The sequence below is a fragment of the Xyrauchen texanus genome, chromosome 14 (genome assembly GCF_025860055.1).
Source record: "Xyrauchen texanus isolate HMW12.3.18 chromosome 14, RBS_HiC_50CHRs, whole genome shotgun sequence".
Taxonomy (NCBI): Eukaryota; Metazoa; Chordata; class Actinopteri; order Cypriniformes; family Catostomidae; genus Xyrauchen; species Xyrauchen texanus.
The window spans coordinates 74,862-146,950 of record NC_068289.1 but is presented as its reverse complement, the minus strand read 5'-3'; the positions used below and the strand labels follow the sequence as shown (position 1 = coordinate 146,950).

The following is a 72,089-nucleotide window of genomic DNA, read 5'->3' as shown; positions in this document are numbered from 1 at the left end:
TGGACCCCTAGTGTCGCTTCTCTGACACAACGTGGAGAGAGCGACAGAAGGGGAACGGCTAGGTTACGTATGTAACCTCCGTTCCCCGATGGAGGGAACGAGACGTTGTGTCTCCCCTGCCACGTCGCTGAGCCGAGCCCCTGTTGTGGCTGGACCATTTCCGGCTCCTCAGAAAAATCCTGAATGAACTCCCGTATTTGCGCCGCTTAAATACCCGTATGTCCGGGAACGGAACATGCAAATACTGGTTGCCAACTCTTATTGGCCTTTTTTCATAGTTCAGAGGTGAATATCGGCGCTCAAGAGAGACCCCTAGTGTCCCTTCTCTGACACAACGTCTCGTTCCCTCCATCGGGGAATGGAGGTTACATACGTAACCTAGACGGTTCTGATAGCGGTTTCTGAACAAGCAATATTCTGCCGATATGGACAAAATGCATATTAAAATACTCTGACAGTGTTTCCTGCATTTGCAGGGCTAGTGTAGTTTGATTCCCAAACAAATTACTCTTATGAGCCTATTCTTTTAAAACTACAGCATGAAACATATGAGACAGTTCTTCGCAATGCAATAACAATTGCAAGACTTATTTCAAAATAATTATTTGTCAGAAGTACTAAAAGAATCTCTAATGGAGCCATAAAGGAAATATAATCGATACGAGGAATTCACCATTTAGTCAACCTCATGTTGTTCCAAACCTGTATGACTAAGCAGAGTTACAATTCACTTTCATTCTATGAAAAAATAATGCAATCAAAGTGAATGTTCACTGAGGCTATGTCCACATTAATCTGTATACATTTGAAAACGCAGTTTTTATTTTCGAATCACTCTCTGTCCGCCCTGCCGTTTTGAAACATTTTCCAAATGTTGCTCATTCACACACTGAAACATGAAAACTCTAAAATCCCCTAACTACTTATGTGAAAAATTGCCACAACTGTGTTTGTGTTCCGTCACCAGACACAATTCTGAGTTAACTTCTCGTCACCTTTGAAGGAATGCATTGTGAATGTTGTACAAAATAACATTATCTTTAACAACGCTATCAAAGTGAATACAACATCGGCCTCCATCTTGGTTGTTTTGAGTTGAACGGATCACATGACTGCATCACTTGACAACAAATAAATAGTCGTTTTCAGATATCCCTGTCCACACTACAACGTGAAGACACCATTTGTGGGAGCATTTCCGAAAAGCTTCATTTTCGGAAAAAGCTTCAAATGTAGTGAAAAGTTTGCGTTTTCAACCAAAACCATATTAGTCTGGATTTGGCCTGAGGCTAACATCCCTCCTAGCATCTCCTTCTGTGTTGCACTGAAGAAAGACAGAATTTCAGTTTTGAGTGAGTTATCCCTTTAAGCAAGAGGATTCTGCAAAATTCCTCCCAGTTTGGACTCTTTGAACTTGACTATGCCACTCTCCTGTCCATCAATTATGAGAAATGTGGCTACCTGTGGCTACCATCTCTCCATTTCCTCACCTCACTGTGAAACACACTGACAGCCTGTCACCCCGGCACCCGTCCCCTTCACACCATGCCCAATCCCTCTGACACCTTTTCCCTTTACAAAGGTGCTGGCCCTGCCAAATCTGTCATCCCAATGGAATATAAGTCACTTTTCTCAAGGGTGGCCAGGATTTGAAGAGCATATATCCTCAGACATGCCAACACATTCTCACCCACTTTCAAACAGACTCAAAATCACTAAACTTAAAAAAAAAATAGCCAGTCATTTCAGATGAACTTTAACATCAAGTGTGGAATTTGTGAGTTTCTCTGTTTACTGTTTGGACACCTTCAAAATGCTTCACTCACCTGTTTTTTCCCCAGTTCAGCTATGGCTGAGTGTGTGAATTGTTTTCTGTGCCACAGTAAACTTGCTGTCAGTCAGGATTTCTCTTCCAGTTTGTCACAGATCTTTTAAATTATTATTATTATTTATTTTTTGCATCTCACCCAATATTCTGCCGTTATGCATTTCCATGCCTCCATATGTAGGCAGGGACCACTTGAGGTGATAAACGTTATGACTGCTATTTTGGGCTCTATCATGTGGATTACGGTTATTTGCTGTCTTTTTTATACCTCTGCGCACAGAGAGGAGGCCTTAGCAACTTAATCGTGTGGAAGCGGCCTGCCACTCTACCTGCTATGATAGACTGCACGGCTGTAGGTTACGGAGCTCAGGAGAGCGTAGAGCGGTGACTCAGCCATATGTCCCAGCTCTGTTTCAGATCCCCCGCAGTTCAAATTGAGTCCAATCGAGTGGAGATGCACTTCCGCGCCCTGCCTCGGGATGTCTGTAATGAATGGTTACACTCCAGGAAAGGTTGCTTTAGATGGAATTGAATCCCCTTCACTCTTGGCTATATTTTGCACACACTCTGCTTTCAGCATGATGTCTGCCTCATTCTTTAGAAGTAACATAGCAGATGCAAGTTCTTCACCATAGAAAAAGAGAGCTTGCGGCTGACTCCTTTTATACTACTTTGTTAAGCTGGACAACGTGGCGGTTTTAGTGTGTTTACTACCTAATGAGTAATGTACTGACTCTAGTGATCCCCGTGTGCTATTTGTCTCACATTTGTTAGCTTACTTTTCCAACTTTGGCATTTGTGACTTTACTTGGGCTCATCTTGAGCTATTTTTTCCCTTATCAAACCAATTTTCTTAATTAAACAGTGTAATGCAATGTCCTGTTCTGATCCTTGGAACAGCAAGAAACTTTTAAAATCGATGTTCAAATTAATGTGAAGCCAATGATAAATATACTGAAGTTGCAATATGTGTTCTCATTCAGGTCGTAATAAGTGCCATTGGTACATTATGTCTACCTACTGTAGGTCTTTCCTTGAAAGACTTGTCAGTACAGTATGATAGTGATCAGTCCACTAGTGATAAAAGCAGACATCTGTCTATTAATTTCTGTGCTGGAGAGAAATGGTTTTACTTAAAATACACACAGTTATGTCTTGCTTGTCCAGAAATTAAACTATTGTAGTGTCAGATTTGTGGAACATGTTGACTGTAAAGGTGCTGTAAGTGATTTGGCCATTTTACTCATTTCCATTAGTCTTGTCTATTGAATTAGACACCATTCACTCAACCACATACAGTACCGCTGGACTGGCCATTGGGAGAACCCAGCGGGCAGGTGCGTCGTTCACGCTAACGTGAAACCCCCCAGTGCGCTCTATAAGTTGTGGGCCAGTTGCCATATAAAATCCTGGGTCGATTTCTCTTCCCAGTCCAGCCCTGAGCCAACCCCATGTCAGCAAACCCAAAGATTGGCTTATGATTGGCTAAAAAAGTGCAGGCCACTCCCAAAACACTTTCTTTGTCAATCTGTCAGGCAGAAGGAGCAATTTATATATTTCATACTTAGATTCGATGTTTTCACTTGTATTTAGTAACATTAAGTGGCTTAAAAATGGCCCTAATTTTTTTTGTTATCCAAATGCCCACATAAAACTGGCCTGTTTCTCAAATAGTTAGTAATGCAAGTATGACTAAAACTATTGTTTATTCATTAGGGTAAGGATTTTAAACAAACCTCTGAGCCTAAGCATTAAACTTAGCTAAAAGCTAAGTTTTGCATGGGTGAACGCCACTCACCTTTTCCTTCAGGATAACAGCAAATCTAGTTTTATTAATATGATTTTATTTTAAAGCTCATTTCTCTGTGCTTGGCACAGGAAGCCCCTGGGGGCTTTATTCAATGTGTCAGTGGTCAGTAAACTAGCCAGTGTCTAATTAGTTTCTTCATCCATGAACATGAATCAATGAACAGGACCAAAGCTTTGCAAATAGCTTACTTTGAAGCTACACAATTCCCAAGCTCCAAGTTCAGAGCAGCCAAAAATATCCAGCTTCTTCATGTGTCCTGTATTGGACAGTTTTCTGTGGATATAATGTTACTTTGTTTTGAATAAAATGCTTTATCTTGATTCCTCCTGGGGCAACTCAGCCCCCTGACAACCCCAAACACATGTAAACTGCTTTGCTAAAAATGCTGCAGTGGACAAATATGTCTCTTAAATAGCCTCCTGTGTACCATGCTACCCATCAGCCTAACCATAAACCGCTGCAGATTCAGCTGGAGAAAGGGAGCGAGGAAAGACCCCCCGGGCCAATTTACTGGCCCCCCTGATGCGGCGCTGTGCTGTGATCTGTCAGACGGTCACTGGAGCCTCGCGGTGACAGACAGGCCAGTGTTTCACCCGACCCACTCCTCAACAGAGACCGAATTAAAGAGTCCCCTTTGGCAGACATCCACTTTCTCTTTCACTCTCTCTTGTCCTTTCTTTCTCTATTTTCTTTATTTGTCTCTGTCATTCCTCACCACACTTCATGATCATGTCTTGCGTGGAGCGGGTGGAATGGTTTTTACTTGTCCTCATTAATTTGGCGTGCAGGGGGGCTAATCCCGTATCAAGCAGTCGAGGATTTTACTTCCCTCAAAATCCAAATTTAAGATATTGTTCCGGAAAGTTCTGATGCTGTCTAATCCCCCACAATGGTCTCCTTCTCCAGCTAATACAGGAGATGTACTCAGACTGTTTGCAAATCTGGAGTCAGAACTTGTCCTTGGCCCAGTGAGTGGCTGATAGTGTGCACGGTTGTGTCATTGGGCTGAAAGCCATAGCAGCAACTTCTCCAGCCCTCCATCAGTCACTGTATGTGTTTGGTGACAGTAGCCACAAACCAAAGAGGAAACAGCTTTAAGAGGCAAGGATCGACACACTTTCCCATTCATGCACTTACCTAAGCTGTCAGCAGAGCTGTATGAAGAGGGTTTGCCGTATGATATTATGGCGGCTGATGAAGTATTAGCCGCTTAGTAGGAAGGCTGCATGTTGCGGCTCGGTAGGGTCTCTAGGGCATCCTGTTAATGCAGTAAGATGAAGGGGCAGACTGGGTTACATACATAACAAATCCATTACCTTGGGTTTCCAGTGACCTTTATAGAAATGGATTTATCATGTTCCAAAGCCCCCCTAATTTTTGGTCCTAATAAATAACCAGTCAGTCATGTTTTCAGTGGCAGCCGTTGGACTTCCATAGCTATGGTCAGCTTATGAGTCCAATTGAAGATATGCAATATATTTATGTATGTATGTGTAATGGTAGCCAGCTGGTAGGTAGCTTTGTAGTGTGTAAACCTCACTCCCCTGGCCTCAAGGGGTGCACTTGCGACTGACGTTAGGGGGCGTATCCTTTAGCCTCCCTATTAGTGCGCCCACCTACCATGCCGGAGACGCTGGTTCAAATCCAGCTCAGAGATGGTCAAGCAGGACTGGTTACATATGTATATATCAAACCAGTGTTGTTAAGCTCTGCCACTGTCCTGCAGAACTCAACTCCAAATCTTATCAAACTCACCTGAACAAAATAATCAAGATCTTCAGGATTACTCGACAATTACAGGAAGGTGTGTAAGAACAGGGGTTGATACTAGACTTGTGGAATGGTGAACCTCTAGGAATGAAGATGAATAGCTCTACTTTAAACTCTTTAAGATGCTCAGGACTGAGCATGGCTTACATTCTAAGAAAACATCCAAAAGTTGTATTTTAAGCTGTGTAAACATCTCTTTTGAAGTTCATAAATCTTTGCTAAATGGGATCTTCACTGTCTCCTAAAATTGCACATGAAAGCTTGCGTGAGGTCAAGACTTTTCTGGAGAATAGTGCTTGTTTTCCTGTTGGTCGAATGGCACGATGACCAAACAATCTCTTGACCTTATATCCTCTCTCTCGCTCTCTCTCTCTCTCTCTCTCTCCCCTCTTCTCCAACCAAGTTCAGCCAGACTAATGGAATCAGAGGTGACAAGTTCACATCCTCTTCCAGAGAGCCCTCACTGCTGACCTAGTTTTCCTAAATGCACTAGCATTGCACACATCCGCCAAACACACACACATACATACACAAGGAACACAACTCTCTCCTTTGTGGGCATTAACCCCACTTTGGCAAGTGAAGGAGAAAATGTGGAGCCCTCCCATTTCACCAGCCCCCCACCACACACTTCTCGGAACACTTCAGTGCCGGGCAGGATGCCAGCTGAGGAGGCTGGTAGTATGCGCTAGTGATGATACACAATGCCAGTAGACTGCTGGGCATCAGAATAACTAATAGACCATGATGACCTGGAATTAGTAAATTTGGACTAAAACTGATAAAATATTAACATGGTAATTCTGATAAAACAGCAAGTTTTTTTATGCTTTGTCTATTTAAAGGAATAGTCCCCCCCCAAAAAAAATTCTGTGATACATGTATTAAACAAAAGTACGTGAATCGTGCATCATATTCCAAATCTTCTGAAAGCACACAATACAAAATGTAAGTATTTTTTCTGTGAAAATCTTGATTTCCGTTCAGAGGCAGGGTGCGATTTTCGAGGCCCCAAGCAATCGTCTAGCCGGGGGCCCCCTTACGGTGCACTACCGGAGGAAATTACATTAAAGGTATTTTATATCATAATTTAAAAATAATTTCTAACAGCCATTGTAGATAATCTAGATAATGAATGCATGTTTTGAACACAAAGATGCATATATACAATACAGAAATAAAAAGGAATATTATCTACATATATTTTTGTAGATGAACAGGTTGTCAAAAACTACAACTTCACTCACTTATATTTTGGAACCCAGTTGAATATTATTTATTATTTTCATGCTTATTATCATAATATGTTACTGAATTATTATTAATTTGAGGATTTGTTTTATACAATAGTAATATTTTCCTGTCGCATTTACTTCATGATTCCTTCACAAGGAACTTTAATTTTAATGTAACGTTGATAGAGCACAGCAGTGTCCGAATGTATTTCACTGTTTACAATGTTCCTTATTACAAATCTGGTGAAACGCTGTCACCTTCTACATTTCTGTGATACTGTGTTGCAGTTTTAGATTTGTATAATAACTATGGATGTGCCCAAAGCCGAATACCTTATTTGGAAAGGCATGAATAATTACTTCAAAACGAACAACGGATTCATTCGAATACTAGAAAAAAATATTAGTTTAAAGCACAAATATGAAGCAAAATTTTAAATAAACATACAAAATGACAACTAATTTATGAATATGTAAAGCCAATATTTCTAAAGTGTAAACCTTATGAATGAAAATGTGTTATTTCAGATCAGATGGGCGTGTCTCTGCTCAGTTTGCGGTCTCCGTAATTGTGCATGTCTGGAGCTCGTCAAGTGTACCATTAATTATGACATCATATACCCTAAGGTTTGGGGAGTAACGAAAGTAAGATGACTAAGAAAACGGGAATACGTATTTAAAATACAAAAATATAAGTAACTCTATTCCACTACAGTTACAATTTAAATCATTGGTATTTAGAATACAGTTACATTCAACAAGTATTTTGATTACTGAAGAGATTACTTTGCATTTTATTGTCAGTTGTTTCATTTTAATATTTAGTTGTTTCAGATGGAAAACATTTATACATATAAATGATCCAAAGTGCATTTGAACAGCTGTGAAACACTTTCTTATGATGTTACATTCATACAAGCAGACAGAGAAGTATGTTTGAAGTAAGTTTGGAGCAGAAGAAATAGAAATAAACCTTGTGTAAATTGTTAGCTGTACGCTAAGCTAAAATGATATTTCAATCCATTTTACATGCACATGTTACCAGACACAATCATATTTTTTTATCAAGAAAATTTACATTAGATCATTATTTCTTTATTTCTAGTAAGACCTTTGATATTATGGCAAAAATCGTATTCTTCATAATAATTTTGTATTGTTTTCCTGTTAAAATATCTAAAAATCCTTAAAACAAGATTGATCTTGTTTTAGAAGCAACAGTGCATAAGATATTTGGGTTTTTCAGAGAATGTATTTTTAACATGTGTATTTTGTCATACTGTACTGGCAGAGTTCCCCGTCCGTCACTCACTCGATGTTGTGTCGATTGAAGTGACACTAGGGTCTTCTTTCGGGAGCCACAGTTACCTCTGCTTTTGAGAAAAGGTCAATGATAAATTGGCAAACAGAAGTTCGACAGCACTTTGACAGCACTTCCTTAAAAGAATATTAAACCTCTATCTTTTTCAAGATGCCTTTCTGCCTTTGTGTAGTTCCTGGATACGGTATATATCTCTCTGCTGTCTCGCGTGTCTGGGCTGCGAACACACTGTGGCAGCATTTATGAGTGGTTCACGTTCTCATTGTCACACCTTCTTTCCACGGGATTGAGGCCGACCCGGCTGGCGATGGAGGGGATTTGGGGAGTTCGGAAGGCATGGTTAGAAAGGTAAATCCCCGCGGACCACCCGCCCCCCTGCATGCTCATTTGCTTCCGTCCGGGCTCGTTGTGAGATCAGCTCACCCCACGGCCAGTCTGATGTCTGATGGATGAGAATATCATCGCTGCATCAGAGAGCGTTGTGGTGTCTGACACTGAGGACTCGACTGAATTGTCCAGTTTAAGCCCTGCCTACATCCAGTTCTATCCGAATACAGAGACAGATCATTTTGTCATATGAACAGATAAAGATACAGATAATGGCTTCACTGCACACACCTAAAAATACATTTAATCGGGTTCAAATGTTTGGAATTGGCGAATGGGTGAACATGCAGTTTTTTGCCTTCACTCTGCATGTGAACTGCTATAGATGGTTGAAATCAGTGTCACCGTGCATGTACACAAAACAACATGACACCCCTCACCCCTTGAGTGTTTTACTCAACTTTCCAACCAGACCTCCACAGACGTCCACTGCAACGGCGTGGTTTGTGTGGTGGTTAGCACCGCTACTGTGTCTGTTACATATTCATGAGTGCTATAAAAGAGGCTCATTCACGTGCCATTCTTAGAGCCAAAAAATTACAAGTTAACTTTTTAACATTAGTGCCACTGAACGTTAAAAGTTTCTGAGTGCACCTTTAAAATGTACTTATTTAATAATGTAACTAATTCTAAGAATTTATTCCAGACTTCACCCAAAAGGTGGCAACTGTTACAGAATGCAAGTAATTTCTACATGGCATCCATCCATCATCCTCCCCCGGTGGAGGGCCAGGAAACCTTTTACCACACCCCGGCAGGTCTGTGGTACTCAAAAGAGCATCTTCCTCACTCTTTGACTCACCTAATCGATGTCCACACACACCGTTCTCAAGGCAGTCTGACACCAAATGCCCTCAGTCATGGCACCATGAACACGGTCCCCTCACCTCCACGCCTTCATCTGTAGACCCACTGGCGGGCCGGTTCTGACGAGTCCAGAGGACACCTCACTAGGACATCCTCCTCAGTCACTAACCCGCCCCCTGCCGGGTACGTGTAGCAATGTAAGTCTTTTCTCAGCACAACTTTTTCGGGATGCAACTCCCCAACAATATATTACCTGATATCGCCCCATTTCAGTGGTATCTGCTTCACTTCAGTGCACGGCGAGAACACCAACACCCTGCGGGCAGAAATCGCAGTCCTTCTACACAAGGGCGCGATAGAGCCTTTCCCTCCAACCGAGATGAAGAAGGGTCTCTACAGCCCTTACTTCATCGTACCCAAAAAAGGCGGTGCATGGCAGCCAAACTGGCCATGCTCAGTGGAGAGTGGAGACTCCACCACCAGGTGGTCCAGCTGCTATATGGCAAAGCACAGGTAGTCCTGTTCGCCTCTCGGGAATCCTCCCTCTGCCCGCTCTGATACTCCCTGATGGAAGCCCTCCTCGGGACAGACGCACTGGCACACAGCTGACCCTGGGGCTGCACGAGTACACGTTTTCCCCAGTGAGCCTACTTGCACAAGCCCTCTCCCAGAAGACGGCCCTCCTGATTGTGCTCGCTCAAAAGGTTTGGAGACCTGCAAGCGTTCTCTATCAGCGACACTTGCCTGGAGTTCAGTCCGGCAGATGCTCATGTCATCCTAAGACCTCGACCGGGCTATATGCCCATGGTTCCTACGGCCCCCTTCAGGGACCAGGTAGTAAACCTGCAAGCGCTGCCCCGGGAGGGGTAATGAACCTGCAATCGCTTATCGTTGCTGTGTCCGGTATGTGCGTTGTGTACTTATTTGGACCACACACAGCGCTTTAGACTCTTTGTTTCCTTAAGCGGACAGTGGAAAGGGAATGCTGTCTCCAAACAGAGGCTTGCCCACTGGGACGGTGACACCATTGCATTGGCCTATCAGACCCAGGCCATGCCCACCCTCTTGCAGCTTCGAGCACACTTTACGAGGAGTGTGGCATCCTCAAGGGCATTGGCCAATGGCACCTCCTTAGCAGACATCTGTAGAGTGGCGGGCTGGGCAACACCCAATACCTTTGCAAGATTTTATAATCTCCGGGTTGAGTCGGTCTCGTTCCGTGTTTTGTTAGGTCCGAGCATGTAGAACTCGGTAATATGGTACAGCTGACCGGGTGTACTGCTTGCACATAGTGCCTTTCACCTCCACTGAGGCATACACGTACGCTCTTACTCCCAGATGAGCCCTCAAACTCATGCTCATTGGATGTTCTTCCTCCTAGCCTTCTGGCTCACGAATTCGGCGAAGGAATTCCCGACCAGACCCACTATGGGTACTAATTACCCATATGTAATGGAACAGGTGCTCCATAGGTGCTGGTTATCATGGTAACCCCCTGTGATGTATTTTCCGCAATATGATCCCCCTGTCAGGCGGACCCATGTCTCCCTTGGGTAGTCCCCACTGAACCCGGTCGCTGTGCTTGTAGAGCTCCTCCCTCATTAGGCAGGACATACCACCACGCCACTTCTATGTGTGGCTTGTAAGCCCATGTGACGAATTTGCCTCATGTTTGACCTCAACGGCCTGGGCAGGTTGTGGTCTCCGTGGGGTCTTTTCCCCCTGAAAGGATAGGATTGGAAAAGAATGCCTTTCCTGATGCGTATTATACCATAAATGGCCCCAGCTGCATCTAACACTCTATGAGAGAGAACATAGAGAGAGAAAAGGCAGCGGCTGGCGTGGCCTGCTACCATGGTTGTCAAGTCACTTGTTCCCCCCCTCAGGGATGCCGGAACCTAAAATGTTATGACGTCATATGGGTTTTTATAGTCAAAACAAGTGAAAAAAATCTACCAGTGCTGAAGAAGTAATCCAAAGTATTTATAATATGTTAATGACCTTGAGTAATCTAACGGAATACGTTCCAAATCACATTTTTCAGCATGTATTCTGTAATCAGTAGGGAATTTATTTCAAAAGTAACACTCTCAACCCTATACATACTTTCCATTTCTTGAAATGTCTACGTTAATGTATCACACGATATAACGTAATGATTCCCATGTATTCATGTATAGCCTAAACCTGAGCAAGATGTTAAATTCCTGATTTGAAGAGATGATTTCACGTCGAAGCTCTTCTATCCGTCTCTTAAAGTGGACCACATTAATGTCATCATCAGCGATTAAGATTAATTATTTGGTTAAGACTTATTCAGAAATTTTTTTAAATGCTCCATAAAGTTATAAATGCTCCATAGAGTATTCGTCTATTTAGAATATGCCTGCTCATGTAAAACAAATAAACTGAAAAATGATCTGTCTTTTTTATTATTATTATTTAAATTGTGCTACATTTGAGAATGTTAAAGGGCACCTATTATGGAATTTTGAAAATTACCTTTCATGTAGTTTGTAACATAAATTTAAGTGAACAAAAACATCCTGCAAAGTTTTATATATGAAAGTTCACCGTAAAAAAATGTATTGTCTCTCAAAAGTAGGAGTCGACTCTGAGTCAATGTAATGAATCATTTTTCCAACGAGTCATTTTCCTTTTCGTTGTGACGTCAAGACGAAAAATTATCAAATTGTCCGCGCCCACTCATTGCGCGCGCAGACACCAGGGAAAACTTGAAAACATCATGTCGACAACAAGACGCTGTGTTCTGAAGTGCGTATCAAAAGCGACCTTTTTTTCACTGCCCAGGGATGAGCATGTGAAGAATCAGTGGCTAGAGTTTATATGTACAACTATACCACACAAGTATCGCCCGAACCTTGTGCTGTGTTCGCCTCATTTTAATGACGATTGCTTTACGAACATGAATGCTTTAAACTGTGGATTTGCGAGCCGGTTGATACTGAAGGAAGGTTCAGTACCAAGTTTATTTGGATCAGCTTCCTCCTCCGAATCACAACCTGTAAGTATTATTAATAATTGTTGCTTTTATGTGTTTTTTTAGCATGCTTAATAAGTATGTGTGTGTGTTGTGTACACGCTACTCTCAGCGCAGCTTCTAGGTCTCCAATGTAAATTTTTTTGAAATATGTGAAATGTTTGTCGATGTTATTGGAGTTGTCATAAAGAACAGAGCAATAACTTGTAGTGATGCAGTGCTTTACCAATATGTTTATGCGTTGGGCTAACGCAAACAATAACTGATTGGGTGTTTACCACCAAACTTTGGGCTATGATCGCTAACATAAATCAACTCCAATTCCTTCTCTGATTTTGATTGTTTTACTACAAAGCGGTGATGGGCGTTCCGTTTCCGACAATCTCTGCACAGAGTATACCAATCACAACTGACTGGGTCATCTGACCAATCACCGCAGATTAGCGTCACGCAAAGGAGGGGTTTGGAAAAATGAGTCGTTGAACGAATCATTTGGGAGTCGGTGAGCAAATCAGGTAAACATAAATGCATATTATAAGACAACAAAAGTGTTTTTTGTCATTGCATGCATGTAAAACTGTTGTTGGGGACTCCCAAAACAATATTAGGAACATTTTAAATGCCATAATAGGTGCCCTTTAAGTGTTCTTGAGCTCTGGAAAGGCACTATATAAATTGAACATCATTATTATTATTATTATTATTATTATTATGTTTTTTCTATAATTATTAAACTACATAATGGTGTCCTATCATAAACATTCCTGATAGACTTACGGGTCTTTCAGCTGTTTGTAGGTTATATCAATTTATTTGAATTGTTTTCATTGTTTGAATTTGTATTTATTATTCACTGTTAAATGTGTGCTTGACATTTCACATTTTGCTTGACACCTCCTGCCTACAGAGTAATATTGTGCATGCAAAGACATAAACGAAAATAGTGTTTCAGCAGATATTAATATCAAAAATACCAGGAGAACCCACAGTTAACATATTCCACAGGGTTTGTAGCCTACAAATTCAGCTTCAACTGGTAAGAAAACAATATAACATAATAATTTCAACAATATTTGTAGCCTACAATTATAATAATGATAATAATAATCATTATTATTAGGCTATTATTATGAATATGCATTTACAAGGCATGCATTTTTTTATAGTAACTACAAATGTAAAAGTAAAATTTTTTTTTTTTTTTTGACTCATTTCCAGTTTAAGCCCTTCCTACATCCAGTTCTATCCGAATACAGAGACAGATCATTTTGTCATATGAACAGATAAAGATACAGATAATGGCTTCACTGCACACACCTAAAAATACATTTAATCGGGTTCAAATGTTTGGAATTGGCGAATGGGTGAACATGCAGTTTTTTGCCTTCACTCTGCATGTGAACTGCTATAGATGGTTGAAATCAGTGTCACCGTGCATGTACACAAAACAACATGACACCCCTCACCCCTTGAGTGTTTTGCTCAGCTTTCCAACCAGGCCTCCACAGATGTCCACTGCAACGGCGTGGTTTGTGTGGTGGTTAGCACCGCTACTGTGTCTGTTACATATTCATGAGTGCTATAAAAGAGGCTCATTCACGTGCCATTCTTAGACCAAAAAAAATTACAAGTTCACTTTTTAACATTAGTGTCACTGAACGGGATTCTCTTATCAAGATTTTCACTGAAAAATAATGTAATTTTCATGTTGTTTCTTACCAAATCCAAGGAATGACTCCATTAAAGATTCAATCATTTTTACCTCATTAAAAAGTTTAACTCCTAAAGACATGCATTGTAATTTTGCAATATATGTAGAAAAACATGACCACTCACATTAAAATGAAGAATCCAGTCATATCAGTAACCTTATAAAAGAGGTTTTGTTCTACATGGAGAGGGTACGCACATGGGGGCAGCCATGTTAGAATCACATGACCAACCAAATACTACTTGCTTAATCTCTGTAGCCATCCTGTTATTTGACACTTTCACTCATTGATTAAAGTAATCATGGCTGATTGTGAATGCTATATTTCTACAATGGCATCTGAAACTAAAAAAAATTGATTTTAAATTATGCTGCATCCAAGCCGCTAGGTGTTAGTGTAAGTCCAAGATGACACAAACGTTAAAAGTTTCTGAGTGCACCTTTAAAAATAACTTATTTAATAATTTAACTAATTCTAAGAATTCCAGAGTTCACCCTAAAGGTGGCAACTGTTACAGAATGCAAGTAATTTCTATATGGCATCCATCCATCTGAGAAGCATTGCTGTGGCTCAGAATCCCAATGGCAGAATTTTTTATTTTTTAACATGTGCTACTGAAGGGCTGAGCACCAGCTGGGCTTCTTAAACATAACCGAACTGCTCTTCTCAGCAGCTGTAGCACAGCTATGAACAAGCAAATAGGATGCACAGTCCACGTTTTTGACGCCCCTCACTTGCTGAGCTGTGGAGTGAGTGTGCCTAGTTCCACAGGCCTCCATGTCTGTGCAGACCCTGCCAAGGAAGATTCCCCACACAGCCGTGTTGGTGATTGCTGACATATGTGTCCTAGATGTTTTCGTGGTTTGTTAGTGGGAGGGTTTGTGAACAGGCATGTGGTTTTGAGCTCAGAATGTATCCTCAAGACATCTGGAACTGAGGGCACAGGATTGGGGTAGGGGATAGTTAGTTCCCTAAATGTATTTGTACCCCTTCTTTCATGTTTGTTTTTCTATCATGGTGTGGACTTACCACTGACTTCTACTGATTTTATACTGAGCTAATTATATTTTTTTATCCTTTATCCTTTATCCTTTATCCCTAACCCTCACATTTTACCACTTTAATTAAGACAACATTTTGTATGTTTAGTAAGCAGTTTTCATCATTGGAACTTTTTGCAGGTCCCCACAATGAAGGTAATTTCAGGTTTTACTATCCTTGTGGGGACATTTGGTCCCAACAATGTACAGTAGGCAAAAACAACCCACAAGTTTGCATTCAAACACACAAAACACACATCCTGTAGGGTTGAATCAGAAATGTGGGCGAGGCATGTGAGTGTCAGCCTAGGGCGAGGTTGAACCATAACCCTTCCCAGCATTCCAGTCTCCCCCTAAGGATCCTGTCAGGCTTCCTGCTCTGTTGCACATGCTGTTGAAACACACAGTTCCCTTCTCAAAGTCTTTCATGGGTCTGCATTTCAAAGTGGCTTTAGAAGTTAGCCAGTCACACCATGTACCTCCATGAGTACCATGCACATCAAACTGTACTGACTCGTTATGATCGCCGCACGAGATGAGAATTACTCTCATTATCGCCAATATACATTTTCTCATTCAAGAACTCCATTTGATGTTAGATAAAAGATAAGAGGGTACATCTAGCTGGTAAGAGACTGGTCTTTTGGCTCCCTCGCTTCCTCAGCAATATTTCAGAGTTGCAGCGATGAGGAGCAGCTCTACATGGATTCAAAACTCCTGATGGTAATACCAACCACCTAGATCAGAGCTGTTTGATGTCATGCACATATTCAATGAAGGAGCTTCAGTAAGAACAAAACTGAATGCTGTAGTCTTGAGGCTTTATCATTCTGAGCAGATAGCTTTGCCTCAAGACTGATTTTGCAATTAGTCTAGTCTTGATTCACCAAGAATGCCATATTTAAACAAAAGTCTTCCAGGTCTTTCCACTGACACCACAACAGTCTTCTCCATGACAAATAAGATGCAGAAATACAGCAGACAGAATCATCTAAAATTATCCAAAAATAAAGAGCACATCCTGTTACCATCAGTCTAAAAAACTATTGACTAAGGTCTCATTGATTTTATGTAACTGCTTGGCAGACATTCGCATGGTAGGTTGCGAATAAGAATAACTGCGGTTGAAATTGGCACTCTATTCAAATAGAAGCTTACGACTTCAATCTAAGTACAAAACAATTTTAATATTAAATATCCATATTAAAATGCACACAAAATAATTTGAACGAACAGCAAATTAGGTTAATACAACAAGCTTTATCGCTATATATATTGTTTAAGTGTCTTAACTAAATTCTGGAAGTGTGATGAATATCAGTGTTTTTTTTGTTGTTGTTTTTTTACAATTATTCTTGTACTCTATGAACTATATAACCTATATAAACCCTCATTATAAGTGCATAAACATGTTTTTTTGTTTGTTTTTCTCAACTGACGGTCAATGGTGGATCTGAAATTAGTTTTCATTTTGTTTGTGGCAATCAGCATCATGCTTCAAAGGCTATCAATCCATATGCAGAGAGTGCGGTAACGCTTTAGATTACAGCCCGCAATTTACAGCGTAAGAACACAGAATTTACAGCGTACTTTTTTGTAATAATAGTGTACCTATAAATTACTTACGTGTAGGTATAAGGGAACAATATGTAAAGTTTGAGGAATAAAGGGGTAACAACCTGGAAAATTACAAATGATTTATACTATAAGTATTTTATAACTAAGGGGTTATTATTCTAATATTATATATTAATCAGAATCAGCTTTATTATCAAATATGTAAATTCTGTGTACTTATGCTGTAAATTGCAGCTGTAATCTAAAGCGTTACCGAGAGCACTAGAGCCCAGTGGAGTAACTTTACCATGTAAATGTGTGTGATTGTGTACCTATCGAAATCGATTGTCCATTTGCAGCCTTTAGTGAGAAAAGGATATAAATTAAGTAAACACAGACTTTTCAGCCATTTTTTTTAACTTTTGTCAGTGATATTTCAGTGCTTGATAGGAATAAGATGAGAAGCGGAAGTCTGTAGCATCCACATTGGAAGAACGCGCTAAGCATAATGGGTAATTTTGCTGCCTGTGAAAAACTGAGCCCAACGGTGAGGCTATAAGGTTAGCATACAGCAGCATAACGTGGCAGTCCCATAGACATTCTATGGGCGGTACACTGGCGAGGAGACAAGAGGCCATTCTTTTTTAATTGATGTCTATGGAGGTGATGCTCCAGTGTGTTGAATAAACTGCTTTTGTAAGGAAACAGTTCATCACTTAACACCTATCCATTATTCTTAAACATGTTTTACACAATATAATACTTTTGGAATTAACTATGTGTTGAATTTACTATGATAAATTAGCTGTTTTTCAAGAGATTTTGTGACAGATAGGTCTCAGTTTATGACCCACCCTATTAATTTGTAGATCTGCTAATGGAGACTTACTGTTGAAACCAAATAAATAATGCTAACTGACTGTTACGCTCTCTCCTATGGTAAAATTGCGAAGGTTGTTATCTCAGTATAGAAAATCTCTGGTGAAAAATATGGATAGAGCCAAAGTTTGCATTTATAAATAATGTTGTCCCTTTTTATGCAAATTATCACTTCAAAAAATGTCCATTGACACATGCTAACCACTGTTATGTAGTACTTAGCAAAGGTGATATAAAATCATAAAGTTGATCAATTTTGTTGACATTTGTTCTGGATGTCTTCTAAAATTAGCTAAATATTGTAAACCACAGTCCAACCACAGTACTAAGTAATGAATGAAGCAGAGCTGTATACTTACAGAACAACAGGCATATTTGTAGATGCTATAAACAAATGACACAACAAATGATACTCTTTGCACCATACTGTGGAGTAAAGCCCCTTAAATTAAAGAGAGTGAACTGAAACACGGCTACCACATGTTGACAAACTCTGACCTTGATCTAGCCTTGCTCTTGAGCAAAAAGGCCTTGCGTGAGCCAGCCACCTTTTGTAATGCAGGTGGAACTTACCTGAGCATTACTCACTGTATAGTTGATATACACTTGCACAACATCACTTTCAGGGAATATATCCTCTATAAGGAAGGGATGTTGAACAACTATTCCAGCACTGATCAAGATCCCTCCAATGTTTGCAAAAATATGCCCTGATCTTGTGACATAGAGAATGTGTGGTTACATTTGGCGACTACTATTACTAAGATGAACTAGGAGGTGAAAAAAATTAAAAATAAATAAAACATGCCATAATGATGTAAGCTATAAATCAAAGGGAATCAGTGTTTAGAAACACAGATATTGCATGATAAATTTAAGCTGTCACTTGAAAATTTAGCCATTGCCCTCAGCTGTTTGCATCTCTCTTTCTTTCTTTTTTTAAATGATCAGGGAGGGGTGTGAGTATCTGTTTGTCATTTTGGAATGTGCAGCTGCTTTAACACCTCCATCTGTGGCTCTGTTGATGACAGCGACACATCGCGTTCCTTGTCCTGACATGAACGTGTGTGGAACTGTTGCAAAAGATGGGACAAGCGCAACATTTGTTTTCAAAGTTTCACATGAGTTATGCTACATATTGCATGAAGGTGCCTCCCAAATGTTTGATCAGGCAAATAATGCATTGTATTGTTGAGGTAATGTTGTCCCCCTGAGCCCTCCACACAGCACCCCCTTCATAAATAAGGCATAGAGAGAGGAGGTAGATTGACAGCAGTGTTGCAGTGAGGTGGAGATGCACAGAATAACATGAGCTCTGCGCTAACGATGCTGTCGACAGCGGTGAGCACTTTGAAACTTCTCCCAGAAGTGTGTTTGTAAACTGAAGAAATACTCTGTCACTGTCAAGTACCAAATATGCAGGGATGGCTGGCTTCTTACAGTTGAAAGAAGTCAAGCAAAAGGGGGTAAAAAATCGAAAAAGTCCTTTGTGGCTTTCAAGCTGTTCCTCAATTTTGTTTTGAATAGTGTGGGACGGTGAGGGTGGGGGGGAAGAGATAGACAAAATTATAACGGTTGGTTATGTGTGTTGGTGTACTATTTCTGTTTACTCTGACTGTGGTTGTCTGGTTTTTGTGTGAATTGAACTTCGGTGTATAATCAAACTATATGCCAAGTAATTGTTTTGTGAATCCAGCCCCACCCATCTGGTTTGACCCGGAATGTAAAAGGAATAGATCACCCCAAAATATAAAAAAATATTTTCAAGAATCTTCAATAATTTGACTTTGTCTTTTACATAAGATGGTAGTTCATAGTGACCTCTCTTTTAAACTCCAAAAATGACAAAATAAAAAGGCACTATAAAAGAAGTCCATACGACTTACTCTTTCATCCACTAAAGATAACTTTACTCTCACATACTCAGTAAGCCAAAAAGTCTAGAAGAACTTGGTGAAATAATAGAAAATAGAAAAACAGTCTTCTCTAGCGCTCTTGATAGTGTCGCCCCCCTTTCGATTAAAGAAAATGAAAGAAAAAAGCCTGCACCATGGTACAATGATCACACTCATGCTCTCAAGAGAGCAGCTCGTAAAATAGAGAGCAAGTGGAAGAATACAAAATTAGAGGTATTTTGCGGTGCATGGAAGGATAGTGTCTGTAGCTACTAAAAACTGCCAGGTCAGCATATTTTAGCAAACTCATAAAAAATAACCAAACAATCCTAGGTATTTATTCAGTACTGTGGCTAAATTGGTTAGGAATAAAGCCTCGACTGAACCAGATATCCTGTTGGACCACAGAGTAAACAGGATGACTACATACAAAGCTTTGAATGGTCTTGCTCCAAAGTACTTAAGTGACCGTCTGACATGCTATATTCCGTCATGTTCATTACGATCACAAAATTCTGGTTGTTAATAATTCCCTAACACTGTTCGGGACTCAGACACACTCACTCAGTTTAAGTCTAGACTAAAGATTCATCTATTTAGCCAGATATACACCTAATTTATCCTTCAACTCACAATTAGGCTGTTTTAGTTAGATCTGCCAGAACCAGAAACATCCATCATGATCTATAACTTTGCATAAAATTGATTGGTATCTATGCTAATATTATTCTATTTGTTTCCATGTTTCAACCTCGGGATTCAGCCTGCCAGATCCAGCTCCATTCCTGCTTGGTGTCGGACTCCACTGCGTCGAGATGATGAAAAACTACAGCCGGTGCTATCCAGACAGCACTTAAGTTTTTTACATCAGAGGATGAACTGATGCCAACTCCAACTGTAAGACATGGGATACTTTATATGCCACTGCCTGAACCTTGGACTTAGGATGGACCCCACCGAACCTCACCGAAATGACCTGCAGGTTGAACTGCGATGCACCTTGTAAGTTATTTATGCCTGCATCAACTTTTTCTATTGATGGATTACACTCTTAAAGTGGAATTAGACTATTATTTAATTGCCAACAAAAGCCTTCATCAGCCAACTAACAAAGAACAATGCATCTATGTGAACTTCTGCAGTTAATCCAGGATGGACATCAAAGACATCAGTCATGAATCTTAAAGTTAATAAAAAATTACCTTAATGCTTACTTAATTTACAAATTTAAAACCATGACTGCACACTAATAACTAATATTTGCATTTTATTCATGCTGTTCTGCCAGAGTTGAACTGGCCCCCACAGTGAGTCTGGTTTAGGGTTAGGGTGGGGTTAGTCAGAGGGGAACTGCCCCCTACAGTGAGTCTGGTTTAGGGTTAGGGTGGGGTTAGTCAGAGGGGAACTGCCCCCTACAGTGAGTCTGGTTTAGGGTTAGGGTGGGGTTAGTCAGAGGGGAACTGGCCCCCACAGTGAGTCTGGTTTAGGGTTAGGGTGGGGTTAGTCAGAGGGAACTGCCCCTACAGTGAGTCTGGTTTAGGGTTAGGGTGGGGTTAGTCAGAGGGAACTGCCCCTACAGTGAGTCTGGTTTAGGGTTAGGGTGGGGTTAGTCAGAGGGGAACTGGCCCCCACAGTGAGTCTGGTTTAGGGTTAGGGTGGGGTTAGTCAGAGGGAACTGCCCCTACAGTGAGTCTGGTTTAGGGTTAGGGTGGGGTTAGTCAGAGGGAACTGGCCCCCACAGTGAGTCTGGTTTAGGGTTAGGGTGAGGTTAGTCAGAGGGGAACTGGCCCCCACAGTGAGTCTGGTTTCTCCCAAGGTTATTTTTCTCCATTAATCAACATCTTATGGAGTTTTGTGTTCCTTGCCACAGTCGCCTTCAGCTTGCTCACTGGGGTCTAAATACAATTATTTATTTAATTTTTTACACATTTTACAATAATATTTAATCAAACTACACAACGATCACTGTAAGACATTATAGATATTACAGTTTAATTCTATTGTTTTTGTTTATGCATGATTTCCTGTAAAGCTGCTTTGAAAGGATGTCCACTGTGAAAAGCGCTATACAAATTGTGACTCGTCCATTCAGATTTGTGAACATGATCAAATGGATAATTTAAAAGAACAGGTTCAAAAGACAGATTCTTTACAAATATAACTGATCCTGTTCTTGAGTTCAGCAAACTGAGTTAAGAGCTGGAGGGGACGATTTTTAGATAATTTAGATTTTTGGGTTAACTATTGCTTTATACCATGAATACTTTTTGTAAAGACCTGCATTTTATTACCTTGTCTTCATAAGTTTTCATGCCTGGTATTTTTTGTCACTATTAAAACCATTCAGGAGATACAATTCTGTTCTATATTTCACATGCAATCTCACAAGCCAAGCTTTTGACCTATGGTTTAAAGTCTGGTGAATATATGTAGCTTATGTAGCTTAAGTGGAAGCTAATTTAAATTATGGCTCATCGAATTGTTCTGTAGACAGCATGGGAAAAATTTGCAGAACTTGTGTGTTGACTTTGTGGTTAGAATTTTCCAGATTTATTTTCTTCCCTCCAATGGGGTCTGACATTTGACACAGGACTGCAGATAATTTTAATAATTCCCACAAGTTCCACGTTCATAATCCAGGAATTCCTGCACACATTTTTATTCAAATTAACATGTACTGTAGTTCAGATTTAGTAAATAAAACTGAAACTGACCCGAACAAAGCAAATCAATAATTTTGTCTTTCTATCAGACAGTAACGCAAGGATCAGCATGGGTAAATCAGCACTACCGCAACCTCTCGTTACCGCAAGTTTTGTGTTAGCATGCGGTGAGCAAAGAAGCATGTCATATATTTTTTCTGGATATATAGTTTCTATATTGCTGGTCTTAATAAAATTATAAACCTTTATTTGGCTTGCAAATGTGTTATACTACATCTCTGCAAGCGAGTGGCGATCAAACTATCGCTCCTGTTTATAACCGACAAAGCTGTCTACAGTGCAATCATGCAAAATTAGAGCGATCTAGTTTTGTCTTGTCTTGTGAATAAGGTAGAGAAAAAATATAAGTAGGCCATATGTACCAGTAATATTATACATAGCAATATTATAAAAACTATAATATTAATAAAATGCATACATAAAATTCAAAATATCATTATCTATTAATGATATAAAATGTCAATATTATTATTATCTATTTACATACACTATACATATGATTATCTGTTTTAAAATAAAATAAAAATTATTTAGCAGCAAGGTCCCTTCTTTTAGGATTTAATCTGTTAACATTTTTCAAGAAAGCGGTCAACACCCCCACTGGGCACTTTGAATATAGGGTGATGCCCTTCGGGCTTACTAATGCCCCGGCTGTCTTCCAGGCCCTAGTTAATGATGTATTGTATGGAGTGGTGGTGGTGTAGTGGTCTAACCACATAACTGGTAAGCTGGTAATCAGAAGGTTGTAGGTTTGATCCCCACAGCCACCACCATTGTGTCCTTGAGTAAGACACTTAACTCCAGGTTGCTCCGGGGGGATTGTCCCTGTAATAAGGACACTGTAAGTTGCTTTGGATAAAAGCGTCTGCAAAATGCATAAATGTAAATGTAATGATGTGTTGAGAGACATGATCAATAGATTTGTCTTTGTGTACCTTGACGATATCCACATTTTTTCTCCTTCGTTACAGTTACACATTCAACACATACTCCAGGTGCTGTAACGTCTTCTGGAGAACCAGTTGTACAACAATGTGGAGAAATGTATGTTCCACGCTGACTCTGTTCTGTTTCTGGGATAATCTCGGCGGAGGGGATTAAGGTAGATCTGGCGAAGGTAAGGGCTGTCTCCGAATGGCCAATCCCTGACTCCCGAAAGGCATTGCAGCACTTCCTGGGTTTTGCAAACGTAGCCAAACCACTGCTTCAGTCAAACTGCTGCACCCTTGAAAGCTTTAACCTCCACTTGTATACCATTCAGGTTGTCGGATCAGGCTCAGGAAGCTTTTCAGAAACAAATAAATGTTTTACCTCTGCACCTGTCCTGTCAGTTCCAGACCCTGATCTGCAATTTATTGTGGAGGTGGATGCTTCTAAAGTTGGGGTAGGAGCAGCTCTCTCACAGTGATCCCCTGTGCATTCTTCTCGCATCACCTAAGCCCAGCTGAATGGGACTATGATGTCGGAAACCAAGAGCTGCTCGCAGTGACGCTGTCCCTGGGTGGGTGGCACCACTGGCTGGAGGGCGTGGCTGAGCACTTCCTGGTCTGGATGGATCATAAAAACTTGAGTATATCCGTTTGGCCAGGAGGTTGAATTCTCGGCAGGCCGGATGGGCACACTTTTTTGGCCGGTTCCATTTTACCCTCTCATACCGGCCGGGGTCAAAGAACGTCAAACCTGATGCCCTGTCTCACCTCTTTGACTGCCCTAGAGATAGGCTATTGCCCAACATGATAGTGCCTGGGGACGTTGTGGTGGCTTCCGTTTCCTGGGGTTGAGAGACAGGTTATGTAGGCTCTGCGAGTGGTGGCTGTTCTGGTGGGGTGCCCTGATGGCCTGTTGTTTGTTCCTGAGCCGTTGCTTGCAGCTGTGTTGAAGCTGTGTCGAGGCTGGCCTGCCATCCTGGAGTGTGGAGAACATTGGCTTCAGCTCATCAAAGTTTCTGGTGGCCCACCATGGACCAAGATACCAGACAGTTTGTGGCAGCCTGCTTGGTTTGCACCCAGAAGAATCTTCTAACAAGTCTGTTGCAATCTTTGCCCATTCCCTCCCACCCCTGGTCTCACATTTCCCTTGATTTCCCCAGTTCATTCCCACTTTTGGAGGGAATTCTGTCGTCTGATTGGGGCTACTGCAAGTCTGACAGCAGGATTCCATCTGCAGACATACGTGCAGTCCAAGCAGGCCAACCAGCATTTGGAGCTTATGCTTCACTGTCTGGCATCACATAATCTCACCTCCTGGAGCCAACAGATCACCTGGGCAGAATATGCACACAATAAACTTAAAGTGGTATCTACTGGTATGTCCCCTTTTCAGTGTTCTCTTGGTTATCAGCCTCCTCTGTTTTTTTTTTTTTGCAAGAATCTGATGCCGCTGTCCCCTCTGCCCAGGCCTTTGTCCAGCATTGTAGGAGAATCTGGAGAAGAGCCAGAGAGGTCCTGCTTCAGGCAGGGAGATGTGCAGCAGACCGTCGTCGCCCAAGTATGTCTGTGGGCAGAGGGTATGGCTATCCACTAAGGACCTACCTCTTAAGATGCTGGCATGCAAGTTTTCTTCAGTTTGATTTTGCTTTGGATCCAATTATTTCTGTTTTTCTTTTCTTTTGCTGTGTCGTGAATTCAGCTTGTTATCTAGCCTTGTTTTGATTTTAAGTTGTATCTAGTTTTTTACTCTTTCCTTTTTCAATACTTGTACTTGGCATAGTTTATTTTGTATTTTATACAAACACAATACTGTTCTGATACCTCAATAATAGCTACCAAATCCACAATAAACTTGTACTGGGGAGCAAATTTGTTGTTCCCACTACAACAAAAGTAAAAAGCGTTGTTTTCAAGATCATGTAACCATCGCAATTTCCGAAATACCGGCAATGCTGTCAGACCACTAGTGATTCAGGAATTTTCCAACCTGATGTAAGCCAGTGTGAAGCCATGGGGGGAAAACATGTCGTAGCTATGAATTGCATTGTGTATGCCTGTGCAAACATCCTCTCCTAAATTAAATTCATAATGCCTCCAATCACTGAGTACATATTTGAAAAGGAAAACAGCCTTTAGTGAATTATAATGCATGCTGTCATAGTTGAGGACAGATGGTTTGTGAATGGAGTTCAGTTGTGTCTATGGGAAAAATAGCATGCCCTTTTGAAGAGGATGGCTTGCACACAGCATGCTCTGCTGTTGGAACGATAAGGTTGTGGTCAGACATCACACAACATCTGGCTCTGCAGACAGGCCCTGCGGGCCCTGCCCTCTTCACACACTGCAGACAGATATTCCTCAAGTGCAGAAGACAGAATTAGCCAAAGAAAATTCCATAGGGTTGGACTGCACAACTGCTCCACAAGATTGGAAGAGATGGGATGGCAAGAATATGCAGCTCCATGCTCCCAGCTGCCATTTCTGGTGGTCGGAGTAGGATTTAAAGCCACCAAGTGGAAAGAAAAAAGAACAGGAGATTATAGCCAGTCAAGACGTGATTTAGCAATTTAAAGGTGGCTGAACTTTTCCTCTGAGAGGAATGGCAAATGCTCAGAGTTGGCGACATTTAATCTCTTTCAAGGAACAGCAAGACTTGAAAGAAACCTCTTTAGATTGGCCATATATAGAGAGAAAACAAAGATCTTTCAACTGATTTTGTAATGATAGGAAAGAAAAGAAATATCTGAATTGTTTCTCCTAGTACACAACACAGTTAAATTGAGAAAAAGTTGAGTTTTTTTTCCATACTCCTGTCTCTTAGATATTTGTTCAGTGAAAAGTTTTAGAAATTATCTTAAAAAGTGTATCAAACTGTGCTCAGATTTGACTAGGTACAAAACTCTGCAAACAAAAATCTGAGATTTTAACATGAACCAAATTCAGTTCAGATAAAACCAAATTAGCTGAACTATCCAAATACATTTTAGATTATATTTTCACTATTTCACTATTTAATCAATATTTTCACTGTATGTCATCAATTGTCTAATTGTTGTATTCTTTATATTTCTCCTAAGTAATTTTAGGAGAAACCTCAGTAATCAGCAGTTGTTACTAACATGGAAAATAAATGACAACTCTAAGTCTCATGAATTCCAGTATGAAAGAGCAATCAAATTAGCTATATGTGTTATATAGAGGATAACTACATCTTTATGTAGATGATATCCCCCCCACCACACACACACCCATCACATGTATAATTCTTCATATAATTTCTTATGTCTTTTGACAGCATACTAAAGCTGGAAATGTTTTGCAAAATTGATGATCCATGTTATCCCAGCATGATTTGAGAATGCTACAAAGAGCGTATTGTGTGCTTATGTGGGTTAACATGTGAATATATACAGTTAATGTTGCTGCTCATTTTATAGATGACAAACATATATTCTGATTCAACTGGTCCCTCTCCAAAAATACATTGTTTGAGATTTTCTCCTCGATTAAGGCACCTGATGTTCATGGTGTTTATGTTACAAAGAGAGACAGAGCATGAGACGATAGACAGGAATACAACTGGGACACATGGTATGATGGATTCTCATAGTTTTGTGAGACAAGTTCCTCTTCTTAATGGCTGTTTTGTTTCCAAGCAGTGCCTGGAGCATCAAACATGGGTTGGTGAGACAGAAGGGAAAACATCTTCATCAGGGAATGAACAAGAGATGAAGAACATAAAAGATGAGGTTTTGCTGTTTCTTTTATTTTTATAAAATCTTAAACTTATCTTTCTCTCTTTCCTGTCCTCTACATATCTACTTGTCTTAACGAATCTATCGATTTGCTGTCATAATGTGAAGGCACTTACTGTAATGGCAAGGAAGCAACGATCAGCGTGTTATCTTAGATGAGACCATCTTTATACCTTGCTTCCTGTGAAGGCTTTACTTCTCAGCCCAGAATGGGAGGTTTGAAGGTTTACAGGATGTAGGGAGTGAAACTAATAATTTTATTTTTATTCAACAGCATTGTAGGTGCTGTTAACTAATGCATACAAACCAGCATACTCATTGGTTCAAAAGAGTTTTGATGGGTTTAACCTTTCACAAAAGTACAGTTTATGATCGAGTATTAAATCTATAAAAACGTGTATGTGTGCTTGTGTTACACCTGGCATTTCTTGTGCATAATTCATACATAATTTGGACTTTTAGGTTCTGATGCAGCACGTAGAATCTTGGGAGCAATTGTGTTTTTGCACTTCTGTTTTGGATGACACTACTTTCTCCTTCCTAAATCACCTTTAGTAATTGTTTCAGATGTTCAGTGAGGGCTGCTTGTTTCTTGTGTTCTTTGAATCACCCCAGCTGATTGGTGTCATTCATCTGAAAATATTTGCCCTGTTAAAAGTTTCATAGAGGTGAGTTTCTCCTGCTTGTTGCTGCTTTTCCAGTTCAAAATGTGCTTTCTGTCAAAGAGAGGGTTTGCTGCTTCATTAAAGCAAAGATGCATTAGCATAATGTCCGCTGTGGCATGGCCAAGGTAGACCGGGCGTACTGGCACTGATTTCTAATTAAGATCGAAAAAGCTGTTTGCCGCCTGTGTCGCTCCACGACCTCCATTTTCAGGTCAGATTTTTGCCTTGTGCTAGAAGCATGTTATCACACTCACTTATATGCAAACATATGACCACATTGTAGTGGAGCCATTGAAAGGAAAGCTCATATCCCAGCTTTCCCGATCATCACAAGGGATCACTAGCCGTGACCTCAGATGGTAGAGTTTTCCTTTCGAATTAATGTTAACTACCATAATGCTGCAGGCAAACTATGGCAGGGATCTCACCGCATCAGCACAAATCTGAGCGCTCCTTAAAATGAGCACACTAGTTCTTTAAACACACAATGCTGCATTATTTATAAGCCTGGGGAGAGGTGTTTTCAGATCTAATTCCTCACTCCTTATGTGTGCTGATTGTCTCTCCTAATTCCTGTTTGTTTAGTCAGGTAGATGCAAATGTGGCTCTTATTTGCATGTCAAATCGGGGCATGCGGGGGTGGGGGTTGACAGAATTATGAGCTAATGCACCCCCCTCTTACTCGGGAGTCTTGAGTGAATGCATGCCTCTTATCTTCTTACTTTGGTTCTTTCTAGAAAGAGCTAACAATGAGATATCAATAACTAACAGACATGCTGGGAAGGTTGGCTTTTTTCAAGTGAAACTATGCCCGTGAGAGCTGCCTTTTTACATTTCTTTATGAATTAGTTAATTGCCTTGTGCAGCACATTTTATCATATTAGCTTTTTATGATATTCTATAATAATATAATATATATTTTTCTATGTCAAAAAAACCTTTTAGAATAGAATATAAAACTTTATTGTCATTGTCACATGTACAACGAACCAGCCATGTGCTGACCAGCCAGTGCATCATTCCTAATATGATTAAAAAAAACAGTAAATAAATAGTATCTATAAGAAGAATAAAGCAGCCTGAACAGGCATTCATATACACATACACAGTCATACTTATTGTACCAATCCTGCAATCAGTTCAGTTCACTTTAGCAGCGTTAATTACAGTTATTGCAGATGGGTAAAAACTGTTTTTGAGTCTATTAGTTTTTGCCCTGATGGATCTGTACCGTCTGCCTGACGGTAACAGTTTGAACAGGTGGTGGCCTGGGTGAGAGGTGTCATTTAAAATGTTCTGGATTTTTTTAAAGCAGCGGGAACTGTATAGTTCTACCAGTGTGAGGAGAGGGCAGCCAGTGATTTTCTGTGCGGTGTTGATGACCCTCTGGAGCGCTTTCCTGTGAGCCACTGTGCAGCTGGTGTACCATACGCACATTTTCTAGTCCTATACCAGCTTAATGTACTGAGACTGTAAGTAGCTATTCGTATGTTGATTCCCCAAGATACATGAACACTGTGGCTCATAGGGATGGGTCATTCATGAACGTTCCACTCCCGAGTCGGCCTTTGGGTACGAGTCATTCATTCATTTGTCACATTACAGCTGCATAAATTCCGTGTTGGAAACAGAATTTATTTCATACTCCAACCTTCCTTAAATACAAGTGGTTAAGGTTTGTTTTTGCCCTTGCAGTTACACTAAGCATTTCTTGTCTCAAATTTTAGCATCTTTATTTCTTGCAATTTATTAATTTGTGAATATTTCTGTAACGATGGATCTTTTCCATAAAACTGAATCTGGTAATAAAGTGTAAGTTAAAGCTTAAAACTTTATTTATATGATTCATAAAGCAAGAACTAATAAATTCTGTTTCCTGTACAGATCCTATGGGAACCTATACAACTGTCAATTATGAAATGAATGAAAGACTGGAACCCGAAGACAGACTCGTGATGTGAAATAATCAGTTCTGTTTTCTCTACAGCCTGTGTGTCTGTCATGTGACAAATGACTTGAATAAAGATCTGTTCATTTTGTTGAATGAGATTCAAAGGTCCAAGTCAGAAAAATTATCAATCCAACCAGCCCAACACTGCAACATTGCCTCATCCAGTGGTGAATGTTTGGGGTGGGCCTACCTGTTTGTCTATTAAGACAGGGAGAGTGTTCTAAAGGTGTCTTTAATTTTGCAATTTTGTTTGGTGAGGCTAATGGAGTAGAAATTACAAACTTCACCTTGAAATTATTATTTCATAATATTGCCATTAAATGGCACTTTCTTGGATTTCTCATTTAATTATAAGATATCAAGATATTTAACAGAATTTGACATAATTTTGAAGTAGCTAAACTGAAAAATACTGTATTTTAAACAACAGGGACCACTTTAATTCCTAAGCAGACCCAGCTGCTCCTTACCAATTGATTACCTGCAGAGAGTGATGTTGTGGCCCTCTAACAGAGTGAAAAATTCTAATCAATAAGAAGTAACATATTATGCCTGGAGGGGGTATGAAAGTTGAGATTCAAACACCCGTTGACTTGATAGGAAGTGACCCTGCATGCAAAAGTGGCACGCATTTTGGAGTATGTGTGTGTTCCTCACAAGAGGTGTGAGGACAACAGAGGTGGGATTTCTAGTCTACTGGTTGGCTCTTGCTTTAGGGCTTCTCAAAAATTATGGGCTTAAAAACATGGGGTATATTCAGAATGCATACAACTACTTTTTAAGTGTGCAGTATGTTGTATTAGTTACCCTGGCGACCACCCTAACAATATGTGTTTATTGTGCTCTGCCTGTCTTGTGTTTGATTGGTTTTGTAGTTATTTTCATTGTCTTTGTTTCAATGGTTCTTATGATTATTAGTTCCAGGTGTTCTTTGTTCCCCTTCTGTTACTCACTCGACGTTGTTTCACTAGGGGTCGCTCTTGAGAGCCCCGAACACCTCCCATATGCATCACATGGTGCTATTGGACAGGACGGCTCCGCCCTGCATGCCATGGCCCTCATGCAGGTACACCAGGCTAAGGCACTAAAAGAACTGCATGTGGGTAGTCTTGATCCCGATGTGCTGCAGGAGCTGCACTCGGCAACCGACCTCGCCCTCTGGGTGACGAAGGTCACAGTGCGTGCACTCGGGAGGCGATGTCCACCTTGGTGGTCCAGGAGCGCCAACTGTGGCTGAATCTGGTCTCAATGCACCCATCTCCCAGTTTGGACTAAAACATTTTGACGTGCTTCCATCATCAAGATTGGTTCGTGGCGGTAAACCTGAAGGACGCATACTTTCACGTCTCGGTTCTACCTCGACACAGACCCTTCCTACGGTTTGCTTTCGACAGCCAGGTGTATCAGTACAAGGTCCTTCCCTTGGGCCTGCCACTGTCCCCTCGCATCTTCACGAAAGTTGCAGAGGCATCTCTTGCCCCGTTAAGGGAAGTGGGCATCTGCATGCTCAACTACCTCGATGACTGGCTGATTCTAGCACACTTTCGAGAGTTGCTGTGCACGCACAGGTATTTGGTCCTCAACCGTCTAGGGCTTCGGGTCAACTGGGAAAAGAGCAAGCTCTCCCCGATTCAGAGCATCTTTTTTCTCGGCATGGAGTTAGACTCGGTCTCAATGATAGCGCGCCTCACAAGCGAGCACATGCTGTCGGTGCTGAACTGCCTGCAGTCATTCAGGTGGAGGACAGTGGTTCCACTGAAACACTTTCAGAGGCTCCTGGGGCATATGGCTTCCTCAGCGGTGGTCACGCCACGGGTTGATGCATATGAGACCACTTCAACACTGGCTTCAGGCTCGAGTCCCGGCACACATCACGTAGCTATCACGCTGCTCTGCCGCCACTTATTCAGCCCTTGGACAGACCTTACGTTTCTACAGGCAGGAGTTCTCCTACAGCAAGTGTCCAGACATGTCCCAGCCATGTCGTTGCTATGCCCGGTGCGTGGTTTTTGCACCTATTTGGATCACACGCAGAGCTTTAGACACTCTGAGTAGCTCTTTGTTTGCTTTGGTGGACAGCAGAAAGGGAACGCTCTAAACAGAGGCTTGCCCACTGGATCGTGGATGCCATTGCATTGGCCTACCAGATCCAGGCTGTGCCTACCCCTTGTGTGTTCAAGCACACTCTACAAGGAGTGTGGCATCCTCGTTGGCACTGGCCAATGGCACCTCTCTATAAGACATAGGCAGAGCAGCGGGCTGGGCAACACCCAATACCTTCATGAGATTTTACAATCTCCGGGTTGAGCTGTTTTTTTCCCATGTTCTTCAGGTATGAACAGGTAGAGTTCGGTAATATGGAACAGCTGGCCGGGTGTATTGCTTGCGTATAGCACCTTTCCCCTCCCCTGTGGTGAAAACATGCGCTTTTAACCCCAGTCGAGCTCACAAAGTCATGGACCCTGGATGTACTTCCTCCCTAGTCCTCCTCGGCAGAAGAGTTCACAGCCAGCTCTACTACGGGGTCTAATATGCCCAGTACTGGGATAGGTGCAGATTACTCCGGTAGCCCTATGATGTATATTCGGCGGTATGGTCTCCCTGTCAACAGACTCACGTCTCCCAACTTTCATGGCTGCTGTGGTGTTTTTCTTTCTGAGTTTATATTAAATAGCCTTCGTCTTGTTCCTGCAAACATATACATATGTATACTTTGGGACCTGGGTTCCATTTTGTGTAGATTCATTCATATTTTTAAATAAATATGGTCCGGTCCCACAAATTTGCCAATCCTTATTTTCACATGCAAATGAGCTTCTGATTCACTGCAAATGTTTGCCAGATGTTTGCAGCTCTTCACCGGGTAGTGGTGAACTTGCAGCAAACCTTTAGCAACAATGGCCAATTTGCCACAAGTTTGCCACAAAGCTCCTCTGCTGTGAAAATAATCTTTTTTTGACATGAACTCTCAATTTTTGTAAGGGTCTCTTCTTGTAAATTCGATTTCAAGATGATTAAATTTGCAAAAATTCTCAATAGTCAACTCATGATGAGTGTTTTATAATTTATTGCTCTTAATAAATAAAAATACAATAATTAAAATAAACACTCGAAAAAAAAAAACAGAAACCCCTTAATTTTCTAAATGCTGTCAGTGTGAGAGCACAACTTGAGCTGTTCCAGTTACACTGCTGCTTCACTTAAACACTGTTAATGCATGCAGTGTGAAACAGGCATAATGAGGACATACAGTATGCCAGCAATGTTGAATATTACTGTTTGAAATGTTTATTTCATATAATGTACTTTTCACATACTATTTTTAAGAAATTGTATACAGTAGTATATACTGTGCAGTATGCAGTGCGTTCTAGTATTCCATTCCATGCATCCATTCAGTGAGTTAAAAAACTAAGAGTTGTGTAAAAAAAATTATTGGGCAGCACTAAAGAATACTGAAACATAAGGTCTATCAGCACATTTTTACAAGACTCAATCCTCACTGTGTCAAAGGTATGCCATTGTGCTATATGATTCTATATGTTTGAATTCAGCCCCATTTTCTCTCTGTGCTGCCTTGTGAGTTATGACCCTGGCCTTGATTACAGCCCCAGTGATAGCGCAAACAGGCCGACTGGTCAGTACTGGGGTCCGTATGATCCGAGAGAGAGCGCTTGCTGTGCAAAAAAAAAAACCCCTTGCGTCCATAAATTCCCTTTTTATGAGCTGGACTTGATGAAACCATTTCCCTTGACACCTTGTTTTTGCTGCATCCATTGTTAGTTTATTTCTCCCCAGCTGAGTGGTTTTATGTGCTATTTGGGGCGGGCGGTGACGGAGAGGTTGTATGGGTAAGATATTGCATTGCTGACTGCATGGATGCGCAGACACCGGCCTCTGATCTCTTTTCGGAAGCTGCCACTTGTCTCGTTCTATGCTTTTGCACTCTTGTTGTCTACTGCTGCATTTCCACCTCTCTCTTCGCTTTGCAGAGCTGCCTAGGGGCTGGGAAGTGAAAGGGGAGCTAGTGATTTGGAGGAGATGAATCAAATTTTAGTTTTGACAAAGACATATGTGGAGACATAGGAGAAAGAGAGAAAAATGTGATTGGGAACAGGCTAGAGAAATACGTTAAGCAGAGTTGTACATGCAGTGAAATGAGAAACAAAGATTAACAAAGAACATTCTGTGGAACATGCATGCATGTGTAGTGACACGAATGAGCATGAAAAGGTCAATGAGAGGGGGAAGCCCGCTGTCCAGTTTAACCTGGTGCTATTCTCCAAAATATTGCTGTGCCAACAGTATTTAAATTACACCATTGTCTTTTTTTTTCACAGTACAAACACGTCTCCTTTATCTGTAAATTATGCTTATTATAGATTGTGCCTCATTCACAAAACTCAGTGCTATTTTCCAGATGCAATTATGAAAATTCTCTCATTATTTACTCACCCTCATGCCATCCCAGAAGTGTATGACTTTCTTTCTTCTGCTGAACACATACAACGCTTATTTTTTTTATTTTTTATATCTCAGCTCTGTATGCTTATACAATACAAGTGAATGCTCTCTAGAACTTTAAAGGCCCCAAAAGCATATAAAGGATGCATAAAATAATCCATAATACTGCAGTGGTTAAATCCATATCTTCAGAAGCGATATGATAGGTGTGGGTGAGAAACAGATACATTTTTAGGTAATTTTGTACTCTAAATCTCCACTTTCACTTTCACATTGTTCTTCTTTTGATTTTGCCGATTTCACATTCTTTGTGCATATCGCCCCCTACTGGGCAGGGAAGAGCATTTATAGGAAAAAATTACTTATTTATTTATTTCTCATCGACACCTATCATATCGCTTTTGAAGATATGGATTTAACAACTGGAGTCTTTTGGATGACTTTATGCTGCTTTTTGGACATTCAAAGCTCTGCCTACCATTCATTTGTATTGTGAGGACCTACATAGCTGAGATATTCTTCTAAAAATACTTGTTTATGTTCAGCAGAAGAAAGAATACACATCTGGGATGGCATGAGAGGGAGTAAATGATGAGAGAATTTTCAGTTTTGGGTGAAATATCCCTTTGATGTTACTTTCAGGCATTTAAAATGGAATTTAAATTATTATTTTTTTTATTATTAAAATTTAAAATAATTTTTTTTAATTATATTTATATTTCTTTTAGCCATCATGGCATCAGTATTTCATCAAATGAAGTTCAAATGATGCAGAAGAGTATTATAGCCCTATACAGTATGCAGATGTGCAGTGTAGATTAGCACATTTACTGTATTTTATTTGCAGATTTGTGGACATGTTTTCACCATTACCTGATTTAAATGAATCATTTAAAGAATCAGGTGCTAAAGCAATGCAACATTCATATAAATGATGCATTATTTCAGTGTGCACAATTCAAAATTAATTTGCTGTCAGTTTTCTCTGACATTGACATAGAGATGTAAAATAATGGATATGTTTGCACGAGTCTGTATTCTGTAGTCAGGATTGTGCATGAGGTGGTAGGCGTGTTTATGTGTGCTAGTGTGTGTGTGCATTTGGAGCTAGATGGATAATAAGAGCTCAGTTGCTCACCAGAGGGAGGGAATAAATGCCCTTAAGTCCCATGTCATCTGATCAGTCATTTTCTCTCCATTCATCATGCACTGTTCCTCCCCTGTTCTCTCTTCTCTCCAGTACAGAGGAAACTGGGTGCCCAGAGCCTATGGGAGTCAGTTTCTATTCACTGTAACAACCAAATAAATATTCTTCATTTATCTTATACCTTATTTCAAAACAGAATTCCAGCTCTGAAATCTGATTGTACTACATTTACATTTATGCATTTGGCAGACACTTTTATCCAAAGTGACTTACAGTGCACTTATTACAGGGACAATCCCCCCGGAGCAACCTGGAGTTAAGTGTCTTACTCAAGGACACAATGGTGGTGACTGTGGGGATCAAACCAGCAACCTTCTGAGTACCAATGTATTATACAGAGCACTTATTACAGGGACAATCCCCCCGGAGCAACCTGGAGTTAAGTGTCTTACTCAAGGACACAATGGTGGTGACTCTGGGGATCGAACCAGCAACCTTCTGAGTACCAATGTATTATACAGAGCACTTATTACAGGGACAATCCCCCCGGAGCAACCTGGAGTTAAGTGTCTTACTCAAGGACACAATGGTGGTGACTGTGGGGATCGAACCAGCGACATTCTGATTACCAGTGATGTGCTTAGACCACTACACCACTATTACATTCCCCCTATATGTAGCATTTTTAAAAAGTGACCCGAAATAGATGTATAACAGATATTAATTTGTTTCTGATTGGATGAACCATGTGTCTAAGCTGTTGTAAAATGCAGAGCAATGTACATCTGACTTATTTGATGGAAGAAGTGTTTATTCCAATTATATATATGCAATATTCGCAATATTCGCTCCTCATGCGCATCAAAACTAGACTGGACTACTGTAACGCTCTCATTGCAGGCCTTCCTGCATGTGCTATTAGACCTCTCCAAATGATCCAGAATGCAGCAGCACGTCTGGTCTTTAATGAACCTAAGAGAGCACATGTTACACCACTCCTCGTCTCTCTCCACTGGCTGCCAGTTGATGCACGTATTAAATTCAAGGCCCTGATGCTGGCATACAAAACAGTCACTGGGTCTGCTCCAGCATACCTAAAAACATTTATGCAGAGCTACGTTCCCACCAGAAGCCTGCGGTCGGCTAAGGAACATCGCCTTGTCATACCAAAACAAAGAGGCACCAAAACACTTTCCCGGACTTTCAGTTTCATCATACCACGGTGGTGGAATGACCTTCCCAACTCAATCCGTGAAGCTGACTCACTCTCTATCATCAAAAAATGGCTAAAAACACATCTTTTCCAAAAGCACTTAACCGGTCACTAAAAAAAAAAAAAATAATATATTTATTTACATTTCTTGTTGCACTTAAATCTGTTTTGTATACTATTCTGATGATAGTGAAACTTTGTAATATGGCACTTTTTGTACCACTGTCTCCCTAAGATGATTCGCTGATGTTCTTCCTCTTTTGTAAGTCGCTTTGGATAAAAGAATGAATAAATGTAAATGTAAATAAATGATCAATTAGCCTCGGGCGCCCATGACCCTGTCACCAGTTCAACGGTTGTCCTTCCTTGGACCACTTTTGGTAGGTACTGACCACTGCATACCGGGAACACCCCACAAGACCTGCCATTTGGAGATGCGTGGACCCAGTTGTCTAGCCATCACAATTTGGCCCTTGTCAAAGTAGTTCAGATCCTTACGCTTGCCCAGTTTTCCTGCTTCCAACACATGAAATTCAAGAACTGACTGTTCACTTGCTGCCTAATATATCCCACCCCATGACAGGTGCCATTGTAACGAGATAATAAATGTTATTCACTTCACCTGTCAGTGGTTTTAATGTTGTGGCTGATTAGTGTATACACATACACTGATCACTTTATTAGGAACCTTATGGTCCTAATAAAGTGCCCAAAGTGGTCTTCTGCTGTTGTAACCCATTCGCCTCAAGGTTCGATATTGTGCTTTCTGAGATGTTATTTTACTCACTACAATTCTACAGAGTACTTATCGTAGCCTTTTGTCAGCACAAACAAGTCTGGAAATTCTAAGTCAACCTCTCTCATCAACGAGGGATATTCGTCCACAGAACTGTCACTCACTGGATGTTATTTGTTTTTGGCACCATTCTGAGTAAACTCTAGAGACTGTTGTGTGTGAAAATCCTAGGAGATCAGCAGTTACAGAAATACTGAGATCCCCATTCTGATGGTTGATGTGAAAATTAACTGAAGCTCCTGACCCATATCTGCATGATTTTATGCACTGCACTGCTGCCACACAAAGTAGTAAAATCATTATCAGCCTCTTGTGGCTTGCTGTTTTAATTTAACAAGCAGTATTGTAATATGGTGGTCAAATGTCATGTCTTTTTATGATGGTCTTTTGTAGAGAGACCTTCAGATGAGGGCATTTTTCTGTAACTCACTCATCCGATTTCACTTTCGAGGAGACCAGCTGAACTATAACCTGTGGCCTATCTGATTGCTTTTCCACAAGATTAGGTTGCCATAAACATATGCATAATGATTTTTTTTTTTTTTTTTTACAACATTTTCCGCAGTTCAAAATGGATTACATGTTGCTTGGCTCCAAATGTCATGTGGACAGCGAATATTCAATTACATCATAATGTATGATTCCTCTTTGTTTCTGTTTCCCCCACAGAACCTTTACTGGCTTCTAACTGGCTTATATTTACAGAGTGACTGTGGAAGTGATTTATAAACGTCTAATTATTGAGCATGTAATCATTAGATTATATTTGAGTAAGTCATTAGTCACGGTGGACCAGTCCACTGTTTGTTGGCAACAGAAGATCAATAGTACAGTTTGTCTTATAACCATTTCTGTGTGCTGTCACCGCTTAAGCGCTGATAGACTGAGACATCCTGTGCAGCTGTGCTTGACCTCTGTGGCTAAAGCCCTGATTTAGGAAGAATTGTAATGGAAACAGAAATACATTCCAGAATAGATTTTTAAATACCTATTTTGATGGCAATACCGTCACACAATAGTGTGCACCTGTGAAAAGGTGATGTCTGCACTACGAACAGCAGGTGATATAATTCAATTATCCCCAGCTTTGGTAATAATAAATTGAATTGTAAGGAATTTTGAGGGACAATATTTCTCATAATTAGACAGAAAATTACTAAGCATTTGGGGGTTGTGTATTGTTGTATTTTATTCAGTCTGTGCAGGTGTGCGGAAACTTGAATATATGTGTGCGTGCACTTCTGTTCATGTATATGATAGTCTGTTTTGGCATGGTGTGTGCACAAACCATGTGTGTGTTTTTGTATGTGTATGTCTAGAGACTGTATGTCTAGATTTTATTATGACCAAAGGTGTTGGAACACTATTGTATCCATACTGATTTACTTATTATTATTATTAGGGGTCCAAGCACCTAAGAGCTAGAGACATGAAACTTTGGGGAATGGTAGTACCCCAGCAGTCTACACATATGCCATGGACTCACACTGATCAGCCTATGGGTGGCGCTTCAGTGAACAAGCACAAAAATTTCACATTTTGGGTCATAACTTATAAACCGTATGTCCTAGACTCAAGTGCCTTATATCATTGGAATCGTTGTGAATCATTGGAAATGGATATCTCCAATTTCATTTCCGTCATGAAATTTCAAACCATGACTTGCACTGCACACAAATAACTAACATTGTATTATATTAATGTTGGTTAGCCAGAGGGGAACTGAACCCCAAATTGAGTCTGGTTTCTCCCAGGGTTATTTTTCTCCATTAACCAACATCTTATGGAGTTTTGTGTTCCTCGCCACAGTCACCTTCGGCTTGCTCACTGGGGTTCTAAATACAATTATTATTTAATTAATAATTTAATACACAATTTACAATCATATTTAATCAAACTACACAATGATTACTAAGACTTTATAGATATTACTGTTTAATTGTCTGTTAATGCAATATTTTCTGTAAAGGTGCTTTGAAACTAAGTGTGTTGTGAAAAGCAGTATACAAATAACAATGACTTGACTTTGGTCTGCATGAATAAAAATTACAAGCAGCAATTACAGGGTCAAGCAAACATTTGCATGTAAGGAAATATTACTGGACATTTCTGATAATGATTTTAAGAAAAGCTGTAAAAAAATTTATGAATATAAATGGTTATAAAACAAAACATTTCATGATTACTTTTGAGTTGGAACTGTCACCAAATTTGGTGCTTCAGTGTTTGATGCCAATGAGACACACAATTCCATGTCAATACAGCAAAGCATCACTGAGATACAGCCTATGATGCTTTTTGGCATATTGTCATCTAATTCATTGAAGTGCTGTTCGAGAACAGTTTAGTCTATCAAAAAGCTTTTGATAACTTTTTGTTATTAATGTCCCTAGATGACACATGACATATTTTGAGTGAATTGGACTTTCAGCCTAAGAGGAGTTGGAAAAAGTAGTTTTTCAATTAAATTCAAAATGGCATTCAGGATGTATGGCTAGTTATGGCAAACTGAGTATCAGTGTACTCATCATGACCCAAGGAATCTTAAGACAGCAGTCACAGAAATATAGGCACAACTATTAAAAGACACAAATACCATGATCATTAGGTAATATGTCTCTTTTGACCCATTGTGTTCGGATTTCAAGGAGAGGGTCTCCTTTTACATTACATTATTGTGTGATTAATGTGTTGCTTAAAGCACAATTAAAAGTATTATAACAAAATAATCACATGAAAAATGTTATATCTCCGCAACAGTGAGGGCTAGAATCAAAATAATGTTTTCCTCTGATTCCTTGAGTCAAGGCCTACAAAACAGTATACAGTCCATCCAGAATATATTCACAGCGCTTCACTTTTTTCCACATTTTGTTATGTTACAGCCTTATTCCAAAATTGATTAAATTCATAATTTTCCTAAAAATTCTACAAACAATACCCCATAATGACAATGTGAAAGAAGTTTGTTTGAAATCTTTGCAAATTTATAAAAAATGTACATAATGTACTTTTTACTTATGTACATAAACACATGTACATAAGTATTCACAGCCTTTGCCATGACAATCAAAATTGAGTTCAGGTGCTTCCTGTTTCCACTGATCATCCTTGAGATGTTTCTAAACTTGTTTGGAGTCCACCTGTGATACATTCAGTTGATTGGACATGATTTGGAAAGGCACACACCTGTCTATATAAGGTCCCACAGTTAACAGTTCATGTCAGAGCACAAACCAAATCATGAAGTCCAAGGAATTGTCTGTAGACCTCCGAGACAGGATTGTATCGAGGCACAGATCTGGAGAAGGGTACAGAAACATTTCTGCAGCATTGAAGGTCCCAATGAGCACAGTGGCCTCCATCATCCATAAATGGAGGAAGTTTGGAACCACCAGGACTCTTCCTAGAGATGGCCGCTATGCCAAACTGAGCGATCGGGGGAGAAGGGCCTTAGTCAGGGAGGTGACCAAGAACCTGATGGTCACTCTGACAGAGCTCCAGCGTTTCTCTGTGGAGAGAGAAGAACCTTCCAGAAGAACAACCATGTCTGCAGCACTCCACCAATCAGGCCTGTATGGTAGAGTGGCCTGACGGAAGACACTCCTCAGTAAAAGGCACATGACAGCCCACCTGGTGTTTGCCAAAAGGGACCTGAAGTACTCTCAGACCATGAGAAACTAAAATTATCTGGTCTGATAAAACAAAGATTGAATTTTTGGCCTGAATGGCAAGCGTCATGTCTGGAGGAAACCAGGCACCGCTCATCACCTGGCCAATCCCATCCCTACAGTGAAGCATGGTGGTGGCAGCATCATGCTGTGTGGATGTTTTTCAGTGGCAGGAACTAGGAGACTAGTCAGGATGGAGCTTGAGAGGTCCTGCAAAGAAGAATGGGAGAAACTGCCCAAAAATAGGTGTGCCAAGCTTGTAGCATCATACACAAAAATACTTGAGGCTGTAATTGGTGCCAAAGGTGCTTCAACAAAGTATTGAGAAAAAGCTGTGAATACTTATGCACATGTGATTTTTTTTTATTTTTAATAAATTTGCAAAGATTTCAAACAAACTTCTTTCACATTGTCATTATGGGGGTATTATTTGTAGAATTTTTATGAAAATAATGAATTGAATCAATTTTGGAGTAAGGCTGTAACATAAAAAAATTTGGAAAAAGTGAGGAGCTGTGAATACTTTCCAGATGCCCTGTATCTGATTTCATTTCCGTCTATAAATATGTTCCACCATTTAGAATTATTTTGAAAGACCTACTTTTTCTAACTCCTCCTAAGCTATTTGTCCGATTGGGACACAATTTGGTATACATCATCTACAAACCCTACTGACAAATATTTATACGTCAAATAATAAAGATATTAACGATACAATCCCTTCAGTTTAACAAGATTTTAGTAATTGATCAATATCTATTCAACACAAAATCCAAACTCATTATACAGTCAGCAGGACATTTTGAAGATGCACACAAAGTTTAGTATAGTTATGCCACTAGGGGGCGATACAACAAAAAACTGTCGTAACTTTGCAGCCGTTTGAGTGACAAAGTTCATATTAAATATGCATCTTCTTTGGTTCAAGTACTAACATATTTTTTTTAAATGTATTCGACAAATTAACAATTATGGCTGCCACAGCCAATAAAATGTAAGCACCTAATAACTCATATTGGGAATGGCCGATGATTAAGAAACTTACTATACACAAGCAGTGTTTTTACATGAAGAAGTATATTATATTCTGTGACACTTGTCCACACAGTGGCACTATAATTATCGACTTTGTATTTTTGCTAATATCTCCAGAACCGCATAGGCTACAAAACAATTCTAAAACTTTTCTGAATCCATCAGTGCCCCCAAATCAAACAGTCACATGTATTTCCACTTCCACAACAAACATTTTTATCGACTTTGGTTTATTTGAAAAACCTACTTTTTCTAACTTGTCCTAGGCTTTGTTTGTCCGATTCGCACAAAACTTGGAAAATGTCTTCTACTGACCCTCCTGACAAAAATTGTTAAAAAGAACTCGTAATGTTCCGAAGATATAAACAAATGACTAATTAGCCTGTGTCTTGTGAGCACAATTTTCAAAGTTATCTAATCTTTGTATTCATGGACAAGAGAACACTCTGAGGTAACATTCCAAGTTTTATTCATTTTTAATGTTAGGGGACACAATAACTTAATATAATCGTCATTTTGCAACAGTGCTCAAAGCAATTGAAATGTCACACAAAAATAGATTTGTCCACAGCATCCACATGATCTTTTCAGTCAAATTTGTTTATTTTGGACATCTCGCCATATGTGCTTGGCCCCATAAAATTGTCGCTTGTGGCTATATGTATTCTTATTCAAATTGTTATTTTTTGCCCTAAGTGTCTGGGCAGCAAAAACGGTAACTTGTGAGACTCCAGACTTGGCAGGATGGTCCCAATCATATCTTCTCAACTGTATAGGCTAGAATCAAAATTTTCCTCTGAATCCTTGAGTCAAGCCCTACAAATGTAATTTCCGTCTACAAAATTTTTACGCTATTTAGAATTTTCTGAAAAACCTACTTTTTCAAACTCCTCTTAGGTCGTTTGTATTATTTGAACAAAAATTGGTATGCATCATCTACAGACCCTCCTATAAAAAAAAACTTTTTTTAAACGATTTTGAGATGTCCATTCATTCTAAAGATATTAGCAATAAAATTCCTTCAGTAGAACGCACTTTGATTCATAGATTAATATCTACTCAAATCAAAGGCCAAACTTGGTACATGTTGAGGATGCTCTTTAAATTCTGTCCATTGTGCTACTGCTAAGGCAGTGAAGGTAAGAGTTTGAGTTAGGGTTAGGGTTTTTTAATCACCAAATTGTGATGCAAGGGGGTGCTATAACTTTAAAAATCCTATTTGTCCTACTTTGATTAAGGCAGTTAGAGTTAGGGTTTGAGTTAGTGATAAGATTTGGGTTTGAGTTAAGGCGCGAGTATACTTTTTATTTTTTTGTGTTCCAGGATGTGTTTTTTTTGTGTTCCACATTTTGTGTTTTTTTGTGAACACATTTTTTTGTGTTCCAGGATGGATCAGTCCGTACTGTATAAAATGTGATCAGTATATTATGCTGTGTCACTGCAACTTAAGAAAATACTATTTTTGAACAGTGATAAAAGCAGCTGAAATTTGACACCAAAACAATTGTATCCACAGGATCTATTCTGTCAAATTTGGTAATTTTTTTCATACTCACCAGCAAAGTCAAGTCAAGTGGTTTTTATTGTCGTTTCAACCATATACAGTTAGTATAGTACACAGCAAAACGAGACAACGTTCCTCCAGGACCATGGTGCTACATAAAAACAACAAAGGACCAACATAGGACCACGTGAGACTACACAACGAAATAAAATACCTATATAAACTACCTATATATACCTATATAAAGTGCACGTGCAAACATGTGCAAAAAGTACAGGACAGTACAACAAATTACTGACAATGAACAGGACAATAGACACAGTGCAGCGCCGACCAGTACTCAGTAGTGCAAAAAGATGACAGTTTCAAAAAATGTAAACATAACATACTATGAGATAATGTTCTATCCACATAGCAGTTATTGAGGTAGCAGACAGTTATAAAGTGACAGTAATTAAAGTGCAACTCAGGACACGCGTGTGTGTCAAACCAGTCTCTGAGTATTGAGGAGTCTGATGATATGTGAAAATTTGCGCCAGTTTTTGTTTTCAGCTACACTATAAAATGACACTGGAGGAGAGTTCAGGATGTAGTACCCATTTTGTCCACTAGAGGGACACAAGCTATGTAATACATCAGAGTCTTTAAACCCATCAAAGAGTTAATGATCCAAAATGCTTTAAAAAACAGGACAACCCATTGAAGAAACTGTAAGTCTGTCCCTCACACTCATTTTCATCTTGTCAAAAAACAAAAATAGCACTGCTGTGAATAAGGCTGTGAGTAATGTTTCCTTGGCCCCAGATGATTGCCACTTGTGGCAATTTTTATTATAAATAAACTACTCAGGCACATACATCCACCCCCGTCTAACTCTAGGTGGCAGTATAATAAGCACTTTTACGTTTTGGCTCATGTCTTCGCAACCGTAAGTGTACCTTTAGTCAAGATGAACAAAACTTTTATCTCCAATTTTATTTCCGCCATTTTTAATTTTCTGAAAAACATACTTTTGCAAACTCCTCCAAGGCCATTTGTCAGATTTGCTAAACAATTTACATGCATCATCGAGGGACCATTATGACAAAAATAAGTTTTTGGATTTTTGATTTGTCAAATCGTTTCAAAGATAAAAGCTAATTCATTCTTTGGTGTGGCCCAAATTTACTGAATGGCCAATATCTTCTGAACACAAAGTCCAAACTTTCTGAAACTTGGAATGCATTGATATTACACATCCTTACAAAAACGATTCAACAAATCAACGAAAATGGCCAGCAGCCAATAAAATTCCAGTAGTGATTAACTTGCGTTGCTAATGGCCGATCGTTATGAAATTACGGTGCACCAAATTTGGTGAAAATCATCCACAATGTGGCGCTATAATGAGCTAATTTTCATATGTGCTAATAACTTCTTTTCTATAAGGGCTAGAATCAAAATTCTTAAGACGATCAAAGCGTATATGTTTGATTTTCCTTCCTGAATTTTTTTCGCCATTTTTTAATTTTCTGAAAAATCTACTTTTTCAAACTCCTACGCCGTTTGTACGATTTGCTCGAAAATTTGCACACACTTGCACTCATGGATACAATGATTGCCGCTTGTGGCTCTATTTTAGTTTTTGTAACTGCATTAATATGCAGCTAGTTGTGTGTGTGGAGGACGATGACAGTGTTTAGGAGGTATGCTATAAGAAAGAAATCTGTATATGTGGGTGCAGGTGTTCATGGGGTCACCGCAGGTGTCTTGGAGACGCAGCATGAAGAAGGAAGTGGTTTGCGAGCAGCTACGGGATGCCGGGTGGCTCGGGTTAATCTTTCTAAGTCTATATGACAGCAAATGGAAACAGCAGCATTACCCTTTATGCAATTACCTTTACCTTTAGACAATACAACACTCAAAACCCAATGTCTTTTTTCAGACTTCACTGTGTGAGTTGAGCTCTTTGTCTTGACTTGTGCCTGATTGGTCTCTGCCTTCCAGCCACATGGGTGTTTCGCTGTCCTTGGTGCTGAATTTGCTTGCGCATATACTGAGGCAGTGTTGAATGGTGCACAAAAGCCTGGTCTTCACAGAGACAGGAGGCACTGGATGGAAAACTCTTTAGTTTGGGTCCAAAACCTAGGCAGCATTTTAAGCAATTTTGTTGCTTAAATTCATAGGGCCAAGAATTTTTTTTTTTATGGATGTGCCACCACAGCCCCACTAAATAAGCTGTACCATAATAGTGTCACAGGCCCCAGGACAATGTTCCTAGTTGTACACCCCAAATATGACCCTGATTTTTAAGGTATCATAGGTGTTGTTCCAAAAGTATATATATATATATATATATATATATATATATATATATATATATATATATATATATATATATATACTCACTGAGCACATTATTAGGAACACTATGGTCCTAAAAATTGCCCAACGTGGTCTTCTGTTGTAGCCCATCCGCCTCATGATTCGATAACTTGTACATTATTCTGACATGTTATTCTACTCACTTCAATTGTACATAGTGCTTATCTGAGTTCCCATAGCCTTTCTGTCAGCTTGAACCAGTCTGGCCATTCTCCATTGATGTCTCTCATCAACAAGGCTCCACTGCTCCAGGCGGCCGGCAGCAAACCCCTCCTCCCCTGGTGGACGGCAGCTTCTCCTCCGTCCCGAGGAGGCGGGAAACTTGCCCTCCTCCTCGTCACAATAAACTTCAGTTAAAGTGTCTGAAAGATCACATAAAACATCACACATTGTATTTACAGCAGAGTTTAGTTTTGTAAAATTTAGTTAGAGTTTAAAGTTTGAAAGACCAGAGGTTTGGATATCTCAGGGCTGATATTGTCACGTGCCAATTCACTCCATTTCATGCCGTGTCTCTTTGTATCGCTTTTTTCCCTTCTCCATCTTTGTTTTCTACCTTTACATTCCCCATTTGACAACTGTGTTTGTTCAAGTTGAGAATTAAAGATAATTACATTCTGTGCAAGATTTCTGCTCCCAGCTATCTGTGTTTCTCCATTTATGCTTTAAAGCTACATATTTGTTGAGTGTTATGGCATCTTATTTGCTATGACCATTAATCGCCCTTTCAGGTTATGCAGTAGTCTCCATTTATTCACCCACCCACAACTGTCTCATAAGCTATTAGTACACTGTTACTCTTTGTTTTCTGCTCACGAACAGAGACAGCAATTACATCAAGACGTAAATCAGACAACATGGCAAGCTATTTAGCTCCTCCTTCTCTTCCTGCTCTCTCAGATGTATTTCACTGCTGAACAACTGGCAAGATTAAAAATGAGGTGATTTAGTATTTGTGGAAGGGGCAACTCTGCTGAGACCCACAGTCTGTTTCCTTTAACTGAGTTTCACATTAACACGCAACATTTAGTTTCTAATGAAGTTGAACTTGTTGATCTGGCTTAGAAGAATAGCTAAATAAAAGTGAGCAAATGGAATATGAAGAGCTGTGCTGAGACCAAACAACCTTTTTGGAAAAGATATGGATGAATTCATGTTTATTTTATTTTATAAGTTAACATATTGAAATTTTATTTAAAAGAAAGAAAGAAATAAAACGTGCTATTTGAAAGTCAATTAAAAATATAAACTGTTTACCTACAGGTTGAAAATGTTCAACCATTATACTGTATATACAGTATATCATTCGTAATTTTCTAAATTGGCTCTCTTTCAGTTAATAAGTTGTAATGGCCAAGTCACACAAGATGTTGAATTGGAATTTTAAATGGAATAAAATAAAGATGATTATACTTATATACATATAGACACAGAAATTCAACACAGCCACACAATAGAGGAACATTAGTTTTGTGACAACACAAATAATTTTTGAAATGTGAAGCTAAGCATAAAGATATGGTGGCCTGCTTTCTCTAAGGAATCTAAATCTAAATGAGCATTTTCTTCTAGATATAGATATAGCATGTCATTTTGATTTCCAACCACATCCTCTAATTTAATGGCTTTATGGCATTGTTTTCCCCACCAGTTAATGAATATGTTAATAAGTTGCACAGAGCAAAGTTAAGAAAATATTTGAACCATAATAGTATCTTTGGGAAAATGGTCTCTTAATGTCTCTATACCATTGAAGCCTGAGGTTAATATATTTTTATATAGACACCACATTACTCTTGCAGGCTTTATAATGTTTGACAGCAGAAATGACATTTGCCCATCCAGCCATACCAAAACTGCTATGGTCAGAAATGTTTATTGTCGTGCCCAGTTCATGTGAGTTTCTGAGCATTATTAAATGGTTCTTGACCTTTTCCAGACAGTAACCAGGAAATGGGGGCTCTGTTTATTGCAGTTTTTTATTGTGACAAGTATTTTAGCTTCTTTTTGTAAGCATATGATATTTGTTTATTGCTTTCGTTGGTCTATAAGGTAAGTCCAAGTAAAATGTAAAGTCAGATCATTTGCAATGTTTTTACCTTGCCCTGTAAATGGCCCTACTGCCTGTGATAGTCAGAATATGCATTAATACTCTTTAGCTGTTAGAGGATCATATACACTTGACTGATTTGCTTTTTCTATCTGTTCTACTTAAATCCCTGCAGGCAAAATTTAAATAGATGGCTGTATTTTAATCACTTTGGATGTCGTAATCATCCAGGAATTTGCAGACAGCAGAGCTCACGGCTCATTTATTTTACTATGGTAGTAGTCTTTCAGTTTGAAGGATCAATGTTTGGACAAACCAAAACTTCCAAAAAAAAAAGCTACGCCATCCTGTTGTCCTTCCTCTGTTGTGCCTTTGACTTCATAAGTGTGTGAATAAAACAAATAAATTGTATGATTTTTATTATGATTTTTGTTGATACAATGGTGGCTAGTGTGCCCCCCACAAAAGTGAAACTCTGCCTCTGCTTGTCTTTTTACCTGCCTCACCTCTCTGCTTGTGTTCATATTAGACAATGTGATTCTAACAGCATTTTTGCACACCAATGAGCCCACATACAAATTGCAAACAAGGCTCTCACTCTATTCATTTTGACTGTATGTAGCACAGCTCAAAACACCCTACAGACTACAAAATTCAAAAGACACATCAGAGTATTAACTAATAATTAAACAAGCAAAGATCTTTTGGTCTTTGATCTCTTTTATGGTGTAGTTGAGATTTACAGCTAGAGTTTTTCATACTCCCTCAAACACCCAATAATTTTCATGCCTTGTATGTTTTATGACCTGTGGGACCTTGTTAACTTGCAGACTGGTGGCGCCAGCATGGGCTATGCCGCAACAATAGTCACTGAAGCTGCCCATGTGGAGCGTCAAGGTCTACTCCCAAAAGGAGCCCTTTGAGAAAATAGGGGTCTTGGAGTCACAGAGAAACCGCCTTGCACATTTAATGTTCATTACCTGTGACATCAATATTGCTTCCATAAAAAAAATGAACTGTAGTAAGTGGATGTATCTCTTAATCCATCTGGTGAAATGTTTAGTTTGTTGCAAAAAAGCCCCACTACTTTACTCTACTGATGGATAAATGTAGGGTGGGGGTTTCAGACAAAAATTTAAATTTTCGAAACATTTACTGCAAAACACAAATTAGATTTTTAGAAGAATATCTCAGCTCTGTTCATCCTTAAAATGAAGTGGTTAAATCCATATCTTTAGAAGCTATGTTATAGGTGTGGGTGAGAAACAGATCAATATTCAAGTCCTTTTTTACCATAAATCTGCACTTTCACTTTAACATTCTGTCACATTCTGAAAGTGAAAGTGAAGCTCTATGGTAAAAAGGACTAAAATATTGATCTGTTTCTCACCCACACCTATCATATCACTTCTGAAGACATGGATTAAACCACTGGAGTCTTACGAATTACTTTTATGCTGCCTTTTTGTGATTTTTGGAACTTCAAACGTCTGGCCACCATTCACTTGCATTGACTTGGACCTACAGAGCTAAGATATTCTATTAAGAATCTTCGATTGTGTTCAGCAAAAGAAAAAAAGTCTTACACATATAGGATGGCATGAGGGTAAAGTAAATGATGAGAGAATTTTCCTTTTTGGGTGAACTATCCCTTTAAAAAAATATGTATTCCTCTTCAATGTATCACATATTTTACAGCAAAAAAAAAATATTTGCTTTAGGTGCCCCTCTGCGGGCATTTCAAAACTGGAGCTCACGTGTGTCCTGACGTTCAAAAACACATCCTGTTTCAGCCACCAGGGCAGTGCTTCAGATTTTGGTAAGTGCAGACTGACTTTAGCTCAAGAAAAGTCAACCTAATGTTTCCGAATCCTTAATTTTAAGTACTTAAAGAAGATGCTCCACATCACTGATGCAATCTTAATGAGAGGTGCAGGCTTTCCTGTGGAACAGCAATGACCAATTTAAAAATGCAGGCAGTAGTTTACAGAGCAATCGTGACTCAAGGGCTACTATTAGATCCTGTGTTGCCTGCAGACCCCTGGTGATGCTAGTGACTTTTTTTGTGTGTGTTCTGCTGCTGTGTCCACCTCAGCACATCTCCTCTTTCTGCCTTCACAGCTCCTTTGCAGTTTGGAGAACACTGCGACGCCACAGTCAGATCTTTTCCCATCCAGCTAAAGGAGAACCCGACACTCGCCGGAGACATTCCATCAAGCAGCCTGTTTCTAATTGTCCATGAAGACCAAGATCACTAGTGTCACGCACACGTGGTGGTGTCACCTGCAGACAGGCCTAAAAACCTGAGCGATATAGCGGCTGTCTTCTTTAGCAAACCCTGATGGAAGAGATGGCAATGAAGGTCAGTGGCTAATATTTTGTCCTTTGTGATGGTCAGTTAAATGCTTGCAGAGGATAAGAGAGAAACAGAGACAAAGAGTGTTTGTGGACAATAGTAATCTTGGACTAAATCCCTGAGGGTGTTAGAGCAAACTTTCAGCAGACGATCAATACTGAGAACATTCAGGTCTTGCAGTTTACAACAACAATAATGAGTTTAATCAGCAAAACACGCTTCTTCAAGGAACCAAAACAAACAGCACTGCCAGAGGCCATTTGGACCACACCTGCCCTGGTTAAATGCCCCAGCTAAATAGATTGTATAACAAGAAATCACTGTTGTGAATTTCTTTTGCTATGGCATCACTATGAATTTAAATATTTGGGGAAAATTACATTACATAGCTTCTTACACATGTCTCAGCAGCTCCAAGGTGAAATATCCACCAGTGGCACGGTTAACCCTTTCATATATACTGTCACAGATATCTGATGGTTAATAACAGGGCCCCGCAGAGTAGCGTCACACATATGTGTTTCTGCAACTGCCAGTTACGTTTTAAACTGCCAGATTAAAATCTTTGCGTTGGTACTTAGCGCATGCTTGTGTCACACTGGAATGTGAGGTTCTTAATTATACCAGCATTTAATTTATCCACTGACAGGAAAAGGACAACGACCACTTCTAGAATGTATCCAATTTATTTAATAACAATTTGCTCACAATGGTAAAATTTGCAACATGATAAAAAGTAAAGAAATGCAACTCACTGGTCAGTTAATGCAACAGCCCAATTCATCAGCTTAGATTCAAAATCCAAATCCTATTCTATATCAGTATATAAAAATCAACCAAGCATAAAAATCAAATGCATTGACAGAAAAGTTCGGCAGTCTTCAGTCACATCCCAAACCAGATTCTAGGTCCGTTGACCTTATATGGAAGTCCGGTAGGCAAGCGGGCCGCGGAAGGGGATGCCGGTTCAGATGAGGCAGCCTTGGTAGTTCGTCCCTTCACGCAGCTCCGTGATCCAATATATACAGCGGCAGCACTGAGAAGGAGTACAAGCAAACCTTAGTCTCACGCAAAACAGTAGCCCAGCTCTCACGCACACACATAAGTTGATAGGCAGGACAACTTTCCTTTACTTAGCTCAAATCAGGCGTTGAATCCACTGCACGAACATCTACGTTCCTCTTCTGTTCCGCTTGACTTATCTCCATTGATGGATTATAATCAGATCCGTGCACACTGCTCGTCCGGCTGTAGCTTTCTATCATCAAGTTTACACAGCGATCAATGTTCCTGTCCGTATAGGTTCGGTTCGCAGTGTGCGCGCGTTCCCCTGCACACCTTCCTCCTTCACACTCGCACCTGTCCTTAATCAACCATCCATTAGTTCAAACAGCGCTACCAATGTCAGAGAGGGAGGGTGGGATCTTTCAATCATAACTGTTCGTGAGTATTTAAGCCCACAATTAAGAAACCAGTGAAACAGCAATCAGTGATCAAATACACAAAGCACAGATCAAAAATAATAAAGTATGTGGGTGAAATAAATAACACACAGGGGGTTCAATACTACAGACAGATGTTCCACATTTGACACTTGCACGAAAAAATTAAACTTCATCGCACTGACTTTGCACTTAAGGTATTGCGTTGCACTTAACGCTCACGCTCTTAAAATAGAGCCCCGTGCCTGCAAGACTTCTATGTAAATGCAAGCATGATCTAACAAAAATTACGTGATTGTGGCAACATTTGTGCTTAATGATATTATATAGCTTCTTACACATATTTCTGCAGCTCTAATGTCCACCAGTGGCACTAAATGCGAGTTAAATGTTCTCCCTTACAGATTAGGTTTATTAGGGTAATGCGCTATAAAGTTTTAAATCAACAAAACCGAACTCCCTACCTAATTTTGCTCAAATTTAGGAAGATATGTTTCTATCAGACCATTACGGTAAATGCCCTCTTTACATGTTAAATGAGTAAAAGCACTTATGGCTGCAGTTTACATATAGTTAGCACTGCACCATCCTTCAAATAACAGCCTTGTTACAATGTTTGCACTACATTGTGACAGGTTCACCAAATAATTCACGCTGAAGTATACTGCACTAACTGTTAAGGTCAGAGTGAAATAACCAGGGCCACTGTTTAAAAATAAACTTCAGAAACTCTTTCAGTAATGTTGGTATGGTAATGCAGAGCAGCGGGTGATACACACAGTCAGCAACAACCTAAGGTTTGAAAGATTTTCCTTAAAATTGACCTGGAAATAATGATAATTAATAATAATTAAATTACTACAACTAATAATAATTAAAAAAATATATATATATATATATATATATATATATATATATATATATATATATATATATGTAAATATAACATCTAGTTAATATTGAACCTGCAGTTACATATTTACAGTGAGTAATCCAGCCTCAGGGTCATATATTTTACAGGATACAAAAATAGCACTAAAGCAAATCTGACCTTCATTAAGCCACGTACATACCAGGTTTCCATTTGCACATACTTATGCTCCGTTAAACATTTATGAAGATTTTATGATGAAATGCTATTGTATGTTTTACGGAGAAGAGAATGCCTTTAGTTCCTAAAGGTTGTATAAAAATGCAGGTTTCGCCAACAAACAGCGCCATAACATTTATTACACCATTAAATCTTATTTGTAATCCATTAAGCCATTAAGATGCTTCAATTAATTATCTGATTCATTTAACGTCTAATTAACGTCAAACCTTCATTTAAAAATGAAGATGCTCTACAGTACTAATTACAAAATCTCCAGTCTTTACTGGTACCATTCTCATTGCTTGGTATTTAATATATTCTGGTGACCTTTTCAGAATGACCAGCAAATCTAGGCACATTCATTTTCTTTCTGAGCAAATTTCACCTATCTATTACCATTTGACATTTTGTGTAGCTCCGCCTAGCGTCTGCTTTACTGAATGGGGTTCATACAACAGATTGTCCTTTTGTCTGTGCTGTCCCATCCATTTCAGCATTATCAGGTTAGGGAGATCTAATACGCTCTTGGGTTGCAGCATCTTCTGTGTTTGCTTTGGAATTTTTTCCCGTGACCTTTCCCATGGATGTATTTGGCTGCAGCATTTCCTTCTAATTTAAGCTTTTGGCAGGTGCGGGAGCTTCATTATTGGCTCTGTTCAGTCCTCCCTACTGTCCCTCTTGGATGATTGTGTCCCAGGCAACTGGTCGGCCCGCAAGGCATTGAGTCACCCAACACCAAAACATCTGGCCTTTAAGAGCTACATTTTTGTTGTTGTTTTTTCTTTTCTGTGGCTTTCTCTGTCAATGTTATCTCCACGTTTTTACACCCTCTCTTTTGAATCTCACAATACATCAGGTTCTTTTCCTTCTCTCTCTCTCTCCACCAGTTTTTTAGTTCTCTATTATTTAATTCTGATCAAGTGCTTGACAACAAACACCTACAATAACCCCAAGTATTTAATCTTTGGTGCATAACTTGTCCCAAATGGTTTATGCTACGGACCCACTTTATTGGTGTTTTTACTATGTACCAACATAAAAATACATACAATACAATGCAAATGTACATGTTATTCCCACAAGATTCACATTTGCAGCTACTGAGGGTGAAGTATGTTTAGGTTTAAGCGTAGGGTTAGGGTTTATATTAGGGTTTGAGTTTAGGGTAGGGTTAGATTTACTATTAGGGCTAAGGTAAACAGTATAACTACAGATGTTATTAAATGCAGGCACTTTAAATATAAGAACAATGCAACAACACATATGTACATAATATGTACATTGTATCAACCCCTACCCATACCTCAACCTCAATACCAGCAAATGTGAATCTTGTTAGAAAAAACTTGTGAATGAAGGAAATCTTGTAATAAGTACATTGTATTGTATGTTTTTTAACGTTAGTACCTGGTTGTTAAAGACACCTAACATAAAGTGGGTTTGTAGCATAAGTTGTGTGGGACAAGTTATGCACCAAAGTTGAAATACATAGGGTTAGGGGTTTGTTGTGAGTAAGATGCTTGACTCAGCATGTACCACTAATAATCTTACCAGTAAAGCATTTCATCAGTTGAATAATAACAGCTGGAATAATAGGGAAGTGCACTGAGACCAAGAAACTGGTCGAGGGAGAAAGATTTGTTATTTTATTCTTCACACTCTTTTCTCACTATCTTGTTTTGTTTGTATATTGAGATGTATTAACATGTTGACAAGTGCCTCACAATGACAGTCATTTGCATATCTTAAATATGTTTTTGGGCAGCTGCTGAATCTGACTGCTATCCAATAATGTACCTGTATTGTTTGCTTTAATTTTCTCTATCATTCATCCCTCCTCTGGTCCTCTGATTTGCTTTTCATCCTCTCACTGAATATATGTGTGTTAAATGTCATATTTGAATGTGTGGGATGTCTGGAAGACTAAATTAATCAGGCAAATACTGTATGTTTCTAAGCCTGCATTTTGTTTGTCTCAAAACACAATAGCTCATTAAAGCTTACTTTAATGAACCAAATAGTGATTTTCTAGTACCAGTTTAGCATGATTACTCATGATTGGCTGCTGGAAATGGGGCCTGTCTAGATTTGATAAAAAAATAAAAAACTTTTTTCCAAAGTGATGGTGCTGTTTTTTTAATTCAGTAATGTCCTGAATATACTTTGTGATCAGATGAATGCCACTTTGGTGAATTAAAGTACCAATTTCCTTCCGAAACAGCAAATTCTGAACATTATTCCAAACTTTTGGCTGCCATTGTATATTTTTACAATAATAAGGGCATTATGCCAATTCCAGAATGGTGCCTCATGTATTGCCTGACAGGTTGATAGTTGTTAACTGTTATATAGTGTAAACCACATGTTAACTTGGCAACATGTTAACATCAGGCTCTTTTATAACCCATTTATCCAGCTATTTATGTGATGCGCAAAGTTGCTGCCTATGTAGAGCATTCCAATTCAGTCACTAAGGTTGCCTAAGATGGCAGATGGATATGTAGGCAGTAGATCATGAGGCAACTCACAGGTTTTGTAAAAAACCTAATCTCCTGATCGTTGTTATGTTAATGTACGTGTGAGGTTTTTATATACCAAACACTAGTATAATAAAAAGTGCAAGGTGAAAAATATATTATGAAGGACAGAGTGGTTCAATTTCAATTTCAATTTCAATTTCAAAACACTTTATTTGTCCCCAAGGGGCAATTAATAAGGCCACATAAAGTAACGTAAACATTATACATTATAACATCCTACATTAAATAAATAACACAGTGTACATGAAATACATATTAATGAATACCTAATATATATATTAAAAAATAATTACATCAAGACATAATAAATGGTGTTAGTTGTTTAAACTAGAGTGGGTTCAATGAAAACCCTTATCAGAAAAAAAAACACAGAGTGTATTTAGCTCAACAGACCTGTTGGATGTTTCATTCATTCCAACGTGTCTCTCTTCAGCTGGTTCTGCATTCCCTCACTGTCTCCACACTGCTGACTTACAGCTGATCTCTTGCCAAGAGAAAGCATCAGCCTGCAAATAAAAGATAATGGAGACCAAATAAACACTGGATACGGTGAGCCGGGTCCAACCCGGTAGTCACGGTTCCCTAACAGACAGACAGAAATGTGCTTTTAAATAGGCTGCATCTGCCAGGGCCGTTAGGCCATTTGGCAGTAGTTCTACAAGATCCATGGCTCTATTTAAAGCTAATTGGACCAGACAGCCTTAAAACGTTGTAGCACAAATATGTTAATATGAATTCATCATTAACAGAATGCGATAAAGACATATGGCTTTAAATCAAATTACATACTTATTTTACGTTTGAAGAATGTATTGCCAATGTGTTTTCTTATTGTCATTTAGTTTCTTCTTTATGAAGCTGGACAATGAAACCATCAATAGGCAAATACATTTGTTACATGTTTGTTAAGCAATGAGATATGCTAACAAGACATGGTCATTTTTGCTAAAATCATGTTGGCATTTGAGTTATTTCCGTAGTAATGACATTCTCTCAATTCCTCAGTTAATGCTGTAAACCAGCTCTAGGTGTGATGTGCACACAATTGCCCACGTAAATATATGGGTAATGGATGGCCCAGTGGTGACTCGTAGGCTAAAATGGCATCCAACTCTCTTACTCTATGGACTTTAAGATCAATGGGCCGTCCAGCTTGTGTCTAAAAGTACATTCTTTCACAGGTGATATAGATACAGAAGTATATTACCATGTTTTATTCAGTTATATAAAAAATATGATACATGTGTTTTGTAGTAGTTGTTTACTGCACATGTATGTGTAATTTATTATGTTTGATACAGTCACCCTTATTAATATCCTAATTGTTTTGTGCCAGATAAATACTGCTCTTTTTATATGACCTAATAATAAAATATTAAATTTTATTTTCATTTCAAACAGTTTACAGTATACTTTTATTTTACAATTTAAAACACCACTTGCTCTCATGTTGTGTAATGCAATATTCACACATTTAAAATGGCTTAGTTGTCCAAATAAATTTCAGGTCACTGTACTTACCTTTTCAGTGTACAGTACATTGATAAAAATGACATATTTTATGACAGGACATTAAAAGAAGGAATAAATGTTTAATGTTTGCATTGTGTGCCTGGAAGCCTCTGTCTTGATATGTAAATGTTATGTGAGTGTAACACAGTTGAAGGATGGGCAAGGAGGAGGCGAGAACCGGCTTGTCAACATAAATTATATTTTAATGAGAAACTTAAACTCAAAAACACATAAACAAACACACATGAAGGACATGTCCGTAATTCTCTCTCTCTCGAACCATCGTCACCGGCCGCCTTTATCCCTCGCGCGCCTCATCAGGCTGATTGGGGACCGGGCGCGCGATATTCCGACCGGCCCCGCCCCCCTCCACTCCACACTCCTCCCGGCGTTATCTCAGGCTGGGGTGCCACCGGCATGACGTACACCCCCCCCATCCCTGGGGCGGGGTGTATCTTGCATCCCGCGTGGTCATCCTTGCCTTCCTTGCCCTGGGAGGAGACAGGAGGGGAAGAAAACAACAAAAAAAAATAGGCGAGGGAAAAGGCCAACACGGTGCGACAGGGAGAGAGAGAGGAGAGAGAGAAAAAGCTCACTCACCGGTTCTCTGATGTACCGTCGCGTGGTCCTCGAACACTCCTCCACAATCAGGCGGACGACAGCCGCTCCACCCCCGGGCGAACCGGAGTGAAACCGTCGACCCCCAGCAGGTAGAACGCGCCTCCGCTTTTCTGGCGGCAAATGGGGACACTCCTCCGCCCCTGGCAGCGGCTCTACCGCTCCGGACGGTCGGAGAGTTTCTTCCCTCCTCCCCTCGCGGACGGCGGTCTTCCCTCGACCCCTCCGCGTCTCTGGGGACGGCAGGGCACTCCTCCGCCCCCGGCAGCGGCTCCCTCACTCCAGGCGGTCGGGCTACTCCGTCACCCGGCAGATGGCAGCGGCACTCCCCTGGGTGGACGGCAGTGTCGAGGACTCTGCGACGGGCATCCCTCCTCCTTCCCGGGTTTCGGCACCAATGTAACACAGTTGAAGGATGGGCAAGGAGGAGGCGAGAACCGGCTTGTCAACATTAATTATATTTTAATGAGAAACTTAAACTCAAAAACACATAAACAAACACACATGACGGACATGTCCGTAATTCTCTCTCTCTCGAACCATCATCACCGGCCGCCTTTATCCCTCGCGTGCCTCATCAGGCTGATTGGGGACCGGGCGCGCGATATTCCGACCGGCCCCGCCCCCCTCCGCTCCACAGTGAGCTAATTGAAATGCAGTTCACAGCTGAAGCTAGTATCATTTAAATCTTGTCTCTCTGCATGAAGCATATGTACATATGTACACACACACACACACACACACACACACACACACACTCATAAATCATGTGCTTCTGTTAATTTGGTGTGTTCCCTCTTTAAGTGAAATTAAGCTGTGGCCTGTCTTATAAATGTATCAAAAGGGGCAAAGAGTTCAGGGCATGTTCTTTTCATTATTTTTGTTTTATTATATGTGTGTGTGTGTGGGGAAAACATTTAAAATGTAAAAGATCCTACTTTACCGAGCTGATTTAATACTTTCTCTATGCCCATGATTGTCTGTTCTTCCTCTGTCTCTATCATTTTCCCTCTTGTTTCTCTGACCTGCTTTATCTAACTCTCCATTCTTCCATACTAAGTCATTTCATTTTCCTAGTGTCATTATTCAGACTCTTTTCTCATTCCCATCTCTCTCTCTCTCTCTCTCTCTCTCTCTCTCTCTCTCTCTCTCTCTCACTCACTCACTCTCTCTGGGAGCCCAGGGGAGAATTCAGCACCTCCAGACACCAGTCCGTGTGTGTGTGTGTGTGTTTGTGATTTACTCTGTAAAGTTCCCCCACTGCTGATCTCCTGCTGTGCTGCAGTTTGTTTGACGGCTTGTTGTCTTCTCTAATACTGCCAATTATTCTCTATCGAGGTGACCTAATTTTCCCGGTCTGGCCACTGATGTTGCAGCCATGTGTGAGGTGTGTGTGTTTCAATGAGTATGACTTGAAAAGGTGTTATATATGTGTGTGTGAAGGGTCCAAAATTAACACTCCCTATGTGCCGAATGTGAGAAATGTAGCTTTGTCAAATAATTTAATAATTACTCACCAGCTGGCTGGTTACTTGATTAGTTATTGCAACATTTGATAGTTTAAATAGAATTTTTAGAACAATTTTCCAGCCCACACTAATGTAAGTAAGGTGCATGATTTAAAGACAAGCGTCCACTAAAGAAAACATCTTTTACATTTTGCACGTCTTTTAACAAACCATTCTGAGTAAACTCTAGTGTAACAAGGTTCAAATGGGCAAGGAGGAGGCGGGAACCGGCTGAACAGTCAAAGTAATATTTAAATTAAACAAAAAGACACAAACACAAATACACACATGACAGCTGTGTGTGGCTCTCTCTCTCCCAAACTGCCACTTCCGGCTGCATTTATCCCTCTCCTCAGCTTATTGGCCCGATTGGGGGCCGGGTGTACGTAGACACAGCCTGGCCCCGCACTCCTCCTCCTCACATCTAGAGACTGTGTGTGTGTGTGTGAATGAGAAAAATACATTTTTGTGCAATATTTGTAAAAGAATATGATGCGCGTGTGTGTGTGTGTGCACACTTACAACATGTTGCCCTCATTGCCCTGGCCACATTGGCTTCAGCTCTTGGCGCCCCATGTAAGAAGTTTCTCCAGTCTGACAGAAGTGTGTTTTATGGGCACTTATTTTATGAACACTCTGGCGAATTACTTCAGCCTGGTAATGTATTAACAAAAGTCTCTTTCTCTCTCTCTCTCTCTCTCTCTTCTCCTTTCTCCTCAGGCAAAGTAAAGAATTTTAAAGTCTACAACGTAGCTCTTGGAATATATATTGCATCAATAAAGAAGGCGAAAAACCTTTCAACAATTTATCAATGTTTAGCTGCCGCAGCTGAGGCTCTTTTGGCCGTGATGTGCACCTGTGCTTGGGGACTGTAGCTGCTGAAGGCTCTGCTGCAGTAAGGACAGAGACTTCAGAGCAGCAGGTTGAGTTATACCAATGGGCCCACTGCGCTCCTATTCAGCTCTGCCTATAGACTCATCTGGTTTAAGAGCAAGGACCTCAATCATCCTTACTGTGTTGCAAATGGCCTCCTATACCTTACAGATTATATTAGCATTGAATTTTCACCATTGTACTGAAGTGATAAAACAGTCATGATGGATGGTTTGTGTTTTGCATCATCTTGAACCAATTGGAAAAGGTAAGGAGTACATTTTATAAAGAAAGAAGTGTTTTGCTGTTTTTCAGCCACTAAGGTACTGTGAGTTTTTGATTGCATCCCAATTAATATATTTCTATACCAGGCACTAAATGTATGTACTTTGTTGGTAATAATAAAGTACACAGACTATGCAGGATGGCCAAAAGAGTGGAACTGATATAGTAGCAAAAGGAGGACAACATTTCAAATTATGCACATGGTTTTGAAATGTAATATTCAACCAGCATATATGGGTGTTGTCACGATTCCCCGTTGTCTACTCAGTGTTTCACTTGTCAACTGTCTTAATACAATTCCCATGTTTCCCGGCCCTCATCACTGCCAGCACTTTTGTTATTGTTCTCACCTGCATGTCATTTGGTCGTTATCGTGTCTGTGTATTTAAACCCTGCTGTTTCTCCATTCCTTGTCGATCGTTGTTTGTGGATGTCTGATGTAGATGCTTCGCCCTGTTCGCCCTGTTCGCCCTGTTCGCCCTGTTCGCCCTGTTCGCCCTGTTCACACTGTTCGTGTTCCCTTGATGTTTTCATGTTTTGGTTTCATTTTTCCCCTCGTGGATGTTTCCTTTGTTCCTGTCTTGTTTATTTTCATTTTGTTCAATAAAGAACCCGCGTTTAGATCCCCACTCCTCGTCTGCCTCTCCTACTTACGTAACAGGTGTGGTGTTTGGGTGTTCACCCACTTTTGTCCATGTATTCCAATTTTGAGACAATATGCCAGTATTGGGACATATAACCATGTCATGAAATTGGGTTGACCCTCTTGTCATGTATCTTACTGTTTGCTTCAGCACACAAGTGTTAGCATTTACATTTCATTACCTTAAAATTTACAATTAATTTCAATGTTCATACATACATACATACAGTTGTTGTGGCTGTTTGGCCTCACATTCCTTGCCATTCTTCAACAACTGAAGAAATGAAAAGAGAACCATCACAATCCCCTTCCTTTTTTGAAGAGAGCAAGGGCTTGTGGTCAACATGAACTTAAAAAGCATAGATGGGTATGCACTTTGAAAATCCACAAGAAATAGGATAGCATCCTATGGCATACTGTTTTGCTATGAATTGGAATGCACTTTTCCTAATCTTACATACTATTTAAGACAGATAGTATACAAATTGGGATACAGCCTTGGTGTTTGCATATTGGCGACAGGCTTGAGGCTGTAATTCCTGCTTGGAAATATCAGCATGCTACTAAAGCCTGCTGTTGCTGACCATTCCCTCCTCTAATCCTTCTCCTGCATCCGCTGCCACAGCACTCATGCCAGCATTTTTTAGCCTTCTCTCTCACTATAATATGTCTCTCTCTCTCTCTCTCTCTCTACCAATCCAACTATATCCAAATCATCTCCTCCTCTCCTTGCGCTCCTCTCCTTCAATCCTCTTAGCATGCCCACATGGTCTCATTCTACGATAAAGCAAGATACACAACCACCCAAAAGGAAAAGTTGGGTAAAACTGCTTTTTTCCTGTTTTGTCCTGTAAATTGAGTTTTGTCCTTAGGCTGCATGCCCTCTCCTCCAATTCCCTTGTGGATATCTAGTAGTCTGGAGCATATCTGCCAATTTCCATGTGCCATTCATAGTCTGACAAATTGGCCATTTTTCTGTGGGGTCTGTCAAGACCTATGAATATTTGATGGGGCCTAGCTGTTGATGAGCATGTGTGCATACTCTCTTATCTTATTTGGTCAGGATGCCAGAATTATACTTCATCCTCCAAGCTTCTGTCCCCAGGAGGGAGACAGAAGAGGATATAGGGGAGAGATGCAAGTTTGGTGGATCTGTTAAGCCCTGACTTTGTGGCGGCTCCCTCTGGAGGGGGATTTAATGGAGAAATAGAGCGAGAGCGATCATCTCAATCAGCCAAGTACTGGTGTGATAAAAAAAAGGTAAATGGAAGTCAACTCTCTGACAAGACAGTCATTGCCCTCGGGTGGACAGAGGTTGAGAAAAGCTCCTGTACCTGATGCAGGGACTGATAATAGAGAGGCACGAATTGTCACTGCTCCCACTCCCAGTCCTTAGTATGTGCTCCGTATGGGGATCAGGATGCCCAGTATCTCCTAGGGGGTGAAGGGGTATGGATGGATGTATGACTGGATCATGCTACTTTGATAGAAGAGGAAACTGTGACAGAACCATAAATGTGCTGGTGTCCTAGGGCTAAGAATGAGCCGGTATAAAGGCACCTTGACAGGTGAATTTCTTCTTACTTGGTCAAAGAGCTGATCCCTGGCCCCTGGATTTAGTAATGGTTCTGAGTGATGGGATATAGCAAGCTGCTTTCAAGGATGAGTAAGATGAAATGTCAAAGGAGAGGCAGGGGTTAGAGTGTGTGTGTGTGTATGTTGGTCAGGTTTGTTACCCAAATGTGTGCACAATGATAGTAAAACCTAAAATATCTGACATTGTGGGGCCATCCAATAGTCCTCATGTGGAAAACAGCTTAATAAACATACTAAATAATGTCTTTTAGAACATTTAAAAATGCAGAGGGTTAGGTTTAGGGGTAGGGTGAATGGTAATAATGAAATATCAGTATAAAATAGAAGTCAATAGAAAATTCCCACAAAGATGAAACAAACTTGTGTGTGTGCTCATGAGTCTGGTCGATGGGACCAAGGTCCACAGTGGGTAATGATAACACTGGGGGGGGGGTTTCTCCTCTCATTCCAGCAATAGACTGTATAGTGGTGCTACTAGCCTTCAGGCCACTCCAAATAAATGGATTTTCTTTTTCCATTTACCACTATCCAGAATCGTATTTTATTCTCCCTTCACAGGTGAGCTGGGAGAAATGGCAGTTTTGAGGGGTGACTGAAGACATTCAACGTTCTTCCAACAAGCTCTTATTCAAATGTTTTGATCAAAGGCACTTTTCAGCCATGCGGATTAGTCTGAGTGTGACCTTACCAATAAATTCCTTTTTACAACTTTACAAGAGGTGCTCAGTAATACTTCTGCCCTTGATCTTTGACCAGCAGTTGGCTGCAAAACGTCCCATTTTGTCCTTATCCCTCCTGTCATCCAATCCCAGCCAAAAGGTTAAAGTTCTTCCCAAATAAAATACATATATATTTTTTTAACTCAGATGCATTATACATGCCCCTTCTCTGTATTCCAAATACTGTCTGACCTCAAACCTTATAGAGGTGACAAAAGGAGGAGCGTATGCTTGCTGAAAGGCTTTGGCCTTCATCATCTCCCTCCTAATCGAATCAGGCTCTTCTTCGTTCAGCGTAATGTGGATTTTTTAATTGTGTTATGGGCAGGGTCAGGAAGATGGGCCTCTCAGAGGCAATAATGATGGTACAGAGAAGAGTATATTGACTGTTGACATTGGGCAGAGCTGGTACGCTCTTGGCGTTGTTATGGCAGTAACCGCATTAAGCACATCTGGTCCAGGAAGCAGCACAGACATTAGGAAAGGATGGAACTGGTGAGGTAGAAAATAACTTGAATCAGGTCAAAAATGGCTCAGACTTTAGGCATTGTGCTTTGAAGAGCATGCTAACATGGATACTGACCTGGGGGGGGGTATGAATGATGCTTCTTTAGCCAGTTTTTTCCATAAAATAAGGCACTACTGCCACTGAAGCTCTGATTGATATTTCCAGCATCCTTGTGATTCTCGCATACTAAACAAGCATATTAGCATACAGGCCTGTATTCAAGCCAAGGTCTCCTGATAAAAAAATAAGAGCAGTATGGTTGCATGAAAGGTGATGACACCGTACTGCTGAAATAATGACTATTAGAAGCTAAGGGAATCAATGGATATTAAGGCTCTTTTTTCCTAAGCCTACCCAACTGCTATCCTGGTGACGCCTACCTTGCTTATCACCTGCAGCATAATGAACGAGGCTCCTATGCTGCTGGAAAATTTCCAAAAAATCCCAGAGGCAATAGATTTTGCAAGGGGTTTGAATGAATGCTCACAATGTTCGATAAATCTGCACTAGACCTTGACCATTACCCTGTCTGCATGTGCAGCACCCTGACTAGGCCAGCATGTTTAATGTAGGGGCTGGTATTTACATTTACATTTATGCATTTGGCAGATGCTTTTATCCAAAGCGACTTACAGACCCTTATTACAGGGACAATACCCCCGGAGCAACCTGGAGTTAAGTGCTTGCTCAAGGATACAATGGTGGTGACTGTGGGGATCGAACCAGCAACCTTCTGATTACCAGTTATGTGCATTAGACCACTACACCACCACCACTCCATATTACTTACATCTGGGATATTTACTTATCCCAGATGTCTCCAAAGACAGATATTAGGGAGAAGCCTCTAAAACAGGATATTAATAGATTTGGGTGTATGAAACAAACATTCACAGTACCCTACGGAATCTACTCGACATATGTCCCTTTGGCAGCTGGGATCCACAACTGTCCACCCAACTAATGCCTGTGCTTCAGCAGCTGAGCCACACTTCCCCAGGTCAGCAAGGATAAAGGCAGGAGGAAAAAAATCAGCCAGACCATCAATCAGTTACCAAGTCAGACAGATAGACAAAACAAAATTCATAAACGGGGCCTTTTATTGACAGCAGGTCTCATAATGTTTATCTGAAATCTATTTTTCCTGACCATTATGTGAACATTAGGGATCATTGAGCACCATAGCCATGCGTGAAGATTCATGCCAGGAGCTTCATCTGCAGCAGACGTCAAAATCAATAGCCAGTGTCAGCGGCTCACCTCTGCCTCTGAATCTGACTTAAGTCTTTCCTGTCACAACAGCATGGTCTGTGGATGTCAGTTTGTAGCATTAAAGAACAAAAACCTCAAAATAATGCTTTCACGTCTGTTACAGAACTGCAGTTACAGCACCAATATCGTAAATCTAAATAATTAGTTTTGACTGCGTAACCCATTTAAAAGCTGGACACTGACAACAGCTGAGAGATATCCCCACTGTGAATGAAAGCATAACTCAGATGTTTATTAAATCACAGTTCTGAGGTCTAAATTGAGTTCTGCTTTTGGGAGGAGCAGGCTAGATTTGTAATGACAAGCATGTGAAAGATACTGGTAAAGTAAATTTGAAGACAAAGGAATTAAATTGATCTTTTTTAATTTTACATGCAGTCTGTCCCTGTAAGGTGTGTCATCTACAAAGCCCTGATCAGGGATATGTTTGTGAGGTCTGCATCCCCCCTGAAATGCATTGGTCTTTAAATCCACCCTGGATTAGTGGAGGTTGAGTTAGGTCTGATTGGTAACATAGCCCAAATCCTTCCGCCTTATCCAAAGATCCACAAATTTGTCAAGCTTTGTGTCAGTTTGTTCCTTGAGATGAGAAGAACGGACAGGCCCACTTTACTCCTCATACCTTGGGTTTTATTTTCTAGGCCATTTTCAATTCTTTACCATGCAATTACCATGACATCTTGCAGTGTTTTAACTGATCTTACTGTCTGAATTGTGCCATCCAAACTCTCTACCCCACTTTTTAAATCACTTTCCAGCTAAAAATATTAATTTATTATATTTTCAAGGAAATTCGTAACTTTTTAGATTAGCTTATTAATGAATTTATTTATATTAACTCATACCTTCCTCTATCTTAAAGCCTAATTTATCTATGTTCAAATACGTTTCTGTTTCTACTTCTGTTCCATCTTATTTACAGAGACAACTTTAAGTCATTTGAAGGTTGACTTCCTGAAGAGTGTAAAGAGTGTAACGTGAGATGAGGTGAAACTATTTGTTTGTCTGAACAGTGGAAGATGGGAAGAGTGTTTGGGAAACCTCTATGGAAACAGTTGTTATTTTTGCAATTATGTTTTGTTCCTCTAGCTTTGTGCAAGAAGTAAGACACAGTGGGCCTCATTCGTGAAATACAAGCATAACGAAATTGTTCGTAAAGCCGTTCTGTTGTAAATTCTCGGATTCATGAAAGGTTTTGTATTTTCAAAGCATTATTTGGTACGAACAAAATTTGTACCTGCTCCCGACCACATGTAAATCATTCTTAAGAAATCTGAGCGTGTTGTGTTCTTTCAGACAAACTACCATGACTACATTTTGATAGAAGTGAAATTAAATAAGTAATGAAAAATATAATTAAATTAAATGAGCGAAATAACTTTGTGTTCTTTTTACACCATAGCCTATACTTATTTAGAAATGTTTCTTTGCTGCTTGCATTAATTTTTTTAAAATCCCAATCGTTTTTACAGCAGAAGTGCTTGACATGGGGTGAAAGGTTAATGGAAAGATGCAATTTGCAGCTGATTTTCTTGGAAAAAAATAATTAATGCCCTATTAAATGTGACTGGTTACACTGTTTCTATTTATATATATATATATATTTGAGCTCTATAATTTAGGTTTCATAATTTCATATAGGTGTCGGCTAATCACGTTCTGTTGATAATGTATGGTCAATGCTAAAACTGTTAAATCCATAAATAAGCAATGTGCACAGAAGCGTACATAATACAATGGTGGGCATTCTTAATATTTTTTAGACTCATGGAAAACCATTTTTATTGACTTCTTGAACAGTTTCACAAAAGAGCCTCAGATGACAGCAAAAACAAGCAATGACTGTAATTCCTCCATTTCTTTGAGATGCTATTGTGCTTGCTAAATCAAAATTTTACGATGAGAATGCACTTCATTCATAAAAACAGTTTTATTACTGTTCTGCATAGATGTTTACAGCATTTACTAGCGAGTCTGGTGCCTTTCTTGTATGCTGGGTGTGGATTATGATAATTGTGAATGAACGTGCACATGCCCCTATTTATGAATGTTTACTATGTTATGAATGTTACACATGTTTGGGGTGGAATAATAGGGTTCAAAACAATGTTACTATGAATGCAAACTTAAATACAGTGAAAAAGACACTCTATTAGTATAACATAAATATATATATAAATAAATAAAAATGTCCAACATTCTTTTGAATGTCCATGTACTAAAATAAAACATTTGATGCCATGAGTGTACCTTCATTTACTATTACTATTATTTTGAATGGCCATGGAAAGTGAAGCAATGTGATAACAAATTTACCTGGTCACAAAAAGTTGTCAGTTCATTTACCTGATGAACTTTGAACTTTTGCTGACCCTTTATGCCTTGCAGAGCTAATGTGTGCTTCTAAATCACTTGCACCATAATTAGCAACTGACACATAAGTGCAGCTTTACATGTCATACATTCTGCTTCCCATGGATCTCCACCTGGACGAAAGCATGGGGATTATTTTGTGCAAATCTTCTGTAAATTTGCACTTTCGTTTTGGCATTGTTTCCACTCAGCTGTCATTTTCTGCTACGGTCAAGCAACTGTTTGATGATGAACACAACAGTGTTTGTGGAGAGTTTGATAAGCAGGAATTTGGCCAATAGTTGCTGACCAATAGGTGTGCAAGAATGCAGGACTTACAAAGAGGGGTTAAAGCAACGCAAATATGCGTGCACACACAATTAAGTATTAGACCAGAAGCACATCATAATGCAACTAAAGCCCAATCCCAGATATATTTGCAAATTTGGAAATGTTTTAAGGTCCGAAAAAGAGGAAATTTCAGGGAAAAAGAAGATGTATGGTCACCCTATGTGACTGAGGCCCAATATCTTTAAACTCTGAGTAGTATTTGTTTTGCCAAGGCCATTGCTTCTCTTTTTGTTTAGCACCACCAAACAAAAGCATTTCTCCATCAATAACAAGTACTTCACTGTGATATGCTGCAGGCAATTTCTGCAAAGCGCTTTCACTTATTTATTAAATATTCATAAATAAATACTGCTTTAAGAAAAGCCATCCGCATCAGGGCAGCTCATGTTTACCTCTTTTCCCACAGGAGTTAGAATGGTTGTTGAACAGTCTAAAAACCAAAAAAAGTGTGTTTTTATTTTCCCTGCTAATTGATCCAATTTCTCCTGACAAATTAATTTGGCAGAAAATGTCTAATTGCCCTGCGCATTTCACAGAGATGCAGGTCAGTGAGCTGGGTTTTATCCTCAGGCCTTCTCTCAGAGTTGGGCTTATCTTCCAGCATGGCCAGTCAATATTTGATTTCAGCCAGTCTTGGGCAATGACCTACAAATGAGATACATTTTCTGGTTTCTGTTTCCTTAAGGTCCATTTTTTATTTGCCACTCTGCAGAGTACATTTTTGCTCCCTGTCATAAGAAAATACATAATTCCCAGGTCATGAATGGGGGTGGTAGCTTTGGGCCAGGAGAACCGGGAAACTGGGCACAGTGAACCTGCCTGGGCAGCTTGTGTGTGTATGCGTATGTGCTTGTGGGTGGGAGGACAAGGCTGGTCGAATGAGTTGATATTCTGCTGCTAGAACGAATGCTAATTTAATCAATGTGCTGTAAATCCAAGTGGCTGCTGACTCATTTGTGACTGCTGCCCCATGGGGACTCAAACAAAAAGCCCTGCCATTGCATTTTGCTCCCCTGATGCATTTTTAAATCTCTCTCTCTCTCTCTCTCTGACAGATACATAATGTTTGTACATACACACAGGGGAAAGACAGGCAAATACATGCTGAGGTCACACACACTTGAGCGTGTGTGTTCTCCTGTAAAATTCTGAGCTGGTGGCTTTGGGGAGGTAAAGGGTTAGAGACATACCTCTGTCTCCTTGGACCCATATGTCAGTTGTGCTTGATGTCCAAACCATCAATTTCAGAGAGTTATCATTTTAAATGCACACACCCATAGCCTATACATGCTTAATGGAGAGAGGATGCAGTGACCAAATGGTGTAAATGTTTTCATGAGTGTTGCATCTGCAGCAATTAGTAAAGAATGGTGCAGAGAAAACAAAAGGGAAAAGAGAGGTGAATATTACTGCAGGAATAATAATACAAAATAATCACAAAATAGATCCCTTTAATATCGTAGTTGTTTCTCTTAGACAACAATGACCATTTCTAGAGATCTCATCCATGTCATTATATGCTTAGATTTGTCAAAATACCAAATCAAAATTCTGAGATTTTAATTTAAACTCAAACATTTCTCATCAAATTCTTCCTAGACCAAATAATCTGTATACATTTTATAGCTCTATTCTCTACATGTAAACAACTGTCCCATTCGTGTCTGTTTTTTGTTGTTGTTTCTCCTAAGGACTTTAAGAGAAACATCTGAGACAAAGTTGCATAAATTAAACGTAACTGAGAACTCTATGTAGTCTCCTGAGCTAACCTCTAGGCAAAAACGAAAGAGTTTAAAACAAAGACAGAAGAAGAAAGAGAGAGTGATCAAGAGAGAAAGGAAACAGAGGAATAGAGAGTGGGGGGTGTAGAGGGATAATCCTGAGGGACAGGTTTTATGGCGATGTGGAAATGTATTTAGAATAAGTCAGCAGTGCCCAGTGCGTGGAGACGTGAGGGGAGAACGGGAGACTTTAATTAATGAGAGCACGCTTGTCGCAGGCTTTGGAAAGGCTTCTAAATCACTGATGCAAATGGGATGAGCCTGAGAATACAGCTACGGCTGACTCCATGCTCATACCTCCTGCATCTCTCTCTTTCTCTTGTCTCTACCTCATTCCTTATCTCCTACTTTTACTCTCATCATTCTGTCGCTCTTACCCTTATTTCTGCACACAAATAAAGTCTCTCACTCTCTTCTCAGGGCCAGCAAAGCCTTCTCTGCTGGCCTAACATGCCAATTAAATAAATATTTTTCATCTTTTCATTCTCAATCAATCTACAAACATATAGAGACAAACGAAAAGTTTATCCAGTCAGAATTTACTCCTTGATGCTTACAAGCAAAGTGTGACAACTGTTTCACAAATCGTATGCCCGAAGCGGCGCATGAGTTTGAGCTCCACCCCGTCAGCCCTTCAGAATATCCACAGAATCCCTCAAAAGTGCAAATGAATGCGCATCTAATTTCAGATTCATCAGCCAATCAGATTGATTTAGTTGTTTTTCTGGGTGTAGTCTTTAGGGTATGTCCCGGTCGAGGCCTTCCAGCTGGCCTTGAGTGACACAATCACACTTTAAGTGATGTACGTAATTCAAGAGCGAGGAGCTTGAGATCTTGCTGTCGAGTCGGCTGTCATCATTGCTGGTATTGCCGTTGAGATGAGATCCTTGTGGATTTAAAAACAGGAGATGTTCTGCATGATCATGTGATCATTTAATTTATTAAACAGGAAAGATGAATTAGGCTGCTTGAGCATTCAGCGTCAGATCAAGTTTTGAAAAGTAGTGCTGTGTTCCATTCAACTCAGAAAGTCGGATTTTCCAACTTCCTACTACAAAAAGAGCAATGAAATGCATCTTGAATTCCGAATTACAAATTGTAGACTCGTGCAGAAATTCTCAACTCCGATTTCAGTGAGACGCAGGGGCATGATGTCACACAAACATGTCCACACTCAGGGAGATATACAAAGTGATGACCCTTCACTTTATTAAGTAATATCGATAAATTAGTTTGTTTCCACATTACATGATATTAAACCCCTGCAGGAACAGGTGTATGAAACATTAGAATCTCTTTTGATAATCGTACACATGAAGCATAAATGCTAGCACTGCATAATTGTATAATCAGTAAGGTTGCAAGGAGACATCTCAAATGAGAGTCACAGAAGTGGGAGCAAGTCACAAATGTTGAAGTCACAATCTCGAGTCAAGTCTCAAGTGCAGTGCAGACAAATCAAGCAAGTCAAGTCCTGATGAGTTTCAAGTCAAGCCACAGTACTAAAATAAGTAATTTTTTTTAATACATGTTTTTTTTCCTCTGAAAAGATGAACCTATATACATATCTTTAGATTAATTTTTTTTATGTGAATTGTATAACAGTAATGTGTTATACTACATATATATATATGTATTTTTATTGTGGGCACTTAAAAATAATGTGAATACTTCTAATAATACCTTATTATCCGAATTGATTAGATTTTTTTAATTAACTGTTTAAAATGTATACCACTTCATATACGCTGTGTAAAAATGTGGTCAGATTTTCACATTGATCTAACAAAAATGAAAGACTGAATGAAAATGTGAGTTCGCTCTCTGACAGTAGGTGGCGCTAATGCAGCAGAAATATAGCTGTTACCCTGGTAACACATGTACACAAAGCAACCCTGCGCTTATAAACAATACTATATTATGCATTATACAGAGGTAAAATGAAAAGAAAGTACGTTCAGTGATACATTTATATAAAATAATCATAAAGGTTTTGCATTCAAGGGCTTTAGTTAAAGTCTTCAGAAGTCATAATCACTATGAGAGCACTTGAATTTCGTCACGAGTCATTCTGTATATTTTATACTACTTGTCAAGTTTTAAATAAAGTGTTGTGACTGTAATTCTGCCTGTTATGTTTTTGTATTGCCAACAAATGGTTATGGTATAATGTTGACTGTTGAGAAGGTTTAGAAAAGGCACACACACATTAAGAGGCAATGTCGGGTCATTTCAAACTTGTCGGGCTAAAAACATGAGATTAATCGTGAATCATTTTAATATACTGACAACCCTCAAACATTTAAACAGTATACCCTGACAAAATAGAATTTATTGCTAGCAATATTTAAATCGCAAATTTTATTAGATAGATTTTCCCACATGTTTTAAACCCCATTTGGTATATTCATATGAAAAATTATGATTTTTGAATGTCTATTCGGGAGACGTTCATTTCACAAAACAGTCATGCTGCAGTGAAAATTAGGCTTGCTTGAGCATTGTGTCATTTCAAGTTCTGGCTTTCGTGCATGGACATGTTTTAGGTGGTCGCACCACCTTCTGCAGTCGGCGGCTTAATTAGCCTGATAAGGGACCGGGTGTGTAGAATCATGACCCGGCCCCGCCCTCCACCCTGTCACAGGCATGAATCACATTGAAGGCCTAGACTGTCGTTCAACCATATACAGTTAGTACAGTACACAGCGAAACAAGACAACGTTCCTCCAGGACCATGGTGCTACATAAAACAACATAGGACAAACACAGAACCACATGAAACTACACAGACTAAATAACATTTCTACATAAAGTGCATGTGCAAACGTGTGCAAAAAGTACGGGACAGTACAATAAATTACTAAAAGGAACAGGAAAATCGGCACAGTGAGAGACAGTGCTTTGCTGACCAGTACACATTTGTAATCGAGTAGTGCAAAAAGATGACACTTTCTAAAATGCTAAATGTAAACATAACATACTATGAAATAGTATTCTATGGACATAGCAGTTATTGAGGTAGCAGCCAGGTATAAAGTGACAATGAATTAAAGTGCAACTCTGGACATGTGCAAAAGTTGGATGGTGTACAGGTGTGTGTGTGTGTGTGTGTCAGTCCAGTCCCTGAGAAT

The 72,089-nt window shown here is 39.7% G+C and overlaps 1 long non-coding RNA gene across 1 annotated transcript; it reads left to right on the top strand.

Annotated features, from left to right (window-relative positions):
- Nucleotides 1-20,081: 20,081 nt before the first annotated feature.
- LOC127654683 (uncharacterized) lies at nucleotides 20,082-59,629 on the top strand. The gene is made up of 3 exons (XR_007971962.1): nucleotides 20,082-20,244; nucleotides 49,631-49,871; nucleotides 59,299-59,629. It is a non-coding gene; the product is annotated as an uncharacterized LOC127654683 (long non-coding RNA).
- Nucleotides 59,630-72,089: the final 12,460 nt, after the last annotated feature.